Source organism: Hylobates moloch, unplaced genomic scaffold (assembly GCF_009828535.3).
Source record: "Hylobates moloch isolate HMO894 unplaced genomic scaffold, HMol_V3 SCAFFOLD_7, whole genome shotgun sequence".
Classification (NCBI taxonomy): domain Eukaryota; kingdom Metazoa; phylum Chordata; class Mammalia; order Primates; family Hylobatidae; genus Hylobates; species Hylobates moloch.
This window is the reverse complement of record NW_026652282.1, coordinates 134,523,197-134,592,012: the sequence shown is the minus strand read 5'-3', so window position 1 is coordinate 134,592,012 and position 68,816 is coordinate 134,523,197. Positions and strand designations below refer to the sequence as shown.

Here is a 68,816-nt window from a genome sequence, read left to right as displayed (position 1 = left end):
CGACAGATTCATGCCCAAGTTCCAGGACTCCAGCATTGCTGCTCACTCCAGCCAACCAGGGAGAGCAGCTGTGTGAACTCTGCCCCCAAACTAGAGGGAATCCAGTCGCCTTTACCATTTTCCTAACTTTGCCCATTTGGGGGGATGATTCCATAAGTTGGCCATAACCAAACATAAAAGTCATTTGATTTTCTGGAAAAGATTGTACGAAAGGAAAGAAGCCAAAGTTAAATCCTGCCTTGGAATTGGGAAAGCGTTTGGTCATCCCCCTGCCCGCCCCTGCACCATCTAGGTTCTCAGCTAGTGAGACGCTCAGGAGTGCTGGGGTTGTGGGCCTTGGAGCCCTGCCACCTGCACTTTCTTCCATCCCTTACCCACAATTGCTCACTCCGGATGCCATGTACCCTCGTTTCCTTTCTGTAAGACTGAGGGGGCCAGGTGTGGTGGCTCACGTCTGTAATCCCAGCACTTTGGGAGGCTGAGGCAGGTGAATTGCCTGAGGTCAGGAGTTCGAGACCAGCCTGGCCAACATGGTGAAACCCCGTCTGTACTAAAAATACAAAAATTAGCCGGGTGTGGTGGCACATGCCTGTAGTCCCAGCTACTTGGGAAGCTGAGGCAGGAGAATCGCTTGAACCCAGGAGACGGAGGTTTCAGTGAGCCAAGATCACGCCACTGCACTCCAGCCTGGGCAACAGAGTGAGACTCCATCTCAAAAAAAAAAAAAAAGATGGAGGGGACCCACAGCTCCCTGTTGTGATGAAGGTGAAAAGAGCCTCCATCCATCCTCTCACTCAGTGAATCCACGCTGGGGTACTGCTCCATGCCAGCCCCTGGGCTGGTGCTGGGGAGCAGTGAGCAAGACCAAGTCCTGCCCTCACAGAGCTGGCCTTTTTCCCAATGAAGGGACATACACCAAGAGGATGGAGAGACAGTGTGACTGGAGGGCCACCTGCTGTGTGGGTAGAAGCGAGGCGGCGGTCAGACAGGGTCTCTCTTGGGGAAGGGGCCACTCGAGCAGAGACCCAGCTGAGGTGGATGTCAGAAGCAATGTAGTCCGGGTGGAGACACAGCCAGTGCAATGGCCCTGAGGCAGTGGGGTCATTTCCTGTGTTGGTTTCCTGCCGTAACAAAGTGCCACAAACTGGGCTGGATGGGGTGACTCATGCCTGTAATCCCCAGAACTTTGGGAGGCCAAGGCCAGAGGATCACTTTAGGTCAGGAGTTTGAGACCAGCCTGGCCAACATGGCAAAAACCCCTCTCTACTAAAAATACAAAAATTAGCTGGGCATGGTGGTGTGTGCCTGTAAGTCCCAGCTACTCAGGAGGCTGAGGCAGAAGAATCCCTTGAAGCCGGGAGGCAGAGGTTGCAGTGAGCTGAGATCGCGCCATTGCACTCCAGCCTGGGCGACAGAGCAAGACTCCATCAAAAAAAGGAAAAAGAAAGAAAAAAAGAAAGGAGAGAGGGAGAGAAAAAGAGAGGGAGGAAGGGAAGGAGGGAGGGAGGGAAGGAGGGAGGGAGGGAGGGAAGGCAGGCAGGGCAAGGCAGGGCAAGGCAGGGCAAGGCAGGGCAAGGCACCACAAACCAGATGGCTTAAAACACCAGAAATTTACTCTCTTATTGTTGAAAAGGCAGAAGACCCCTCCCTTGCCTTTTCCAGCCGCTGGTGGCCCCGGACTTCCCTGGGTTGTGGCTGCATCGCCACAATCCCGGCCTCAGTCTTCAAGTGGCCTCGTCCTCCCACTGTGTGCCTCCACTCTGCGTCTCTCCTAAGGACACTTGTCAATGGATTTAGGACACAGCCTGGTAATCCAGGATGACCCTGTCTCAAGATCTTTAATGTAATTACATCTGCAAAGACCCTTTCTCCAAATAAGGTCACACTAAAAGGGGGCAGAGATTAGGACATGAACACATCTTTTGGGGGCTGCCTTCAACCCAGCACAGGCAGGAACAGGCTTGGTGTGTTTGAGGCCTGTGTGGCTGGAGGCCAGTGGGCCTCCCAGGGGCAGTGGGGAGGGATGAGGGTGGCAGGGCCAGGGACAGCCATATAGGGCTCGGAGGGCATGACAAGAAGTGCAAGGGCTCAGACATAACAGGAGCTGTCACCGTAGCTGACATGCACTGCACATGTGCTATGTGCCAGGCCCCAGGCATGACCCACCCTCCCAGGATCACTGTGTTGTTTCCATTTTACAGATGAGGAAACTGAGGCCAGGCTGTGAGGTCATTTCTGCCAGCCACAGGGTTGGGCAGTTGGGGGATGAGGCCTGGCACCCAGGCTGTCACCACACTAGCTGAGGCCCCCTCCCGACGGCTTGGGTCCCTTTCAGCCCTGGACCTCGAGGGAGGGGACCACAAATGCCGAGTCCTCCTCTCTGCCCCAGGGGACCTGGGAAAGGCCAAGGGTTCTTTTGCAGAGCTTCCGGGTTCCCCGGCAGGAGGGGGAATGCTGCACGTGCTGGATTTCCAGGTTGGAAGGCGACTTTGTAAACCTTTTCAATACAGCTCCCGCCAGGCTTAGGGCCCAGGGAGGTGTGTCTGCAGGGCCTGGACCCATCTCTTTGAAATGCAAACATAAAGCTAGCGCCTCTAGCTCCCTGCCTTCCTGGGAGCTTAGCCTAGGTCCTGGCTTCAAGCCCTAACCACCAAGAGAAAGCTTTCATTTTTCCTTTGGATACAGGCAACTCACTAGCGCAGAATGGCCAGCTGCTGACCAGGTGCACTCACGATGGATAAGGACATGCAGCAGGGCATCTTGAGATGGCATCTGCCTGACTAGATCAAAGGGTAGCTGACATGCACTGCGCAAAGGATGAGGTTTCCTTTTCGGCCTGTGATGCCCATTACAGCTGAGCTCACCCTTGCCTTCTTTCCCGCACTGTGAAGAGGGCTCCCCGGGCTGGCAGGACCTCCAGTCTTCCCAGTACATGCAGGGGTGGAGCGCCCAGGGTGGGGAGCAGGGTCCAGAGGTGGGAGGGGCTGAGCGAAGGCCATGGATCCGGGGCCCGGGGCGAGGATCGGCATCCAGCTACCCGGAATGCGCTGGGCCCATGGAGGTACCTGGGTGACTGACAACCCAGGAGGCTGGAGCTTCCGCTGGGACTGTGGCGACTATCACACCTCACGCCACTTAAGGGGTTGCCGCTGCTTCTACAAATCCAGCTAGAAACAAAAAGATGGAAATTGGGAGGATGCTGGCCAGCAGACAAGAAGTGAGGAGCAGGGGCAGAGGACAGACGGGTCAGCCCTTGACTGACGAAGGCCTCCCAGAGGAGGCAAAGACCCGTCTCCACCTCAGGAGGGCTAGCTGAGCTCCACTCCAAACCGGATTGTCATGGACCTGGGCTTTGCCTGACAAACATTCCCAAGCTCCCAAGACAACAGGAGCATCTCAGAAGCTTCCAAACAGAAAGGACCAGCAATAGCAGAAACGGATCAGAGTGGGCCAGCTTCCCTGTGCGACTCTGGCAGCCCGCGGATCCTCATCCCAGCCAAGCACCACTCACCCAGCAGGGAAGGAAAGCAAGAATCCTTGTAACCAAGCAGGTTAGCTTCCAAATGCATTTTGATACTTGGGAGGCTGAGGCAGGAGAATGGTGTGAACCCGGGAGGCGGAGCTTGCAGTGAGCAGAGATCGCGCCACTGCACTCCAGCCTGGGCGACTGAGCGAGACTCCGTCTCAAAAAAAAAACAAAAAACAAAATGCATTTTGAAACTTCTTCTTTCCTTTCTTGCTTTCAGCCTTAATGTACTTTGAAACTCCTTGTTTCCCTCCCTTCCCACCAGACACTCCCTTGCACTGCTCACTTACCTAATTTTGTGCTTACCTAGTAGTTCCAGGGGGCTAATCTTGAGACAAACCAAGCGTGGAAATCCAGCTGTGAAATTCCAGGCGGTCAGTCTACAACCCGGCCATTGTAGAGATGATGCCAGCCCGTGGTCCCGGTGGACCATGACTCAAGATAGCCAAGGGAACAAGGCACACAGACCTTGTGCCCAGTGCCCTGCCTGCATGTCTCCCATTCCAAGCTCCCTTTTACCCCTCTCACCCACATAAAGCTTGAGATGGTTCCTCTGAGGCTTGAGCCTGGCCAGCCTGGCCATTCTCCCACCTGCTAGCACTCGAGTAAAAGCTGCTTTCAGCCAGGAGTGGTGGCTCACGCCTGTAATCGCAGCACTTTGGGAGGCCAAGTTGGGTGGATCACTTGAGGTCAGGAGTTTGAGGCCAGCCTATCCAACATGGCGAAACCCTGTCTCTACAAAAAATACAAAAATTAGCCAGGCATGGTAGTGCAAGCCTATAATCCCAGCTACTCAGGAGGCTGAGGAAGGAGAATCACCTGAACCCAGGAGGCGGAGGTTGCAGTGAGCCGAGATTGTGCTACTGCACTCCAGCCTGGGTGACAGAACAAGATTCTGCCAAAAAAAAAAAGAACAAAAACTGCTTTCCTTTCACCACACCTCCAAACAGCAAGCGGCCAGACTTGAGTCGGTTACATTCTGCAAACATCTGCTCATTGCAAGGCTGCAAGACCAGACAACCCCTGCAACAGAACAGAGGCCCCAGAGAGGAAGGGGCGGTGGGCAGCCACCTCGCAAAGTGTGCGCTCAATTGAAATAAGTGACGACAGAGGGGCTGGCTGGGCTGGCTATAAGGATCAAGTACAGATTCGTGGGTGTTACGCACAAAGAAAATTCCAGAGAACAAAGACCCGACCAGACCATGCTATAGTGACTGGGAAGGTAAAGTTTATACATCAACCTGGCCAGTCTACAGTACCCAGTTTTGGTCAAACACCAGTCTAGATGTGGCTGTGAGGGTGTTTTTAAATAAAATTAGTATTTAAATGAGAAGAGTGAGTACAGCAGATTGTTCTCCATGCTGTGGGCGGGCCTCATTCAATCCGTTGAAGGGCTTAAGAGAAAATGACTGAGGTCACCGAAAGAGGAAGGAATTCTGCCTCCAACTTGAGCCTTTGGACTCAAACTAAACTCTTCCCTGAGTCTCCAGTGACGTGCCAACCTCCATGTCACGTGAGCTGATTCCTTAAAATCTCTCTCTCTCTCTACGCGCACACACACACACACACACACACATATACACACACGATATGATATATATCATATACGTAGTGTGGATATAATGTGTATTTTCGGTGTGGTTTTTTGGGGTTTTTTTTTTTTTCTTTTTTGAGACCGAGTCTTGCTGTGTTGCCCAGGCTCACCACCACACCCGGCTAATTTTTGTTACATTAAGTAGAGACAGGGTTTCACCATGTTGACCAGGCTGGTCTCGAACTCCTAGCCTCAAGTGTTCTGCCTGTCTCAGCCTCCCAAAGTGCTGGGATTACAGGCATGAGCCACAGTGCTTGGCTATAATATGTATCAAGTATTTGTCAGTATATATGTGTCATGAGTATATGTGTGTTAGAGCTCGAATACAGTCGTAATGCAGTAAGCACAAACACACAGCAACTAAATGCATAAAGAAAAATGACTAGACATGAAGGAAGACTTCAAGAAAATGCAATTACAATGGAATGTTCTAATATATTGTCATTAAATCAGACAGATATAGTCAACAAAAAAAAAAACAAGTAAAAATGTAAAGGAAATCGAATAGTACAATTGTCAACTAGATTTTAGGGATATATAGAAAAGCCTGCATCTCTGAAGGAGATGCATTTTTCAGAGTCTATAACATTTTTTACAGTTATTTATGTATTCGGCCTCTGTTATCAATTGAATTGTGTCTGCCTCCCTCCTCCCCCTAAAAAAAGATATATTATAGCCCAAACCCCCAGTACCTCAGAATGGAGCCTTATTTGGGGATCTTCACAGAGGTAATCAAGTTAAAATGAGGTCATTAGGGTGGGCTGTAATCCAATATGACTGTGCCATTATAAAAAGAAGAAATGTGGACACAGCGCCTTGTATGCAGGGAGAAAGAGGGCTGTGTGAAGATGAAGGCAGAGATTGGGGAGAGGCTGCCACAAATCAAGGAACACCAAAGATGGCCAGCAAAGTCCCGGAAGCTGGGGGAGGGCCTGGAATAGATTCTCCCTCACAGCCCCCAGGAGGAACCTTGCCCTGCCAACACCTCGATCTCTGACTTCTGGCCTCCAGAACCGAGAAACAGTCCATTTCTGCTGTTGAAGCCCCCTAGCTTATGGAACTTTGTTATGGCATCCCTGGAGAACTCAAGCAGCCCCCAAACTACCTTAATTCGAAAAGGTGATATTTTAAGCAACACATCCTCAGATTATTATCCAACACAACTAAAATACACAACAAAACATGATTGGCTGGGTGTGGTAGCTCATGCCTGTAATCCCAGCCCTTTGGGAGGCCGAGGAGGGTTGATCACTTGAGCTCAGGAGTTCGAGACCAGAGCGCAACATGGCAAAACCCCATCTCTACAATAAATACAAAAATTGGCAGGCTGTGGTGGCGCATGCCTGTAGTCCCAACTATTTGGGAGAATGAGGTGGAAAGATCCTTTGAGCCCGGGAGGCGGAAGTTGCAGTGAGCCAAGATCACGACAGTGCATTCCAGCCTGGGTGACAATGAGACCCTGTCTCAAAAAAAAAGAAAAAAAAAAAGATCATGAAATCATAATTACTCAGAAATTAAGATAAACTGCACTATATAAGCATGAGATCAAGAAAAGAATGGAAAGCAAAATTACAAGCTATCCCTAAAGCAAAGCAAAGAAGAATGTTTAATAGCAAGCCTATAGGACACAGTAAAATCTGCATTTAGCGATAATAAAGTGTCAAGCTTATTGATAGATAAAATTTCAACACCAAATGCATCACTGGCCATAATGTTTAGGGTACAGATTGAATACACACTTTAATTTGAAATACCCGAATCACTCAAAAGATACTAATAAAGCAAAGTTTTAAAAGATTCAGCTGGGCACGGTGGCTCACACCTGTAATCCCAGCATTTTGGGAGGCCAAAGCGGGCAGATCACCTGAGGTCAGGAGTTCGAGACCAGCCTGGCTAACATGGCAAAACCCTGTCTCTACTAAATATACAAAAATGAGCTGAGCATGGTGGCATGTGCCTGTAATCCCAGCTACTCGGGAGGCTGAGGCAAGAGAATCGCTTGAACCCAGGAGGCGGAGGTTGCAGTGAGCCAATATCGTGCCATTGCATTCCAGCCTGGGTGACCAGAGCGAAACTCCCTCTCAAAAAAAAAAAAAAAAAAAAAAAGATTGGACACTTCTCTTTAAACATATAATTACCTTTAAAAACTATCTGTAGCTTTGGAATATGAAAGTATGAAATCGTATTCACCCAGCCAATGCTATGCCCACATATACCTCTGCTCCCTATTGAAATAGGAATGTAGTCAGTGGGTGATATTTGTAATTTTAAAAGTTCTACACATGGAAAACAATTTGGCTCTTCTAATGGGCATAGAAAGCAGCTCTCTTCCTCACCTCGCAGAGATCTGCCAGGCTGATGGACAACTGGATACCCCCAGAGGGTATATTTTGAATGACCTTATCCAGTGACCCATGGGTGTCATTTAACGCATGAGGCTCCCTGGAGCAGGAACTGTCATGCCTGCTTCCAGAGCTTTTCAGCCCTGAACGTGCACTCCAAAAGCATAAAAGTGGCACTAGCACCATTGTAAGAGCTCCCTCAAGTGTCAGCCAGTGCAAATGGAGACCACCAGGAGAACATCAGATCCTTTTGGAAAAACTATGGAGAAACTGCGTTTCTCTTACAAGTTAGTTCCCATATCAAAAAGAATGCCACAGGGTGTGTCTGTAAAGTAAAAAACCCACACTCACTGCCAGCTGCCACCACCTCAGGTTCTTGTTCTTCCTCGGCATCTTCATCGTCTTCGTCTTCAGCCTCCAGATACCCCTTTTCCCAGCCTCCCTCAGCCTGGTCTTCCATTTCTGCCTCTTCAGTGATGGGCCAGGTAAATGAAGCTCCTGAGGACCAACATCTGTACACTCTTGACTTTCTGAAATCTTAAAGAAATTATCAGAAACTGTATTAAATTTATTTTTCAAAAGTTTTCAAAACTTCATAAAACCTCAACTTTTCTATCATGGAAGATATTGCTGATATCAATAATAACACACCAATTTTACTCCAAAAACCCAAAAGATATACTGGATAAATCTTAAAGATTAGAAAAAATGTCCATACACAAAATATATACACAGACACACATATGCTGTCTTCCTCAGTATTTTGATTGAAATGCCGTGCTGTAAATGGATTCATGTCTATGCTGCAACTTAAAATAATTTATGTTCAGCGTGATACCAAGTATAAAAGGCAGTTAAAGAACATGATTCTGATTCCAAAAAAATCTACATTTAGAGGGAAATTGCAGCCTTTGAGTGCCTTATGCCAAATCATAAGTGAATGTGTGGGAGTGGCATGTGTGTGTCAGGGGAGTGTGTGTGGCACAAGCGTAAATGTGTGTGTGTGGGTGTATAGGTTGTGGGGGTGGGGGTATGTGATGTGTGAGTGGGGGGTGCATGTGTATGTGGTGGGGGAGTGGGGACTTGCATGTGTACCCCCAAAATTCATGTTAAAACTGAATCACCAAGGTGACAGTAGTAGGAGGTGGGGCATTTAGAAGGTGAGTAGGTCACGAGGGCTGCACCACCATGATTGAGACCCCGTGAGCCAGCTAGTCCTTTCCACAATTCGAGGAACCAGCCCTCGCCAGATTCTGAACCTGCTGGTGCCTTGATCGTGGCCTTCCCAGACTCGAGAACTGTGAGCAATAACTGTTTGCTGTTTATAAGCCACCCAGTGTAAAGTATTTTTGTTATAGCGGCCCACAGGGACTAAGACAAAATGCAAGTGACACTCCCCAGGTTCTTGTCCCAGCTGAATCCCTTAGAAGAGGTTGATGCTCAAGAGGCATTAAATGGCAAATACAAGTCTAGAATGGCTTGACACAGTGTGTACAAGTGTGTGCGAGAGTGTCTGAGTGTATGTGCAAGTGTTTGTGCGTGGGGTGTGCAACTGTGTGCAGGTGTGTGAGTGTGCTAGTGTGTGCAAGTGTGTGTGGGTGTACTAATGTGTGCAAATAAGTGTGCAGGTGTGTGCATGTGTGCAAGTGTGGGGGGTGTGTGCTCAGGTGTGAGTGCTTGAGTGTGGTTGTGAGTGTATGTGTGTGTGGGTGTGTGCAAGAGTGAGTGTGAGCATGTGTGTGGGTGTATGCAAGTGTGTGTGCAGGTGTGCACACATGTAATGTGTGTACGTGTGCAGATGTGTACAAGTGTTCACGGATGTGTGTGCAAGTGTGTATGTGAGTGCACAGGTGTGTGCACAAGTGTGTGCATGTACATGAGTATGGGTGAGGGTGTGTGCGCAAGTGTGCATGCGTGCAAGTGTGTGAGTGTACACATCTGTGAGTGGGAGGTGTGTGTTCACAAGCTGAGCTGCAGGAAAGCAGTGTCCCCACAATGCTGATACTGCTCCTGGAGGTCCCCTACATGAAACCGCAGCTGACAGTCATCAATGCTGCTTGACTTCTTTGCAACAGGCAGGGGGCAGATATCATTTACAAGAAATGCAGGTGTCGCGCTGTGGTCCCGTGGCACTCCCCAACCTTCAGAATGCTGCGGCTTTCAGCGTGCTCCCCACATTGTCTTCTGCACAAAGACAAACTGGAAATGTTATGGCCTTTGATTTTAGTGTTCATCCCTCTCCATAGTGAATTCCATTTTCAATAGGCTTATGTCACATGTCCCCCAGGTACACTCCTGTGATCACCGCTGTCTCCCCACTGGCAGACACCCCTGGTGGCCTGATGGGGCTCATCAGTCAGTGATGCAGCTTGATGAGGGGCAGACAGCTGGCCAGGGGCGAGCTGGAGCAGTGGAGTCGGTTCGCTGTTGGCTCCGCAGCATCACCTTGAGTCCCATGCAAATGAGCTTGCACATTGGGAGCTCACTTCTTCCTGCTGAGTAGTATTCCGTGGTGTGGACGCACTGCGGCGTGTCCAGCCACTCACCTGATGATGAACATTTGGGCTGTTTCCTGTTTGGGGCTATTATGAAAAAGCTGCTGTGAACATTGGAGTATGAGTCTTTGTATGGTTACATCAATCCCTTTGTCTTGGGTAAGTATCTAGGAGTGGAATTGTTGGCTGATGTGGTAGGTGCATGTTTAACATTTTCAGACACTGCCGACGTGTTTTCCCAAGTGGCTGCCCCATTTTCCCTTCCCCCCAGAAACGCACGGGCACCCCCGGTGCTCCACATCTCCTCCGTGTGAAACCAACACTTGGTGTGGTCAGTGGTTCTTGTTTTATCCATTCTAATAGACGTTAAACGTCCAGGAATTTTGAGAGCTAAACAAACACTATCATTATTGAAAGTTAAATTATGTAAACTGACAAATTATATGAAAAATAAAGGAGATACTCAAAACTCACGTGTTCATTATTCGAGCATGCTTTATCTTATTCATTAAAATAAATGGAAACATCAGCCAACATGTACGTGGGAACCACACCTGTCCATCCATTGCAATCAAGTACCGGGTACAGATAACAAGAACTCGGTAAAAGTCAATGAAGGCATTTTGTGAGTATTCATTGGCCATGTGGAATTTACGGTGAAGAGTATATTGTATATTTTGTTGCGTATTTTATATATATTGTGGATTTTATTATTTGTAAATTGTGTGTTCATGTATATGTATGCATGTGCCTGTGTGTATAGCCTGTGTGTATATAGAGAAAGAGACAGGGGAGGAAGGGAGAGAGATCCATGCCTACATACATACGTGTACATTTCCTTTCCTGGAAAGCTGGTTGTTAACCATTTATAAGCACACTGCTGCTTTGAGGCAGCAGAGAGGCAGGTCACAGCCTGTCTGTGCAGCATGGTACGCAAGACGCCTGGCCTGGCCAGTCTCAACATGGACTCGGGGAGGGCGCCTGAGGTCAGGCCACCGTGAGGCCAGGGGAGCCTAGAGTCATGAGAGAGAGGCACCTCAGCCCAAGACAGGTGACAGGGCCCAAAACCAGAGACCCTCCAGAGGCGGCAGCAGCCAAAATCAGGCTGTCACCTGCCTGTCTGTCCCATCCTGGGGTTGAGACCCTTCTAGCACGCCCAATGAAGAGGGCCCCACTTGGTGTCACCTACCCAGCAGGTCAGTGGCAAGACCAGGGTTTTTTTGGTTTTTTTTGGAGGGGGTCTCACTGTCCCCAGGCTGGAGGGCAGTGGTGCCATCACGGCTCACTGCAGCCTCACTGTCCCAGGCTCAAGCGATCCTCTGGCCCTCGGCCTCCGCTCCTAACTTTTCTTTTCAATTTTTGTAGAGATAGGATCTTGCTATGTTGCCCAGGTCAGTCTCAAACTCCTGGGCTCCAGCAATCCGCCTGCCTTGGCCTCCCAAAGTGCTGGGATTATAGGTGTAAGCCACCGTGCCCAACCAACGCCAGGGTTTTAAGGGTAACACCTGCTGGATTCGGCTGCCCAGCTGGGGCCTGGCCAGTAAGATAAACAGAAGCAGGCCCTGTCTGGGCACCAGGGGATCTGGGGACTCAGTGTCCCCTACTCCAGCTTCTGTACCAGGTGATGCTCTCCTCGGGAAGCTTGGCTGTGACAAGATCTTCTGGTTACTAACCACATTCCCAAACTAGGTCCTGTGGGGCTTCCCGAGACCGTGCCCCCTCCCCTCCCCCGCTGCCACTGTCCTCGGCCAGGCCCATGGCTCTCCCTCCCTCCACCAAAGCCCTCCACGCTCTGCTTCTACCCGCCTTGCAGTCGCTGTCCTCTCCAGCCCATTCTCCATGCAGCAGCCTGATGTGGTTTGGACGTTCGTCCCCTCCAAATCTCAGTTTGAAATGTAACCCCCAATGTTGGAGGTGGGGCCTTGGTGGGAGGCGTTTGGGTCATGGGGTTGGATCCCTCATGAATGGCTTGGTGCCGTCCTCACCTCCGCAAGGAGTTGAATTCTCGCTATGAGTTCACCTCCCTGCCTCTCTCTTGCTCCCCCTTTGCCTTCTGCCATAAGTGGAAGCTTCCTGAGGCCCCACCAGTAACAGATGCCAGCGCTGCTGAGCCAAAATAAACCCGCTGTCTTTGTAAATGACCCAGCCTCAAGTATTTCTTCACAGCAACTCGAGAACAGCTCGGCACGCAGCCCAAGCAGCATATGGCAGAAGCCTACACCAGACCTTTCCCCTCTCCTGCTCATGACCCTCCGCGGCTCCCCACTGCCCTCAGGGTCAGGCCTGGCCCGGGTCACAAGGAAGGTCTGAGGTGGTCACTGCCTGTGCTCTGGCCTCACCATCCTACCACCGTGCATGCTGCAGTGGCTCCAGTCATCCTGACCTACTTAGGGCTTCCCAGATTGTCCAGCTGGCTGGAGGCTCAGGCTTTGCTCGTGTGAGTCACTCTCAGGCGTGGCCACCCCATCCCTTCTTACCTGACCCAGCGTTGGTGACAGGTCTCTCCCCACCCATGAGGCCTCCCCGCAAGACTGGGAGTGCCTCAGGGTGGGGCCCCTGAGGCAGGTTAGCAGGGAATCTGAAGCACAGTGCGGTGGCTCCCTTCCAGTGTCACCCTCACAGCACCAGCCACCCCACCTCTGCTCCGCGCACCGTCAGGGCCCTTAGCATGTACATGTACACGTGCATGCCCGCATGTGGGGGCGCCTCCCTTTTCCCCAGCACCCCATTTCTTAACATTTCACCCTGTTACCACTTCACAGAGCAGGGACAGAGACTCCAGGTCCCACGGCGGACAAGCGCTGCAGCTGAGCTTTGTGCCCAGGCAGCCAGCCGCCTCTGTGGGCTTAAGGCCCTACTCATGGCTTCTTTGGGCCTCTGGGGTGACAATGCAGATGGGCAGCACTCAGCCCACGGCCACAACCCATCAGCCCTCAGACCAACCCAAGAGCTTGACGTCTCCCTACCCAGCCACCCACGGTCCTCACCGCAGGGAGAGGCCATAGGGGGGCGGCCCTGGAGGTCTTGTGCTGGCCCCGGCATGGCTCACCGCCTGGCCCTGCTCAGCAGGGGGCCGAGGGAGCCCAGCCCCTAGTATCTGGCCAGCGAGTCAGAGGGTGAGTAGTTGGCAATGTTTATTGGGAAACAGCAAACTCTGCTGGGCACGCAGCCTGGCCGGGAGAGCACGGCCCTGGAAGCGGGGCCTGGAGAGGAATCCAGGGCTGTATGGCTGGTCAGGCAGCCACGGAAGGCCTGGCAGGTGCACAGACCTGCAGCTGCCCACATAGGAGGAACTGGGGGTGGTAGAGGCCAGCTGAACGGTGGAGGCTGGCACTGTCCGTGGCACAGGAGGTGGCCCTGGTGCTCAGGCCTCCAGGCTGGGGTCATCGGGCGGCAAGTACATGGGCTCGATGTGGGCCCACTCGCGGGCCTGCTCATCTGCCCAGGCGAGCAGCTCTGCGGCGCGGTGCAGGAAGATCAGGAGCAGGGTGTGTACGTCGCCCTCGGCTGAGTGGGCCGCGCTTGGCTCTGCCCGGAAGTAGCGGTGGAAGAGGCTGCCGAGGCTGTAACCCTGGCGGCCCCGGGCCCGGGTGCCGTGGCTGTGGGCGCGGTCCAGGCCCCGCAGGGCCGGCAGCGTGTCCAGGCAGACAGTGTCCCGGGGCAGGCGGGCACCCAGGCGCCGCAGCTCGGCACACAGCAGGGGGAAATCATAAGCAAAGCCATTGTGGGCCACAAGGCAGATGGGCCCTGCCTGGCGGCTCAGGAAGGCCTGCAGCGTCCGCACCACGGCACCATCAAAGCCAGCCTTCCGGCATCGGGCCAGGCCGTCGCTGCTCAGGCCGGTGACCTCGCTGGCCTTGGCGGTGAAGGGGCGCTCTGGGCACATGCACAGCGTGAGCTTGTCCAGGACCCGGGGCAGCACTGGGGCACCAGACTCGTCGCGCTCCAGGTTCTCCAGGGAGGAGCGGTGGACAGCAAAGAGGGACAGCTCAGCAATCTCGGGCTCCACGCTGGGGAGCCCAGTGGCTTCCAGGTCCAGGAAGACAAAGGTCTCGGCCCGGGGTGCCTCGCACATGGTGATGTTCCCACGGGGACAGCAAGTCCTCAAACTGCCAGAGCGAGAGGCACAAACCCTGAGGACTGGAGAGAGGGGTTCGCCTGGGCCCTGCTGTGTACCATCCTCCCCCTAGCCAAAGCTCTGACCCTTCCGGGGCTCACTTCCTGCCACCCCTGACCACAGCACCTGTGACCTTTGGCTCTGGGAGCATCAGCCCCACTCCTGTCACCTACTGAACAGAAAAGGCAGGCCTCAGAGCGGTCTACTGCCTGCCTCCAGCCACAGTCCCCAGCAGGGATTGAGAGAGGCAAAGGCAGCTCAGGGACTGCACCTCGGCGGGGTCCAGCCCCTTCACCAGAATGCCTTGGCTGGGAACCTGGGGCATAGCACGCTGGGTCTCCAGCCCTGGAACCAGCTGCCGGGAAGCAGGCAAGCAGCCACCCGAAAAGAGCCCATGCAGTGCGCCCAGCTCCCCCTGGGCTCGACCTCCCCAGCCTCGTCCCTGGCACACAGGTGCTGGCCCCGAGCTGGCCTCTGCCTGCTTGCCCCCAGGCTCCCGGGGAGACTGTCCTTGCCAACCCCACCACACCAGCTTACCTGGGGCGGGCACTGACCGGCTTCCTGGGCTTCTGGGCACCTGTTGCCGCACAGGCTGCTCTAGGCGGCCTTTAATCAGCGGCCACAGCCCGCCCCCAGCTGCCTGTTGGCCAACAATGAGGCCCGGGGCCTCAGGACCTGCGCAGCCGGCTCACTCGCCGCCCCCTCGCTAGCTCACAGCCACTGAGACACACGCCCCATGTTTACAGCTTAAGAAGCAGGCCCCGAGCTCTTCACAGGCACAGGGAGGAAGCCAGAGCGGTGCAGAAGGCAGTAAACCTCCGCCCAGCCAGGCTGTGGCTGCCAGGCCTGGCAGGCCTGGGGTCAATGCCTCCCCCATGCTAGGGCCAGTTACACAAAGGCAACAGGTCCTCTTTGCCAGGCCTCAGTCTCCCGTCACTGGAGATCAGGTGCCGCTCGTGGGAATGAAGCGAGCTCTGGAGTGTGACCAAGGTGGCCACACATGCCGTGCTCAGCCTCCAAAGGGGAAGGGGTGCTCCCCCAAAACCTAGGGATGGGGCAGCCTCAGGGCAGCCCACGCGCTGCCCACCCCGGCTCACACAGCTTGCGGGCTCATTTCCCACTGTGAAGGGGAGATGCTATCTGCTTTAAGGACGTCGCTTCATCATGTCTACCGTGCACCTAACAGCAGCTGCTGGGGAAGGAAGGGAGGTGGTCCTGGCCCGGGAGCTGTGCGGGCCACAGCTGAGCTAATGCTTCCTCCACCACAGACAAGCAACGTTAGGGGGTGGGCCAGGAGTGCCGGGACTACAGGAGGAGTGGAGCCCAGCCCCTCGGACCCCAGGCTCAGGGACCTACCCTGCCCATCCCGCTCCAGGCAAAGGGCACCAGGTCCTTCCCGGTCCTGCGAGCAGTGGCGCCCTGAAGACCTCATTCTGGAGCAAGAGACACCAGCCCTTGATGGCGGGTGCACTGCAGGGCCAGCCCCATGCTGGGGGCACAGAGAGGTGACCAAGAGGAGTCCCTTGGCCTGTAAATCAGGTGGTGCACCTGTACCGTGGTGACCACAGGCCTGCCTGGCCTCCCACCTCTCACAGTGGTGGCTAGGGGATGCCTCAGGCGACTGGGATGGAGGGGGTCTGGCACCCAGCTCCTCCTGGCCTCCTTGCCTTGTGTGCCCACAGGGACCTTGGGGAAGCAAAGGAGATGGTGCCAGGAGGGAGCAGGGTGGGGCGGGCAGCAGCAGGGACAACAATGGCCCCAAGGAGGCAGAGGCCCCACCAGTCACGCCTGCGCAGGGAGGGAGGCAGCTGTGACAGGCACACTGCTCAGGGAGATACTGGGTCACCCTGGGAAGCCCAGTCAGCATCTTCCTGGACAACCAGTCAGGCTGAATTCCCCAGCCCAGAGCTGAGCGCCCAGCCAGGGAGGAGCAGGAAACTGGTACCCCGCGTGGGATCCAGGGGCACTCAAGGAGGGCGGCTGAGGGGTACGTCTCACACAGGACCCTGATGCCAGCCGGGGGAGGCGGCAGTGGGGTCTCTGCTTGCAAGTGGCTGGCAGCAGCAGGGAGGAGTGAAGCCACAGGAAGAGGATGCAGCCCAGGCCCGCCAAGATGACAGGAGGGCCGCCGCCAGCCTGCCCAGACCTGGGCCACCTGAGCAGCCCAGGATGAGGGGAAGGAGAGACGCAGAGCTGCAGAAGCAGAAAGCAGGCTGGAGGCGACTGCTTAGAAACCAAGGCTTTCTCTGTGTCAAGAAAAAGTCAAACCATCCGTCTCTCTCTCCCTCCCCAAAGGGGCCAAAGGTCCCTGCCTAGAGCACAACGTGGGGCTGCAACGGCTTCTGCTGCCACAATCATCCGTCCTCGCCAACTCCATCTTGGGAGAGGGCCTCCTGCCCCCACTATCCTGTGCTTTTGCGCAGGCCATCACTGAAGACTTTGTATTTCTCCATTAGTTCATTCATCTTGGTAGCTGCAGAGGAAAGAAAAGAAACCAAAAGGATAGTGGGAGTGTAAACTAGTTCAACCACTGTGGAAGACAGTGTGGCGATTCCTCAGGGATCTAGAACTAGAAATACCATTTGACCCAGCCATCCCATTACTGGGTATATACCCAAAGGACTATAAATCATGCTGCTATAAAGACACATGCACACGTATGTTTATTGCGGCACTATTCACAATAGCAAAGACTTGGAACCAACCCAAATGTCCAACAACGATAGACTGGATTAAGAAAATGTGGCACATATACACCATGGAATACTATGCAGCCATAAAAAAGGATGAGTTCATGTCCTTTGTAGGGACATGGATGAAGCTGGAAACCATCATTCTCAGTAAACTATCGCAAGGACAAAAAACCAAACACCGCATGTTCTCACTCATAGGTGGGAATTGAACAATGAGAACTCATGGACACAGGAAGGGGAACATCACACTCCGGGGACTGTTGTGGGGTGGGGGGACGGGGGAGGGACAGCATTAGGAGATATACCTAATGCTAAATGATGAGTTAATGGGTGCAGCACACCAACATGGCACATGGATACATATGTAACAAACCTGCACATTGTGCACATGTACCCTAGAACTTAAAGTATAATAAAAAGATATATATAATAAATAAATTAAATAAACAAATAAATAAATAAATAAATAAAAAAGAAAAGAAACCAACAGAAAAGTGAGCCTGGCGCAAGAGGCGAGATGCCTCCTGCCCGCCACCCAAAGCACATGTCCTCAGCTGATCCTCCTTCAGCCCCAGGCACCACCAGGATGGCAGGGAAGGGACAGGCACTGCCGAGCTGGGAGCTGCTCAGGCTCTGTGGGGACCAGGCCAGCAGCTTGGGAGCCCTGGGCTGGGTCACACCGACCGCAGCACAGTTCCGAGACCCAGGCCAGGGTCTGCTGACCTGGCTGTGCCCCCGCCCACCTGCCCCCTGCCCCCCGAGCCCCAGGGGCAGCAGCACATGGCACACAGTGAGGAGGCAGGGGCTGTCCTGACTTCAGTGGCACGTTCAGTATTAACCAGATGGATAACACTGCACACACAACAAACCCAATCACACAGACAGCCCTAAGGCCTTGGCTGCCCAGCCCAGTGGCGACCGTGGTGGCTGCGCTGTACCTTATCTGCCATAACCACATCTGCCTCTCAGTTGCCAACCCTAGACCATGGCCATCATCCGCCTCCCCCAGCAGAGGAGGACACAGCCCCTCACCTGCCCTGCCCGTCCGCTCCCCATCCATGGCCCCACTGTCAGCTACACTTTGCCTTTTACATGTTGAAGTCATTAGCAGTGACATTAAGTGCTGTGAACCCTGAATTTGTCATCCTCTGCCCATCGCGAGGGTGACTCTGAAGCTCAGGAATCATGGGGTGTGCCTCAGGGTGACACCGAGCTGGGGAATGTGCTCAGCCCGCCTGGAATCGCGCCCCAGGACCCTCTCCACTCGCCATCAGCTTCCAGTGGCCCCAGCAGAGGGGCTTCCTGCCGCAATGCACACTGCTCTAGACTGTTTTCCTAGGCCCGGACTGTGTCCCTCGTGTGGCATCTGCCCTTATCAAATCGTCTAGACCTCCATCCCGGCCTTCCTGCTCTGCCCTCACTCTTGGTGCAGGGCTTGGCAAGGTCCAGAGCCCAAGGCCGGGTGTGCAGGGCCCTCAGTGCTTGTAAGGCATCCTGGCTGCTCCTCTGAGGCCACAGGCTGTCTCTCTCGAAGCTTTGGCCCCAGCCCTTGGCCCCTGTACTCCAGATGGCAGGAGGTGGGTTCCATCCACCCTGTGCTCGGCACCTGCACTCACCTGGCTTGTTCTGTGTGCCCACCTCCTCCAGAGCCCTGCCCTTCATCTCCCCTGCCCCCTGCCCTGGAGACCCTGTGCCTGGCTGGGGCCTGCGCGACACTGATCTTTGTGCTGGTTTTTCTGTCTCTTTTCTCTCTTCTTAGAGATCCCAGCCTCATTTCGTTTCTAGTCTCTTTGTGGCTGGGTTTTCACAGCTGTCCAGGCACGTCTGGATGTCGCACTGAGTGTATTCAGTGGTGTCAGAAAGTCCCTCAGGTCAGATTTACTGCTCATCCAGGGCTTCCTTCTCTCCTGCATGGGGCTGCTTTTCGAGACGCCGGGGCTGGGGAGAGGATCTGGGTAGCTGCCACTCCCCCTGGTCTGCTGTGGTGGAGCCGTTGCCTGTGGGGTCTCTCTCTGGGGGACAGTTTGGAGGAGTTCCATGGAGGCGAGGCAGGGGTCAGCTCTTGCCCCATGGACCCTCAGAGGCTGCAAAAAGGTAGGCTTCACCCGGGCTGCCGCCAGCCACATCAGCCACATCAAGAGCCAAGCTGGGAGCGGCTCAGGCTCTGTGGGAGCCGGGCCACCAGCTTGGGAGCTGGTTTGCTTATTCATTTCCATCACTTTCTTCACAGAAGAACAGGCTAGGGTCTCGCCGGGGCCACCACCCCGTGGAGGTGGCCCTCTCCAGACCTGCTTCACCTGTGCCCTCTGCTTCTATCTGCTCACCACTGCCCTGTCCCCGGCACCCCGCTGCCCCTTGGGCTGTCCTCTCGGCTGCCGCCTTCCCCGCCCGCTGAGCCCGTCACCACTTCCGGGGTCGGTGGCATCTCTCCATTGTTGGTACCCTCAACTCTCCTGCCCCATTCTTGCACTGACAGCATTGCTTCGGTTTCTAAATACATTGATGTTTTCATGGCAGTGAGGTTTCAGGAAGCCTGGGGGGCAACTCCTGGTGTGTGGTGCTGACCCACAGTGCCAAGGCCCTCCCAACTCACATGAGGCCATGCCCCCAGCAAGAGCCCAGAAGGCACACCGGCTGCTCCTCACTTCATAGGTGGTGCCGCACCTCCAACAGAGCCTGGCTGCGGGCATGCAGATGGCTGGGAGGTGAAACAGCACAGAAACACTGGCCTTCCACAGCGGGAGGAGGGCCATCGAGACCAGCGCCCTCAAGGGGTCAGATGGGAAACGGGACAAGTAAAGAACTGTCCCAAGTGGCCTTTGGCGTGGATTTGATGCTGACCCTTTCTCTGGTGTGTCCAGACACTAAGAATTCATCTCAAGCCAAATCAGGATGCTGAACTGATGGGAGCTGAGTTGAGAGCCCCAAGAGAGGCCGATGCCCACCCTGGGCCTGCTCCCCTGGCGTCTCTCCAGACCCCCGAAGTGGCCGGGGCTCAAGGGTGAACAGACACTTCCCTGTACACAATGCACTGCCCAGTTCACATGGCCTGGACGTAAAGGGTGCCTTTTTGGTAAGAACAGATACTACACTTGATCTCAGCCAAGAAGCGATAAGGGGCCTTTCTGAAAGGCAAGACCTGCCACCAGTCCTGTGGTGCCACAGTCACAGGTGAGATGGCACACTGTTGAGAATACCAATGATCATTTTAAGAATGATGGCATAGATTATAAGCAGTTTACTAACAGCAATTATAAAAACTGGGAAGAGAGTCATAGTGACAGCGGTGATTAGGATAAACGCTGTAATACATTTTAAAGTGGAGGGTTCTGTTGCAGTTCAATTGGCAAGAAGAGGCTCCTCAGTGCCCGGTATACATGGCGTAGTTATGTGCCGAGGCCAAGAGCAGTGAGAAGCCTGGCTCTCCGAGGAGACAGCTGGCTGGAGGGTTCATCCAAAGACAGTCTCCAAAACTAGAGGCTATGGACCTGAAACCACTACTTGGGGGTGCAACAGTGGAAAACATTTACAGCAAATGCTTTAGCTGCTGCTGCCCGAGGCAGTGCATAATAGCCGGGGCAAACAAGAGACTAAACAAGAAGCTCAGAAGGAGAGGCTGGAAAATCAGATGTCCACAAAGGCTCTGGAAAGCTCTGGCACAGTCCTGGGAATCTGGAAGACCATAGATGTGTGCCGGGCTGTGAAAATCCCAGAGAGAGAGACCTGAGAAGGCCCTTGAGGCCCTGATCTCTCACCTCTGGCTGACCTTGAGGCTCTGAGCAAGCAAGATGTGAAGGAGAAAGAGATGTCAACTGCCTGGCTGAGTGTTGATGAAAAACATGAATGACACATCTACAAAGCTCAAAAAGCTCCCAGTGGAATAAATTCACAGTGATTCACACGAAGACACATTATAATCAAACTGTCCAAAGCCAGGGACCAACAGAATTTTGAAAAGAAAGTGAAGAGACTCATCATATACCAGCTGGCTTCGCATCAGAAGCTTTGGCAGCCAGAGGACACTGGAATGACACATTCAAAGTACAAAAGAATTCTATATTCAGCAAAACTATCCTTCAAAGATGAAGGAGAAATGAAGACATTCCCACATAAAAAATGAGGGAGTTCATCACTAGTGAGGCTTCCCTACAGGAAACACTAAGGGTAGGCCTCCGGGATGGCATGAAAGGACAAATCCACATGAAGAAATTAAGAACTCCAACAAAGGTAACAACATCGATAAATATAAAAATGTGTACCAATGTACACATTTAATACAGCTTCATTCTAATGAGCAAAGTTTTTGTATACAACTGAAATTAGTTTGGTAATACACTGTTTTCAGTTAGGATGCTAAATGCAATTCTAAGGACAACCACTTAAAAATAACTTTTAAAAAAAGTGTTAAAGAAACAACAAGGGAATTAAAATGGTGTACCCAAAAATATCTAACACTAATGTATTTTGCTTTAATAGGAGACAGTTTTTGTATACTATTGAAATTAATTTGGTACTAGACTGTTTTCAGTTAGGATGCTAACTGTAATTCTAAAGGCAACCACTTAAAAAATAACTTTAAAAAACCGAGTTAAAGAGGCTGGGCGCAGTGGCTCATACCTATAATCCCAGTACTTTGGGAGGCCGAGACAGGTGGATCACCTGAGGTCAGCAGTTCGAGACCAGCCTGGCCAACATGGCAAAACCCCGTCTCTACTTAAAAATACAAAAATTAGTCGGGCGTGGTGGTGGGTGCCTGTAATCCCAGCTAGTTGGGAGGCTGAGGCAGAATTGCTTCAACCCAGGAGGTAGAGGTTGCAGTGAGCTGAGACTGCACTCCAGCCTGGGTGACAGAGCGAGACTCCATCTCAAAAAGAAAAAGAAAAATACGTTCACACAAAAGACTTACAATGTACATAGCCAAAAACTAGAAACCCACATCTACCAACTACAACAAAATGTGGTATATCCACACAATCAAATATTATTCAACGATGAAAAGGAATGAACTACACGGATAACCCTTACAAAACTTTATGCTCAGTGAAAGACATCAGTCACAAAAGGCCACACATTGTTATTCCATTTATAGGAAATGTCCAGCACAGGCAAATCCAGAGACAGACAGCGTCTCTACGACAGTGGTTGCCAGGAGTTGAGGCTAGGGAGGGATGGGAAATGGCTGCTAATCATATGGGGTTTCTTCTGGGGGTGATAAAAATGTTCTGGACTCAGATAGTGATGAGAGGATGGTTACACAACTCTGTGAATATCCTAAAGACCATGAAATTGTACACTTTTAAAAGGGTAAATTTTATGTTATATGAATTTGAATTCAGTAGAGCTGTTATTTAAAAAATAAATTAGAAGAGGTAGAAAACTGGCTTTACCTTCTTTCTTTGGGTCTATTTTGCTGTTTATTTTCTAGTCCCCTGAAACGTGGTATTAGTGCAGGGATAGCAAAAAAAAAAAAAAAAAAAGGAATAGAACGGAACAGAGGAGAACCCAGAAACCCACACATAACGTATGGATACTTAATAATTACCAAGAGTGATGGTATTGTAGATCAATGAGAGAAAGAGCGATTTCCAGTCAACGGTGCTGTGACAAATGTGTATCCATATAGGATACGAGGAAACTGGATCACTGGATCCCCACCTCACTCCATATGCAAAAATCAACTCTGGGAAGATGGCCCTCATTATAAGCATTTTCCCATTTTCCTTAACTTTTTTTTTTTTTTTTTTTTTAAGACAGGGTCTGGCTGTCACCCAGGCTGGAGTACTGTGGCGTGACCTCAGCTCACTGCAACTTCCCTCTCGTGGGCTCAAGTGATCCTCCCACCTCAGCCTCTCAAGTAGCTGAGACTGCAGGTACACGCCACCATGCCCAGCTAGTTTCTGTATTTTAGTAGAAACGTGGTTTTGCCATGTTGCCCAGGCTGATCTCTATGCTCAAAGTGGTTCATCCTCCTCTGCTTCCCAAAGTGCTGGGATTACAGGCATGAGCCACCGCGCCTGGCCCAAGTTACATTTTTAATTGTCAAATACTATTCCATTCAGGCATTTGCTATCATTTGCTTCACATTTTCTATTACTGAGTTATCTCAGTTTTCTACGACGAGTGTTTTCATTTGATAATCCACTGAAAGTATTTTTTCAAGTGAAGGAAAACATGCATTAGAAAATGAAAAACAAAAGAAGGGGCTGGTCCCCAAATGCTCCTCCAGGGCTAGTGGAGCACAGAAAAGGGAGCCCGCGTGTGGAGCAGCCCCAGGCAGAGGGCCAGGTGGGCAGCCACGTACCTAGACTCATGACGGAGCTGCTGCCGCCCCAGCAGATCTGCTCGCCTTGCTGCTTCTTCACGGTGTCCACGGCTTTCGCAGAGGTGTCAGCAACTGCCACGACCACTTGCAGCAGCTGGGGAGGGAGGGAGAGAGCAAGCGAGTGAGCAGGCACTAAATGCCGCTGGTCTCACCTAGCGATGTCATCTCCTGCTTCCCACCCCCGTTCACACTGATCAGGTGGCACTCACCCGAAAGACAGCCAAGGGTGAGGGACAAAACTCCCAGAGGGGAAGTCACCAATCAGAGTTCTCGGACCTAAGTCCCCTCTTCCTGGCCCAGTGGGGATGCCACACTCTCATGTCGCTCTGGCAACCCTCGATGGCAACCCTAGGGACATGCCAGGCAGCACTGCGTGTCCTCCCAGCCCCAGCAATTGGCAAGGGGGGAAAATAAATGTCCCAAGAAAAATGGACAGGAGAGGGCTGTGGCCTCAGCATCCCTGATCGAGGAGTCTCACAGGACCAGCCAGTCAGAGGTTGGAAGGCTTGGAGCCTCTCGGTTGAAAAACCAAAATAAACATCACGGAATCCTTGAGCCAAGGGCAGAGTTGCGCATATGGCAACTGTAGTCATCATAACTAAAGCCGGCTTTTCAGGTTGGCCTCTGGGGATCTCACATGTGGAACAACGAAACAAGCAAACATTGACGAGCCCACTTCCTTGCAGCCCATTCCTTGCCCAGCAGGCTCGTGGGCAGACAGGCAGGCATTTGTCTGCCTGTCTGGCCCAGTTCTTGGTCATACACAAGAAGGAATGGACCTTGCTATTTTGGAGCGTAACGTGAAAACAGTGAGGCCAACACAGGGATGGCACCTGGAGGCTGGGACACGCAGGACCCCACACCGGATCTGGGCCTAGCTAGTGCCCGCTAAGGTGGGCAGGTCCACGGACCAGAAGCAGCACCTCCCCAGCCCACTGAGGGGCCCAGAGCGCTGCCACGCCACTGGCCCACAGGGAGCCCAGCCCAGCGCCTCCGAGCCCTTGGTCCCGCCCTGTGGTCCCTTGTCAGGGGCTGCTGAGGCCCCTGAGCCCAATCAGGATACAAGCTCTCAGTCTGAGTGAACAGGGGAGGGGGCGGCTAGAGGGGAGGGGAAGGGCACCCTTACTTGGCTGTAGGAAGTCAGATTCTGGTGCGTGGCCTGGATGATGGGGCCGCACGGGTGGAGGTGAGGGCCTGGGCGCTGGCAGCACTCGCCCAGCTCGTCGTCGTAGACTTGGAGAAAAGCCAAGATTAGCTGGTGGAAGTCGGAGGTGACCAGACGCAGCTTCTGGTCTAGGGTGCTGACGTCGGCTGCGCCCGCAGCGGCCCCTTGCTCGTGCTGTGCAAAGTACTGCAAAGCCAGAGGCAGAGTCCCTTGAGGCTGCCCTGCCCGCCAGCCAGGCTGCCACCAGCCCTCACCTCAGACACTGCAGTCAGGGCGAGGAAGAAAGCTTTCAGAAACGGAGACAGGGGAGCTGTACCAAGCAACTCAGGCCAGAGCAAGACCTTCTGGCTCCCAGCCTCAGCCCCATCACTCACTCTCCTGTGGGCCCCGGTCTTCTCCGCAATCAAACAGAGGCCAGGCCAAGGGCTGCCAGGAGGGCCACATGCGGCAAGGCACATGGCAACGTGCTCAGGCGTGGGCACCGCCCAATACCTGAGGCTGATCCCTTCCCCCAGCCACGGGACCCGCCTCTCACCTCCCCACGGACTGAGCACCACGGTATTCTAGAACATGTCAGGCCTGGTGCACAAGCAACCTCGCTTAAGCCTCACGTGATGAGGGAGGTGACAAAGCAGGGCCTTGCCTCCAAGCAACCCCCTCCCAGGAGCTAGCACCCTTACCTCCGTTCTAAGCGCGTGCAACTTGGCAGCGCTCCCCTGCAGCTGCCTGGCAAGCTCCACCAGCTTCTCCTCCTCTTTGGACTTGGCAGAGGCGCTGGCCCTGCAGGGAGAGAAAGCCTTGCAACTCACCGCTGCCAGGGGTGTCTGCAGTAACAGAACCAAGCGGCCTGGGGCTGGGACAGGAGGCCAAGGTGCTGCCGCTGAGGCCTCCAGGAGCACGTACCACTGCCAGTCATCACTCTGCTTGTTGAGGAGGGGCTGCATGTCCAGGGGCCACGGGTTGCACTCTGGATTCAGGAGCATCTGCAGGTGGGGGCTGGAGAAGAGCTCCCCCAGCAAGGCCTCGTTCTTCTCCCTAGTGTCCTCGAAGTGCTCCATCAGGCTGCAAAGGCAGCCCCCAGGGCCACACTGTCACAGGCTACAGCACTGGCCCAGCAGGCCCTCAGCCCCACAGGGAAGGCCCCAGAAGCACATCGGGGCCAGGCACAGAGGCCAGGACAAGCCCCACCACGCAGAATCCTGCCCCACCTGTCTGCCCTGGCTCCTCCATTTTTGCCCGCCTACCTACCCACCCACGGAGCACCCTAGGTGCTCACCCTCCTCTGTGCCTGGCCCGTCTGCTCTGAGCCCCACATCCCACCTTCACACTCATCCCCGGGGCCTTGGGCAACAGCCGCCCCTTGCCCGTACGCTGCCCGGCCCCTGATTGGCCAGCCAGATCCCCAAGGGGGGTGTCCCACCCAGCCAGCATCAGAAGGGGAGTGACACCCCAGCCCCTATCAGCTCCAGAACTAGGACCAAGAGAAGCCCGTCAATACTGCCCACCTGGGCCATCCACACCTTTACCTCGAGCAACTGGAGCACCCAATGGTCAGGCTCCGGATGGCATCGAGCAACTGGTCCATGAAGTGTAGCTGCTTCTGGGCGCAGGCACAGCCCTGGGCAAGGAAGACCACAGGCATTCACTGGCTCCATCTAAGCCAGGCCAAGGCCAGCTGTCCCCAGTGCCCCTGCCCCCACATGCCACCCATGCCAGGAGCCAGTGGAAAGGAGGGGCCTGGCCCATCAATGACCCTGTGCCTGCCCGGCAATGTCTTGGACTAGCAAGTGCTCCCTGCCTGGTCCCCGCCTTGGGCTGTAATGATGCTGGGACCACACGCCGGAACGGGCTGAGCACTGCAGAAACATATGGGAGCGTATGTGTCTGTCATGCAGCCGACAGCATGGCTTGCTGGGTGGGTGGGCAGCACACAGCAGGGCCTGCTGTGACAGAACACAGCCCACAGGGACACCTCCAGGACAAGGCCTGTTCTCCTCCAAGGATTGCCGTCCCAGCTGGGAACAGATAAAGCCGACGGGCTGGGGCTGAGAGGTGGCCTGCTTTCCAGCCAGGGGACTGGCGTTCCAGCCCGGAAGGCCCAGGTTCCAGGAGCAGCAGCTCCTGGGGGGCTGAATTAGTCCCCCACTTGCCGGAAAGGTGAGTTCTGAGATACCCATGGGAGCCACCCAGCCAGGAGCTCAAGGCTTCCGGACGCACAGCTCTTTCCTCCTTCCAGAAAAGGAAAGAGGATCGCTGAGGAGCCCCAGGACCTGAGAGGCTACGCCCGCTCCACAAAGCCCCCAGCCAGGCCCACTTCTTGGGCTCTGAACATCCTAACCACGTCAAAAGGGTCAACTCCATGGGGCGTGAAATGCCACCAGGAGTGCCTTGGCCCTTTCACTATGGCCTGTGCCTTCAGTGCCAACTTGTCACACAAATGCTCCTTGGGGGGCTTGGTGAAGCTGCCAGAGCAGCTGGCTGAGCCAGTCCGTTCTGGTGCATTCCTCAGAAGAGTGTGTGGCAGGCGGGGGCCATGATAAGGTAAAATTGGCAACACTGTCAACAGCATAGAGCCTGGGCATCGCCATGACATCCAACTGAGGCAGATTCAGGAGCACAGGTGCGAGAAGCTCAGGGCACCCAGGACAGGGGCGATGGCACTGGGAGGTCTCACTGCCTGCATGGTGGTGCTGACCACAATCATGTGCTCCAAGGTGATCTGGGGGCAGCGGCCTATCTAGATGCTGCACAGCAATGGAATCATACACTACCAAGCATGAGGCTGGCGAGGATCACGCGTGTCCTAGCACAGATCAGTAGTTGATTTCCTTTTTATTGCTAGTTGGTTTATACATTCACCAGCTGATGGACATTTGGGCTCTTTCCACTTTCGGGCTATTAAGAATAACACTTCTATGGACGCTCAGGTAGACGATTTTGTGTGCATGTATATTTTCACTTCTCCTGGGTGGACAGCTGGGAGTGGAACTGCTGGGTCACGGGGTAACTGTGTTGACATCTTGCAGGAACTGCCAGACTTTTCCATAACAGCTGCACCATTTTATATTCCTACAGCAATGCAGGAGGGTTCCAATCTCTCCTCATCCTGGCCAACACTGGGATTTTCCCTTTTTTTTTTTTTGAGACGGAGTCTCGCTCTGTCGCCCAGGCTGGAGTGCAGTGGCGCAATCTCGGCTCACTGCAAGCTCCGCCTCCTGGGTTCACGCCATTCTCCTGCCTCGGCCTCTCCGAGTAGCTGGGACTACAGGTGCCCGCCACCACGCCCGGCTAATTTTTTGTATTTTTAGTAGAGACGGGGTTTCACCGTGGTCTCGATCTCCTGACCTCGTGATCCGCCCGCCTCGGCCTCCCAAAGTGCTGGGATTACAAGCGTGAGCCACCGCGCCCAGCCTTCCTTTTTTTCTTAAACAACAGGGTCTTGCTCTGTCGCTCAGGCTGGAGTGCAATGGCACCATCATAGTTCACTGAAGCCTTGAACTCCCGGGCTCTATGTGATCCTCCCGCCTCAGCTTCCCAAGTAGCTGGGACTACAGCGGTGTGCCATCATGTCTGGCTAATTTTTTACTTTTTGTAGACGGGGTCTTACGACGTTGTCCCGGCTGCTCTCAAACTCCTGAGCTCAAGCGATCCTCCAGCCTCGGCCTCCCAAAGTGCTTGGATTACAGGCATGAGCCACCAGGCCCAGCCTCCTTTTCTTGTTTGATTCTAGCCATCCTAGTGTGTGTGAAGTGGCATCTCATGGTGGCATCTTTGCATGTGCTTCTTGGCCATTTGTTCATCCTCTTTGGAGAAACGTCTATTCAGACACTTTGTCCATTTTTGAACTGGGTTTTCTGTCTTTCTTATTGAGTTGTAAGGGTTGCTAATAGATTCGGGATACAAGTCCCTCATCAGTCATGTGATTTACAACTATTTACCGCCTTTCTGTAGGTTTTTCTGTTTCTTCACTTTCTTCATGGTGTCCTTTGGTGGACCAAAGTGTTTCATTTTAATGAAGTCCAATTGATCTGTTTTTTCTTTTGTCGCTTATGTTTTTAGTGTCAAATTGATGATTTTATAAAACATCACTATGAACACCTGGATTTGGGCGTACGTGAAGGGTGCCTGTCTACTGCAGCCCCTATGCTTACGAGGCTCCCACTGGCCCCTCTCTGACTATTGCTAGTTGGCTCCTGAGTCCCTCGGATGTGACCCAAGTCTTGGGTGACTGCTGCTCTCTGTGTTTCCGCCTGCATTACAGCCGGGGTGTCATCGTTCTAGGCATTTTCAGGGCACAAGATCAAGAAATACATATATATTCCTTAACGTAAAAATATATTAGGAGGACGGGCACAGCGTCTCACGCTGTCATCCCAGCACTTTGGGAGGCTAAAGTGGGAGGATCGCCTGAGCCCAGGAGTTCGAGCCCAGCTTGGGCAACATGGCAAGACCTCGTCTCTACAAAAATTTAAAAAATTAGCTGAGTGTGGTGGCGCATGCCTGTGACCCCAGCTACTCAGATGGCTGAGGTGGGAGGATCGCTTGAAGCCCGGGGGCTCATGCTGATATTCCCAATTAAAACTCAGGGCTACAAGGGTTGACCCCACCTAATGATCTGAAATCTGTATCTCCTTTCTCCCTCCTCCAACTCCCAGGTCTCAATAATGCCAATGGAATTCTCCAATTCCTTTGATTGTTTATCCATAATAAGGAATGCAAAACTGCTACATGCCACTGCAACATGGACAACCCTTGAAAACCTTGTGCTCAGTGAGGAAGCCAGGCACCAAAGGCCACATATTCCAGCATTCCACTCCAATGACATACAGACAGATGGTAACTCAGTGGCTGCCAAGGCCTGTGGGGAATGGGGAGTGGCTACTCAGTGGTTCGGGGTCTTTGGGGGGTGATGAAAATGTTGTGGAACTGGATAGAGGTGGTGGTCATACAACATTGTGAATGTACTGAAGACCACTAAATTGTATGCTTTAACGCGGCTTAAAAATTGAGGACGAAGTTTCAGTTTGGGAAGATGAACAAGTTCTGCGGCTGGATGGTGGTGATGGCTGCGCAGCACCGTGAATGTGCTTATTATGCCCCTGGACCGCACACTTAAAAATGGTGAACGTGGTACAATTTAGGTGATGTGTATTTTACCATAATTTTTTAAATTAAAAAAAAAAAAAGAAGAAGCGAGCTCCCACAGGGCCTGTCAGGAAATTGTTTTTCATGGCTGACATGGTAGATTTTACGTAAAGTGCATTTTACCACAATGCCATTGTGGAAATATAAAGCAAGCGCAGTGCTCCCGCGGCTGGGCAGAATGCATGGGGCAGGTGCTCGCAGGCTCTGAGAAGCAAATGTCAGCAGGTGGGTCAGGGAGGAACACCAGGATTCCGAGTTCTCCTGCAGACTGGCAGGGAGCTGGCCGTGCCACCACCATCACAGAAGTGGGTGGTTTATGTATGGAGGACAGAAAAAGGGAGCCCCAGGGAACTAGAAAGTATCCAAGAGACAGTGGAGAGAAAACAGCTCAAGAAAGTGACCCCACAAATCTGTTTACAATGCCTGGGCTCAGGCCCACCTGTGCACAAGTGGATCTGATCTTGGTGAGCCCAGGAAAGTCTCCCAGGCTGACCACTGGGTGGCGCACACACAGAGGGGACCCGAAGAGCCATGCAAAGGCTGCAGAAACAGAGCTGATGCTGGAAGGAACGGCAGGCAAGAGGCGGGAGGCGGCTGAACTTGCTGCTTAAACCTAAGCAGGTCAAGTGCCTGCTAAAGCGCATATATTTATACAAATATAAATTGCGTGCAGAATACATTTTCCCAGAGCCAAAGTAATAGGCAAAATGTCCAGAGAACTACTTGGCACATGAAGAACCACGGACTCTCAACCACAGGAAAGAAGACTCACTGGATATGGACTTTGCGTGACAATGTGTCCATGCTGGTTCATGGACTGTGACAAAGGAGCCACCGTGTGCAGGGTGTCCACGGCGGGAGAGGCTGTGTATGTGTGGGGCAGGGGGCCTGTGGAGACTCTCTGTGCTTTCTGCTCAATTTTGCTGTGAACCTAAAACTACCCTAAATTATTAAGTCTACTAATTAAGAAAAAGCAAAACAAAACAAAACAAAAAAACCTCACTGGACAAGTGACCCAATTAAAAAGTGGGCAAAGGACAAGAATATGGAAATTTTTCCAAAGCGTACACAGAAATGGCCAACAAGCTCACAAAAAGACACTCCGTATCATTGGTCATGGGGAAATGCAAATCAAAACCGTATGAGATGCCACCCCACACCAAGCAGGGTGGCTAGAATCAACAAGACGGATGCCGGCAAGCGCCAGCGAGGACGAGGAGAAACTGGAGCTCTCCCGCACTGCTGCTGGAAAAGGAAGATGGTGCCACCGCACTGGAAAACAGTTTGGTGGCTCCTCAAAAAGTTAAGCACAGAGTGACCCTGTGACCCAGCAATTCCACTCCCAGCTATACACCCAAGAGGACAGAAAACACGTGTTCAACCAGCCAATGTACAGCTCACATGGATTCACCGACGTCTTATGTCTCCTTAAATTGTAGAAAACCAAACTGTAGCCCAACCACCTTGCGCACATGTTCTCAGGACCTCCTGGGGCTATGTCATAGGCCATTGGTCACATGAATAAATCTCTTCAGATATAAAAAAAAGAAAACGTGTTCAGTCAAAAATCATATGCAAGAACGTTTATAGTAGCGTTACTCATAATCATCGAGGGAAAACAATTATTTCAAAATTTAGAAATGATAAGGTGGGTGCTGGAGTTTCTTTGACCTACCACAGGGTAGATGAGGGACCTCGGGAGAAACTCTTAGGCCACAAGGGCTTGGGAGCCAGGCGCCGGGATGAATGAAGAATGAAGTCATCAACCAAGGACAGGACACTCTCCATCCCATTGGTCATCAGAAGCCAGAGATCTGCCCCTACCTGCACGGCTGCCCTCTCCCCTGCGCCCCAGGGACAACCAGGTTCTACCCAAGAGAATCCCAGCAGTTCTGGCCCCAGGGATGCCTAGAAAAGCAGCCTGCCGGGGCACCCAGCCGGCCCCAGGGCCTGAGGAACCTCAAAGGCACTAGGGGAGGAAAATCCTCCCACCTCAGCCAGCACCATGAGGTTCCCTGCCCAGGGCAGAAAGCATGCATGTCGTCTGCAGGGCAGACAGGGGCCCTCTTACCTTGAGGAGCTCCTGGTCATCCAGCGCACACAGCATCAGCTCATGGCCCAGCTTCGTCATTTCTGTTGAAACACAAAGAGCCCATCACGGCAGGCACCTGCCCAGACAGCAGGGGACAGCACACACCCAGGAAGCCCAGCACCCACAGACTGGACTGGGTACAGGAGACCAGGGTGGGCCAGGAGAAAGGCACCCAGGTGCCAGCGCTGCCTCTTGCTGAGTGGCCCCACCCCTCTCTGGGCATCAGCTTCCTCGTCTGAAAATTAGGAGTTGTACCCAATGCTCTCCCAGGTATGGGGTCACTCACCCTGGCTTTGAGCAGAAGCCAGCAGCTGCCTGAGGAGTGGACAGGGGTCAGGGAACCTCTACAGTGCACTGTGTACCACTCTCTCCAAGACCTCACGAGGCCAAAGCAAATGGAATCACCACTCCCATCTGGCCACGTCCTAAAGGACCTTCGTGCCATCATCTGCTATCACCCTGCCAGCAGCCCTGGGGGTGGCAGGCCTTGTTCCATTTCATGCATGGGGAACCTGGCACCGTGCACACTGCAGACCGTCCAGCCACATCTGCCAGGGTGCCCAGGGCATTTTCTGAGTAACTTGGAGCCAGAAAGCCTGGGGCCGATGCCAGACCTGTCCCTCCACCTAGCCCTGGAGGGTTTGTTGCAAGAAGTAAGCAGAGAGTCTGTGGGGAAGCACTCAGTAACCCCAGAACCACCACACAAATGCCAACTGCACGCCTAGGCAAGCCTGTTCCACCACTGCCCTTAACCCCACATCCTCAAGTCCTCCCTGACCCCTCTCTTCCTCTCAGCGAGTCCAGCCAACTCTATAAATCCACATCTGGCCAGTGCTGCCCCCTGCACTGCCTCTCCAAACTTTCACCTGGACCACTCACTGCAAGAGCCCCAGGCCTTTCTCCCTGCCTCTTCCCCGGGCGCCCTGTTCCCAGCACAGTGGGCCAGGGGTGTCGTTACAGCCAAGAGCAGAACTCGGCCTTCCTCGGAGTCAAAGCCCACGTCCTTCCGTGGCCCACGTGGCCTGGCCTGATCTGGCCCGTCCCCTCCCAACCTCACTCCTTGCCCTGCCCTGCACTCCAGCCACACCAGCCTCCTTGTTGTGCCTCCAAGCTGCCAGGCACAGCCCACCTGGGGCCCTGTGCACATGCTCTTCCTCTCCACACATGCCACGCTGGCTTCCGCCCCTCCTGCCGTCTTATGTCAAGACAGCACCACCCTTCCCCCAAGCCCTGCAGGACCCTCAGCCCTCAGCTGGCTGTTCCCAGTGCTTCTCGCTGGCAGGTGCATGGACAATTCTCCCACCCTCTGGCCCTGTCTCTCCCGGCTAGCATGCAAGCGCCACGAGGGCAGTGGAACTCACTGCTGCACCCCAGCACCAGAGACAGCGCCTTGCATGTGGTGGGTGCTCCTTACCCATTTGTCGGATGAATTCCTGAACTATCCTCACACCCTACTGGTCCTGGTCTCTCCCACCTGCCCTCTGACAAGCCTGATACTCAGTATATTCCCATGAGGTAGGCAAGGCTGGGTTTCATCCCCACTTGACAGGAGAGGAAACAGGCTGGGAATGGCGGCGTCAGGGCTAAGGCTGGGCTGGGTTGGGTTGCACGTGTTGATGTGGGTCAGAGAATCCGGAATGTACCAGACACGGCAGCTCCAGGGAGAAGGGCAGTGCCTCTGTGTGGCCCAGGTCAGCCCACCGGCTGCTCTAAAACAACACCTCATTCTTCTGGCCCACCTCAGCACAGGAAGAACTGGCCCCAGATAACTCATGTGGCAATGCCAGCTGGGGCACGGATCAGGACTCCAGGGTCCAACTTATCTACCCTGGAGCGGCCAGAACAGACACAGGCCCATGAAAAATTTGACCTTTGACATTCCACCAACTTCTAGAGAGAGCATCATGAAGGTGATACGTTAGCCACCGACTTGGGGACTGTAGTTTTGCTCACCTTTATCTAACGTTCATTACCAGGTTAAGTACAGTTTCTACCAAGAAATGATGGAAAGGAGGTTACAAGGCAAGCTCCGCTGGAAGCAGGCGCCCCTAGAAATGCCACCTGTAGACAGCATGTCACATACTGACACAGGGAGACGGAACCACTGCTGGCATCGCCAAGAATCTCCGTCTCTGGCCACCCACGCTGCAAGGATTCATGTGCTCTAGGTCCCTGCGAGAGGAATTCTCCCACCTGCCATGTCTAGGGAAGGGTGGGGTTCAGGAAGGCTCTGGCAACATCCACACAACGTGCACCACCTAAAAGAAAACGTCGGTCCAATGGAACAAACACCACCACTCCATAAGGAGGCTGTGAACAAGCTCAGAATGGACCAAGATTCCACCTACCTTGGATCTTCACCTCTGTTGGGACCCCTTTCAGTGAGCTGAACCTGTCCTGCAGTGAGGGCCAGATCCTGCAGGGAAACAGCAGAGCTGGTCAGGCCGGAGACAGCCAGAGAATCCCCCTGGGCCCTGTATACGTGCTGGAAAACGTGAATTCCTGTGCATGTGCTTAATGCCACGGAACGGCTCACTTTAAAATGGTTACTTCTGTGTCACGTGGATTCCATTTCCATGAATTATTAGGGAAAGAATATTCCAGGAAGTTTACCTCGGAAATGTGAATCTGGATACTGAAATGAAAACTCTTCTCAAGACCAAAAAAAACAACAAAACAAACAAAAAAGATGCAGCAGAGGCAGAGAGGGAAGCCGCCAGCACTCGGGGCTCTTTCTCGAAATGGTGGAGCGGGTGGGTTCTGAGGGCTGGCCCCGGGCTCCTGGCACCCTCCCCGGCCTCACCTGGGCCGGCATCAACTGCTCCAGGGTGGACAACTTTCTTCCCACCCGGCCCTCTGCAGGAAAGGCTTGTGAGGCCTGCTTTCAGCCACGTGGGGGCTCCTCCTGCAACACAGTCTGTGGTCACAATCCAGGCTCATCGCCTCGGGCATGGTGAAGGCTTGACCTTGACTGCAGCACACAGGGGCCGCTCAGAAGCATGTCACCTTAAAAGCCATCTGGTGGGCAAAACCAGATCCGCATGCACAGTGCACGGAAGGCAGGAAGTCCCACAACACCCAGACATGCGCCACAAGTGACACACGGCTCAGCCCTCCACTGGGTCTCCTCCTTCAGGGGAGCACAGCCCAAGCACTGCATCCCCAGTCCCGAGCCCCATGCCCCAAGCCTGGTATGACACTAAGGCCCAGAAAGATCACTCTGGCCGCCGGGGCCACAGGCTCTTACCAGGGAGCCCCAGGCGCCTGCCACCACAGCAGCCTTTCATAAACAAGAAGGAGTCGCTTTCCAGGCTGCCGGAGCCTGGCTGTACCTCAGCATTGCCATCACTCTAGGGGCCTGCTGACTCGTGTGGGGGGAAACGGCTGGAAGCCGTTCCCTGGAGAGGCCACACTTGCCCCAGAACTGCATCAGAGATCAGGCTGGGCTTGGCTGCCTCCACAGCACCACCCACCTCTGTGACTTATTAAGACAACCGAGGGTTCTGCACAAGCAGGGTTGGGGAAGGAAGGGGAAAGCCAGCAGGCTGGGCTCTGCCAGCGGGGTTGCCGAGAACGTCTCTGAGCACAAGGCTCAGAGGCGCAGAGGGCACTCACCCAGCACTGTGCAAGGCCGGGCACAGTAAACCCTGAACACACTCAAAATCCACGCTGCAGAAGCCCCAGCAGCCAGACTCAGTAAGGGCTGTCATTCAAGTCACCGCACCGTCACAGCAGAGGGCAGAGCAGGAACAGAAAATACTGGAGGCCTTGGAGACCCCAAGGAAACCCACAAGGCCTTGACCTCCACAATCCAGGGGGCTCCAACACTAGGTGCAGCCTCCAGGTTCTATGGGGAGGAGAGGAAAAGGCGGCCCTAAATGGGGCTGACAGGGCGCGGTCACGTACAAAGAAAGGCAACGGGAAATTCCCAGAAAACTCCCATCCGATTCTCCTGTAGGACCCTCAAAAGGCCCAAGGAATTCTTGCCAACCTGAAATCAGACAAGGTCATCATATGCTCCCTGGCGGCTTTTTCAAAGGATTCGGTTTCTGGTACTTACAGAAGTACTACAGGTTGAACATCCCTAATCTGAAAATCTGAAATGCTCCAAAATCCTAAACTTTTTGATCGCCGATATGACGCTCAGAGGAAATGCTCACTGCAGCATTTGAGATTTCGGATTTTCAGGTTAGGGACACTCAACCAGTATAATGCAAATATTCCAAAATCCGAAGAAATCAAAATCTGAAACACTTCTGGCCCCCAGACATTTTGGATACGGGACACTCAACCTGTAGAAGCATCTGAGGGGCGTGGCTTTGGCCTCCTACCCTTCCCTCTCTGGCCAGATGAACCCAGTTCCCCGAGTGCCCCCAGCTTCCACCTGAGTCAGGCAAATCTGCACCCCCTCCCACAAGAGCCCCCTCCTGGGAGCTCACTCAAGACCCTCACACTCCAGCCAGCCATCTCCAGTCCTGCCTCACCTCCCAGCTTCCCAGGTTCCCAGGCCAGGGGCTGGTCCCGCCAGGGCCGGTAGTGGCTGCCAGACAAGCCATCTGCCACTCAGCGCAGGGCTCCTTCTGTCTTTCCCTGGGGTATTGGTCTCCCTGCCTGCAGCCACTGCCCTCCAAATCCATCTGCCACAGAGCACCCTCATTCGCCTTACCAAAATGCCAATGTCAGCATGTCACTCCCCAGGTCCCACGCCTGCCCTGCCCCGAACATAAAGCTCGAAGGCCTTGGCACAGCATGCAAGGCCCTGAGGGAGCTGCCCTGAGCTGCCATTCCAGCTGCTGCTGCCCAGCTCTCTCTCCCACACCTCAACTCCCTGCTCCTGTCCAAACAAGCACCCCGCTGTTACCGTCCCCCCTCCCAGATCAAATGCCACCTCCTCCCTGCCAACATCCATGGCACCCAGCTCAGACTGCAGTGCCGTGCTGCATTTCTGCCGAACCCCAGGACTTGTACCCACTAAATACCCAGCTCCTGAGGACACCCAGTCACGCCTGCAGCACGTGGAATGGCACACAGGTGCAGCCTGGAGAACCCCCCGACTACATGGCCACACCATGCTGTGGCTCCCATACTAAAGAGCCAGAAATGGCAGCAGGCCAAGAGTGCACCCACAGGTTGAGGGCTCCAGCAGGGGCAGGGTGTGCTCAAAAGGCTGTGGGCATCCAGAGGGAAGCGGAATACATTCTGCCCTGGGAACAGGAAACATTTTAGAAGGAGACGGGACGTGTGAGTTGGGTCTTTATGGGCTGTATAGGAGTACGTACGACATGCAGAGACTAGAAGGGCATTTCCAGGAGGGGGAACAATGTGAGCAAGAGCAAAAGGTTATGAAGCGAGGAGCTGGTGTGCTGAGCCCTGGGGAGAGGCCTGAGGAAGGGCCTAGAAGGCAGAGGCAGGAGACGTCTCTGGAACGGCAAGGGTTCAAACACAAAAACGCCTCCTCCTTCCTCTGGGGGCCTGTATCCAGCTGGGTGTCCTGCTGTCCCTCGTCCTGGCGGGCCAGACCGGCTGGACACAGGTTGGCACCCCACTGCTCTACTGCCAGACTCCCGCCCAGGCCCCTTCCTCAAGCAGCAGGGGTAGGCAGGCTGCAGGCTGAGGAGGGGGAGGCCCAGGCCTGGACTCTCGAGAGGCTCCTGTACCAACAGGCCACAGCTGTTCCTGAGCACGGCCTGGGCGCACCCAATCCCACAGGAGCCTGTGCTCTGGGGGAGGCGGGCCAAGCCTTCTCCACTCACAGCTGTGAGGCAGTGAGACAGACCCTCAGCTCAGGGACTACGTCACCAGGGGAACGATGTCTGCCCTGGGCATGGGACGCTCTGGATCATTTCCTCCGCCATCACTCAAGGAAGCCACCCTGTCACCATGGGCTTCGTAGGGTGTCAGGCACACACCATGCTACACCTTGGCCCAAAGGCACGAGAGGACTGGGAAACGGGTCACGGCACAGAAGCTGACAAGAGGTGACACTGCATGAGGACCACTTGGCCAGCTGAGACCCAGCCAGGAGCCCACCCCTGGCCCTGCTTATCACTCCTCCACTGGGAGACGAGAGACAGTTCATGACTCCAGCCTGACCCTTGGCTTCCGGGTCTGAGAATGAAAGGACTGGAATGGAGCATTCCTCAGGTGCCTGCCAGTCCTGAACCTCCAAACTCGTAAGGCAAGGCAAACGCTGAGGCCAAGTTCAGCACTGCAGCAAAGGGGTGGCTGGACTAGCCCAGCACCGCCAGGGGCCACTTTGCCCCCAGTTTGATCATGCCTGTCACCAGTACTCCTTACCTACACAGCTGTTCTCACGGGGGTCCAGGCTAGGGGGTGGAGCCCTCTGGGAAGACAGCTACTCACAGTAACCACAAACCCCATCTTCCCCAGGTGGGGCTGGGTGGCGCCCACGCACACCCCAGGTGGGAAGAGGAAGAAACTGACGCATTACCGGGTATACATCCACTCGAGGATCTCCAAGCGGTACTTTGAGGGGCTGCACAGCAGTTCCTGAATTGTCTTTGGCTCTGTGATATACAGACCCTCGAGGAAGGGGCAGTTTAGGTCCTAAGCAAGGAAAAGGAAAGCAACATTCACTGAAAGTCCTAGTGTACATCATTTCATTTTATTTATTTATTTATTTATTTTTGAGACGGAGTCTCACTCTGTCGCCCAGCCTGGATGGAGTGCAGTGGCATGATCTCGGCTCACTGCAGCCTCCACCTCCTGGGTTCCAGCGATTCTCCTGCCTCAGCTCCCAGGGTAGCTGGGGGATTACAGGCATGCGCCACCACGCCCGGACAATTTTTGTATTTTTAATAGAGACGGAGTTTCACCATGTTGGCCAGGCTGGTGTCAAACTCCTGATCTCAGGTGATCTGCCCACCTCGGCCTCCCAAATTGGTGGGATTACAGGCGTGGGCCACCGCGCCCAGCCCTCAGTGTAGATCTGCAAGCTCCCAGGACCCTTTCCTTTACCCGCGTCCTGCCATCTTGCCAAGAGTTCAAGTCCCCCCATTCTTAACCCCACATCTCCCGCGGCATGCAGACCCCACCTCTTTCAAGTACTCCCACTCTGGGCTCTTGTGGCAGCAGGACCTAGGAGCAACGCCTGAGACTAAGACTTAAGAGAGAGTCCTAGGTTTAGGGACTGAGGGAAAGGGGAGATGGAGAGGGACCACTGAGCCAGTCGTGGACAGGATGGGGAAGTGGCTGGGGGGAGGAGCGAGCGGGCCGAGGGGACCTGGGACAGCTCCCTGACCTCGTGGGCCAGCTTTCCCCACTGCTGCAGTGAGGGCTCTGTCCTGTGGGGCTGTAGAGGGCTGCTGGAGGCTATCACTCCTGGCACCTGACACCAACTGACACCAAGCCCTAGTCTCGCTGACTTGACAGAGTGGCACGAGGCTCTGCCCATCTGTCCCCCCAGACCCCGAAAGATCCCTAAGGCCAGGCCTGCGTCCTCTGTGTCTGCACTTGCTCCGAGCGCCCAGCGCGGGTACTGCAGTTCCACAGGCGGTGCTGGCCCCAACTACCAGGCACGGGCCGTGGAGACAGCAAGAGCGAAGGCCTGGGGCACCCCAAAGAGCAAAGACGAACGATCCACAAGCACCCCCTGCTTCGGGTGAACAGGGCGCAGCCGGAACCGGCGACGGTGGCCGCGTGGCGCCGCGGACTTCCGCAGCAAGCCCTCCCGGGCCTCGGGCAGGGCCCTCCCCGGTCCCCCGCCCTGGAGTGGCTTTCTGGGCCAGCAGCACCTTCAGCTTCCCGAACACCTCCACAGCCGCCCTGAACACGCTGCTGTCGCCCTCGTCCTCTGAGTAGTCTTCGCCGCCGCGGCCGCAGCCGCAGCCACCGTCCTGCCCCGCCATGTTTCGCGCTCCGAGCCACGCCCCTCCCACGCCCTGGCCTCACTGGCCGGCAAGACCGCCAATCAAGCTCCAGCGTTCTTCCCGCCCACCCGCCTGCGCCCACCCTCTTCCCCACCGACCCTTCCCATTGGGCGGTGGCTCCGCCTGCGCGGGCCCCGGGCTCCCACCCCCGCCCCGGCACCACCCAGAGGCAGGACCACAGTGAAGCGGACGGGGCGGACCCAGGGAAGGGGGCGGGGCGGACACAGGGAAGGGGGCGGGGCGGACACCGGGAAGAGGGCGGGGCGGACACCGGGAAGGGGCGGGACGAACAGGCCAAGCTGGGTCTGAGTCGCTGGCCTTGCTGGCGTCGCCCCTGCTGCCAGCCGGGAATGATGACGCGTCGAAGCGAGGCTCTTCCAGGAGGGGGCGCTCCTGCCTTGGTCGGGTTCTCCCGGGCCACCACCACTAAGGGGGACCCTGGTTCCCAGGAGGACCGAGGGGAGCCTTGGGTGCAGAATGGAACTGGGACCGAAGCGTTCCTCTCCCAGCGCGGGGCTCCGTCTTCTCTTCACCATGCTCACGCTATAGTTAGAGGGAAATTTCTTGTCACTCACCAGCTGTGTGCCTTTGAAGCAGTTACCTAACCTGTCTGTGCCTCTTTGCCCTCACCTAACGGAGCTAATGAGAGCACCTTACTCACTGGGTTGCTAATGAGGATGGCAGGCGGTAATAATTCCTATGGAATCCCTAGAACAGTGCCCGGCGCATGCGAAGCACCACGTAAATGCACACTATTATGATACATGCTGGGCCCTGCTCCCCTCACGGCTCCTGGGGCTACCTGTGGCTCCTTCCTATCCTGTCTGCTTAACACATTTTTCTACATTCCTCAGGCCCCTCAAACTCAATGCGTCTGTAGTGAAATATGTCAGTCCCTCCTCCCCCCAGACCTGCAAAGCCCCCGGTTCACTGAATGCCCTTTACCCTGGGACCTGCTGATTGGGTAAGACAGGAAGGAGTTGGAGGGTGGCTTGTGCCCAGTAGCCAGGAGACAGCAGCAGGCAGCTGCCACTGTGCCCTCCTCTGTGCCCTACCCTGCCATCTCCTGGAGGGTGGGATCAGGGGGCAAGTCTAGAGTCAGGGAGACCCAGGGACCTGCTGGGAGGCAACTGCAGTCATCCAAGTGACAGGAGGGGACTTCACTCTGTCCTGGGAGGAGGGAGCGGGCAGGAGTCCGGGGGTCACAGGAAGGAACCTCAGCCTGGAAGGCCCCGACACAGACCCAGTGAAGTGCCTCAAGGTCGCTCGCTCTCTACCCTTCCACGTGGCTGCTGCCTCAGGCCCTTCTGGTAGCTGAGGGCTGTCAGGGGCTTTGGGATTTTTTTTTTTTTTTTTTTTGAGCTTTTTTTCCCCTCTTTTTTGTTTTTGTTTTTCTTTCTTTCTTTTTAGAAAATTTCATTTCAATCACAGCCCCAGCTCAGACATTCAAATTCTTGTGGGTTTTTCTGTGGATCTTTCCTAGGACTGGGGAATTTGGCGGAAGAAACCACGGCAGTGAGGCAGCCTCCCCCAACCCTCCCCATATCCTCTGCCCCTGAGGACCGGGAAGAAACCAGCTCCTGTGTACTCTGCAAGAAAATCTCCCTCCTCCACCCAGCTCCATGGAGCCAGTGTTCTAAACGGGCCTCCCCAACCGCAGCAGTTCAGTCTATGGGACCCTGAGGAACTGGCAGGGCCTTGAGAGGCGAAGATCATCTTGAGAGGTTATGGAGGCCATCCCCCTGCATGGTGAACCTGTTGGCCGCCCTCAGCCCATGGAGATGGTCGCTGAAGACTCAGCAGCAGGCTGCAGCTTCCCTGCCCACGCCACCCCACCACCCACCACCTGCCACCCACCACCTGCCACCCACCACCTGCTACCGGAATCATAGCACCTCCCAGGCATGTTCCTCCGGAAAAGCTGGAGGCTGGGAAGGGAACAGAGAGGCTGCTGGGCCTCTCAGGAAGGGGGAAAGAAGGGGCCCAGTGGTAGAAGCTTCTGGAAATGTGGACTCAAGCTCAATGCAAGAAAGCACTCCTCCCAGAAAGCACTGTCTGAACACCAGCTGGCTGCCAGGAGAGGAAGGGAGCTCCCGGTCCTAGGAGGTCTACAAGCCCAGGGAGGTGGGTGGGCGGGGATGTGGAGGGTTGAGTCCTACCATAGGGGAGGGAGGGGGCACATCTCTAAGGGGCATTCCAGCCCAGAGACCCCGGGTTCTGTGAGGGAGGCCTGGGTGGGTCAGGAGCCAAAAATGTGGCTGAAGGACCCATTGACCTGGAGGAGGGATGTTGGGGGGAAGCTGTGGATGTGGCGGGGAAGCTGGGGGTTCCTGGTCATAGAGGAAAGTTGGCCATGCGTCCCAGCAGGGCCTCAGCTGTGTCAGTGCTTGGAAAACAGGTTGGAAAATGAGACTGGTTGACAGGCACTGGCCGCTGTGCCAGAGATGGGCTGGCGGGTGCTGGTGGCATTTGAGACCTCTCAGTTTGTGTGGTGGGCCCAGAGATATATGGCCAAGCAGTTGAGCTCACCAAGTGGGCAGCCTCCCTGACCTGTGGAAGGTATTGAAAAAGTCCTCAGAGCATCTGGGCCCTGCTCTTCATATGACCTTTAGGGCAGACCCCAGGGTGCAGCGGGAATCAACCAGGGACCCCCCCCCCCATCCCCCAAAGACACCGCGAATCAAAGGAAGCTGATGTCTTTGGGGGATGTCTCCTGGGCCACCACCACTAAGGGGGACCCAGGTTCCCTCTGCAGAGGCGGGTCTGCTTCTGGCAGGGGCTGGAGTTAGACCTGAGGGGGGAGCCACCCCAGCTGGGGGCGCCTAGGCCCTGGAATGCTGTCAGAGCTAAAGCCCTAGAAGGCCTTGCTCCATGGGGCCACTTCGACTCCCAACCCTGAACCAGGGAACCTGGGGAGGAGCCTTTGAGGGACTGAAGTGTCCTCCATCACCCCCCACCCCTGGCCGCTACAGTTCCTCAGTAAGGGTGGAGAGCACCAAATGCAAGCTGTTGAAGACAAGGCAAGTGTGTGCGTGTGTGTGTGTGTGTGTGTGTGCGTGTGTGATGTTTTGGGGGAGAGTTCAGGTCTAAGATGAGAAGCTGATCACACCCACAGGAAAAGCAAGTGGCGAGCCCTAGCATTGGGTTTGAGGGAGAAATGCGACAGAGTAATGAGGTCAGGCTCGGGACGGTCGGAGTGTGAGGCTCTCGGCAGGCAAGGCAAAGCCAGGGGGCTGCCTCTGCCTCCCCTCCCCTCCCTCCCCCTCCTGTTCTCCTCTCCCTCTTCCTTCTCCTCATCTCCTCCCTGTCTTCCTGGGACCTCTCTGCTGCTAAGCTGCCAAGCTGAGCTGTTGGTCACCTATCCACCCTGCATCCTGGCATGCAGGCTCAGTACCCAGGTCTTGCGGGCAGCCCACGCCATCTGCGCCAGCCAGGAGCCCACCTGAAACCCAGCCCTATCCTCGCAGATGGGGGAAGGCGTGGAGAACATGAAAACAGGGGTGGGGGCTTGCAAATGAGACAAGGAAGTGGCTGTAAGCTTGGGGGAGCCCTGCGGCCTGTGGCCCTAGCTCTGGAGGGACCACACTGTCAACCTGGGAGCTGCCTGAAGACTCGACTCTAGAACATTCTCCTCCTAGGCCTCTGTGTTCATCTTTGGAGTCTACTGGCATATGAGAATGGAAAGGCTGCCTTGGGACCTTGGCTTCCTCTTCCTGTCACTTCTAGTCCCTATGCTGGGCCTCCTGCTTTAGGGCCCCACCCTCACCTCCTGCAGTTGAGGGGCCCTCACCTGCCCCATCCTGCCCCTAGGCCACCAGCTCCTGCAAGAGCACATCCCGCAGCGCAGTCGGCATGGTACCACCATCGCCATCACCATCGCCTCCTGTGGGCCTCGAGGTGCTACCATCACCTACCCCGCCCTGTCCCCCAGGCCACAGGCTCCTGCAAGAGGGCGGGGCCTGCGACCCAGGGCGACTCTTGCTCTGAGGCCAGAGGCAGTTGTAGGGGGTGTGGACAGAGTCTGGCTGGCAGGGAGGCAGTGGCCCAGCGGTCCATCTTTGTCGTCCTGCCCCGGGCCCCAAAAATGGGAGGGGTGGTCTGGGGCCCTGGGGACCTTTGGGTTTCCCGCTTCTGCCCTCGAACTGCCTGTTTGCAGTGGACGCAATGGGCGAGGCGGGGGCGGGGGCGCGGGCGCGGGATGGGCGAGCGGCTGCGCGTGCACGCGGCTCGCGGGAGGTGGCGGGCGGGGGCGAGCGCTGCTGCACGTGCGCGGGGCGCAGCCGCCCAGGCGGCGGCAAAGGAAACGGCGGCGGGCGGGATCGCCCCCTCCGCGGGGAGACGCTCGGGTCTAGACGGCTTGGCAAGGCCGGCGGGGCTGAGTCACATGCGTCTGGAGCGGGAGGCGAGGGCGCCAGGACGGGAACACGAACGTGCCCGCTCGGAGGGCCGGCCGGGGGAGGGGGCGCCCGCCTCGCCTTCTTGCTTTGCCCCAGCTCCCCGGCCGGGCCTGAGCTCCAGCTTCTGCCCAACCTCCGTTCCCTGCCGAGATCCTCGAAGCCCACCGGAGGGGGTGGGGCGGGGCCGCTTTCACACGGAGTCCAGCGAAGCCACGCTATGGGCGGGAATGAGCTCGAATTTCACTTGGGCAAGGAGGGTGGGAAACTGGCCCCTACTCTGCCCCCATCCCGACCACGGCCCTGCTCCCTATGGGCCGGTCCCTGCTGCGTGCCACCTCTGTAGTCCCCCTCCACTGGCACCCTCCACCCCATCCGCAGCCACCCTTGTCCCATTTGGGGTCCTGTGTTCCCCTTCCCTCCTTTTTCTTCTCCACCTCCACCCCCTAGCAGGCCATCTCGCTCAGGATCGCTAGGTCACAAGCATTTAGTGCTCACCAAAGCATCTGCAAGAAAAGTCATTTAATTGGGACCAGATCCTCTGAGGTTTCAGTGGCATTAAAATAAGATGGGTTTCCTCTAGGGAAGAGTTGCGGGCAACAGGAAGAGGGCATGGAAAGTGGGGCTTTTTTCTTCTCCAAGCTTTAAGGGGGAAAGGCCCCAGATTGTTACTGACATATAAGATAGCTGCAGGAGCATGTCCCCAGAGAATCCCACCCATGTGCCACACAGTGCTGTCGTTTTCACTCAGACAACATGTGGAAAGCTCAAGAATGGGCCTGTTCCCTTTCTCTGGGGGTCACCCCAAGGCTGTGTCTCTGGCTGCCCTGGGCCCTGGGAAAAGGACAGGCACGTAGTAGGTGCTCCTGCAGAGAGCAGGAGAGCAGGAACAGCCCCCAGACCTTGACCCTGAGGCCCACATGCTCCTGACCCCACCCACTCCTCCTCGCAACCCCGCCTCCACCCTGGGCCAGCCACTATCACCTGGCCCCTGGCGGGCTCAGCTGCTGCACGCTGGCTCCCACCTCCTACCCTTGTGCCCCCAGTACATCTGCTCGTGCTCCACCCCACAGCCTGAGAGGGCTGGATCCTGTGACTCCTCTGCTTAGCAGTCCGAGGTGGCTCCCTGATTCTTTCAAGGACAAAGGCAAGCCAGCCCACCCCCACAGACACCTTCCCAGGGCTCACTGAGCCTGCTCCACCACGTTGCTGTCATTGCCAATGCTCAAATTGGGCCCAACCCTTTCCCACCTGGGGCCTTTGCACTGGCCACCCCTCTTTTTCGGAGGGCTCTTTCTGCGGCTTTTTGCATGGCCATGGCCTCTTCACTCACGCCGCTGCCCAAATGTCACTTTCTCACAGTCCTCACCTGATCCCCTGTCAGTGAGCAAAGAATCCACTCTCCAGTCCTCGTTGATGACAGCCTTGAGGGATAAACAGCATTGCTTTGGCATCCTCCAGGCTACCAATCTGAGTCCCAGCTTGTAGAGGGGATGTGTGTGCATGAGTGTGTGAAGAGTGGGCTACATGGAAGGGAAGGGGGAGGAGGAAAAGGGACAGGAGTCCCTTCCTTGACCTTAGAATCCTGGGATTGTACAACTAGAAGCGACCTTGATCATGTAATCCAGCTTCTCTAGGCCCCTCTGACTCTCCGATTCTAGAAGTTTCTAAGGAGCCTGTTTCCACCATACTGAGATGAGGAGACTGGGGCACTGAGAAGGGAAGCTTGTTCCTGACATCACATGGCCAGTCCGTCCACGGCAGAACTGGGAGCCCAAAGCTCTTTCCAGCAACCCTCGGGCTGCATCCCTGGTTCCTGGAAAATCCCAACAGCCCTCCCACCCTCTGCTCCAGACACCGGGCTCAGGATTACTGTTGGCTTGGGGCCTGCCTGTCTCAGCACAAGTCCATCAGTGAGCTCTTGGGCGGGGGGAAGGGCAAGGCAGAAACTTGCCGGGGGGCCTCTGGCTCTGCTGAGCCACTGAAGGCTGGCTCTGCCACACGGGGGTTCCTTCAAGGTCCCCACAATGGCCGGGTGCCCTGGGACTGGACAGAGTGGGCAGCAGGAGTACCACTCCCCAGGGGCCCACCCAGGTCAGCCACCAGGCTCCCAACCAGGGGAAGGGCAGCGAGGCCAGGCCTCCATGGGAGCTGGGAACTGAGAGCACCCCAGGCCTCACCCCTTCCTGCCTAGGTGGGTAGGAGCGGAGTCCCTCCCTCCTCCAGGCTGGCTGTGCCAGAGAAACCTGGGAGCAGGCTTCCCCCACCCCCAGCCCAGCTAATGGGAACCAGATGGCAGGATGTTTAGTCAGCGCCTGGGGAGCGGCGCAAACAGGGGAAATGGGTAGGGGGCCAGGATTCCAGAATCCATCCCCAGGCAGGGGGAGGGGCGGAGCCAGGGTTCCCATCACCGTCCAGTCTCCCGACCCCAGGTGCTAGGCTCACCTCAGGCAGGGACCTACCCCGTTTCTCAGGCGATGCCTGGACCAGGAGGCAGGAGGACTGGCCTCTGGTGTCGAGACTTGGGTGAGCCCCACTCCTTCTCTGTTCCTTCTCTGTAAAACGGGGGGTCGACTGTGCTCTGTCTTGCAGGATCCTGGGGCAAGCTTCACTTAGTCTCAGGGGGCATACTTCAAGTCTGCCGTGCCCCAGTGCTACCCTGTCCCAGCTTTGGCAGCTGCCCCCAGGCAGAACACTGGCCCACAACCATCCTGTGTCACCCACAGGACGCACAAGGAGATAGTGGCCTCATCCCTGACTCCAGAGGCATTTGCTGACTCCCCAGATGGTCCCTGTCTCTGGTCTATACGTGACAGGGTCCAAATTCAGGTCAGACACCAGAGCCCTGGACGGCGAGGGTGCCCTGCATATAGCAGAGGACCCCGTGTGGCTCCTACGGGACTGTTAGCTGGAGTGGCAGCTCCTCAAGGAGCCCAGTGAAGACCCAGCTGCCAGGCCTCCTCCCCACCTTGACCAGCCCTGCACCCCTCTGGATCTCACACATTGCCCCATTGCCCCAGGATGGAGACTCCTGCCTGATGGCCCTTGCCGGCCCCTGCCCCTCCTCCACTGCTTCCCTTCTCCCCTCCACCCAAGCCTTGCCCACAATTAACTCATTTCTTAAGATCGCTTCCAAACCTAAGTCAACGCTGGACAGGGCTGTAGGAAAAGCTTCCTCAATACTGGCCCTGAAGAGCCGAGCCAGCGGTGAGATCAGTCCTCTCTGCCAGCCCCCGTCTGCCTGCCCCCGCAAACCCTGGCTCCCACAGCAGAACCCGGGGTTGGGGCTGCAGGGACACCCCGGTTGGAGCAGGGACTTCCGGCAGCCCTCTGAGGGTGGTGGGCTCTAGGAACTGGAGCCAGACACACCCTTGTTTGCCCCTCACTCCACCACACGCCCCTCCGGCCCCACCCAGCAGTCCCCTCATCAAGCCCAGCCTATTTTCCACCTCATGTCATCCTGACCCACAGGTGCCCCTCTGACCAAGAGCATGCGTGCAGCTTAGGCACATCAGAGACCCCAGACTGTTGGCCAAGAAGTCTGGGGGGAACCCGTGACATGGCTTCACCCAGGCAGTGCCTGGAACACCCATGCTCCTATGTAGAGAGTCAGGACAGCCACAGAACGTCAACTCTGCCCCCTACCCCATTTTACAGAGGAGGAGGTAGAGACCTGGAGGGCAAGCAGAGGAACCAGGAGCCAGCCCAGCCCGAGGCACACCCATGCCCAAGCAGCGCTGGGGTCTCAGGCACGGGAGGCATACCCTCCCCGCCTGGGCTGTGCCCACAAATTCTATTTCCTCTGGAACCCGGAGGCCTCCACACTGCTGCCCATGGCAGAAGCCCATGGCCTTGGCACCCACCCCCTCTCCTTTCACAGCCATGGATGCAGGGCCCAGCGCCTGCGGTGGCCGACCCTGTCTGTGGTGGGCCTCTCAGGCCTGCCACGTGTGAGACAGAAGCCCCATTCATGGAGGCCACTGGGCCAGAGCCAGCGGAGATTCAATGCGGGCCTCACAGCGAAAGGGCAGGACCGCCCGGTCTGAGGAAAGGGCAAATCTGTCTTTCTCTTCAGGTGGGAGCAGCGCACATTGTGGGGAGTTGGGGGCAAGATCTGGGGAGGCGTTTGCTCGACAGAAGGGGGGCCTTCCCAGGGAAGGGCTGGGGTGGGCAGGGAAGGCTCCAAGTGCCGCAGCCAGGGCCAGGAGCTCAGGGAGGAAAACCAACTTGCGCCGTCCGCCATCGTCCTGCCGTGGCCACCACCGTGCCTCTCCCAGCTCTCCTTCCTTCCATGGCGGCCAAGAGGAGTGTGCTGCTCCCCATCCTGGCACTGTGGGCGGGGTGCTGCTCAGGAGGGGCCCCACCAACCCCCATGGGCTTGGCTACCCTGCAGCTGCTGCCCAGCCCACCAGGGGCCCCCAACGGTGAGTAGCTGGCACCAGCAGGAAGAAGACTGCCGCAGGCTGCCCACCTCAGGCCCACTTTGGGTACTCAGGCAGGGCTGCAAAGGGCCCGTGGCCCTGAGAGAGCCCTCCCTGGAGGGCGAGGGGTGCATGCAGGCTCTAGGGGCGAGGGAGGGAAAAGGCCTTCCTAGGAGCGGGCGCTGCAGTGAGGCTGAGAGCGGGTCGGGGTGTGCTGGGGAGGAGTTGCTCTGGCTGCCCCAATGCCTAGTGAGACAGGAAGAATCTCAGGAGGCTGGAAGTATAGGGCTTGGGGGTGAAGTGGGGTCGCTGGTAGAGAGGGGCTCGAGGGGCCTGAGGACATGGGCTACCAGTGTGGCCTTTGTCTTATAGGCCAGTGGTTGTAGCCACACTTGGTGGCCCTGCCCCAGGCTTGGGGGTAGGGCAGGAGGGGCCAGGTGGGTGGGTCTGGCCCCCACCCCTGCAGACAGAGCAGTGTCCCCCATGGTTGGCCCTGGTTAAGGAGGAGCTGCTCCATAGAGGAGGGGAGGCATTGGGGTTATCAACATTCCTCCAAAGTGGCCGACAGACCCCTTGAGGTGGCCCCCGGGCTTGCCTAATCCCCAACAAACCCCCTGTAGCAGACTCTGGGGCTTTCAACTCTAAAAGCAAATTGTGCCAGGTAGCAGCGACCCCTTCATCTCCCCAGAAGCTGTCCCCAGGAAGCACGTGTGAGGTCCTTGCTCACCAATGGGTATGGGGCAAAGGGGATGCTGGGAAAATGCCCTACCGCCCTCCCCCCACCGCCCTTGGGACACACTGGGGAAGTGAGGGGAGGTGGGACCCAAAGTCCCTTGAGCAGCCCAAGGCTTTCTACGCAGGGCTGCTGAACCTCCCCTGGGCCCAACCACCGGTCCAGCCCCTGGGCCCAACCTATAAGCCCAGCCCCTTAGCCCTAATGGGCCTAGAGTGCCCCCCCCCACACCCCCCCGCAGTGAGAAGCTGTGTAAGTTCTGAGAGGCAGTCTGGGTTACTGGCCCCAGGGGCTGCTGGCCTGCTGGTGACGGTGGGGACACACTGTTCTCTCCCCAGTGCTCCTCAGGAGGTAAGGGAAAGTCGGGGGGAGGCCTGGGTAAAGAGGAAGGGCGATGGGCTGGCTAGCAGCTGACAGCCCCTTGGGGAAAGGAGGCAAGGCCCCCAGCCCACACTGGCTCCTTCCGCAGGTCAGTTGCAGCCCATCCCTGGCATTGGCCACCCAGACAAGCCTGAGGCCGGGAAGCTGGACCAGCTGCGGTCTCAGCCCACCCCGAAGCAGGGAGCTCAAGGAACCCCCACCCAGTCCCACTCCACTGGCTGGAAAGCGCCCCCCAGGCCAGGGCTGGCCCTGAGGAAGGAGTCACCCCCAGTGACCTCGGAGCAGGAGCAGGGTCACAACAAGGGCCTGGTCACTGAGTGGGCTCAGCCCCAGGCCACAGCTGCCACGAGGGCTGGGGCAAGGAAGCCCGGGGCCTTGAAGCTCAGGCCCTGGCAGGCCGGCAGGGACCCTCGAGCTCAAGAGGGGGCAGCAGTCACCGAGGAGGACCAGGGCCAGAGGACAGGAGGCCGGGAAGACAAGGGAAGGAGCCTGAAACCCAGGAGGCCCCCCAAAGGTGAGAACTGGCCAGGACAGGCGGCCTTCAGGTGGGGCCTGGGGCCTGCTGGGGCTGACAGGACCACGCATGAGTTTGGCTACCCAGACACTGCCCCGTTCCCAGTGTTTCCAAGCCAAGTGCCCTCGTGTGCGGGGTGGGAGGGAAGCCCTCCAAAGTCACGTCCCCTCCCCAGCCTCAGAGCCCCCATTTGGGCCTTTGCCCTTGGTGCCAAGGGGAGGGGTCCCAGTAACCCGTCGCTCCAGCCCAGGCTGGCTGAGTCACTGGCAGGCCCTGGGAGCCTCAGGCAAGCCCCTGTTCCTCAGTAGGCCCCTGTTGCTTGTGACCCAGCGGGGGCTGTCTCTCTTCCTCCAGGGACCTCCCATCATCCTGGGCCGAGGATCCTGCGCCCCCAGAAGGACCACAGCCGAGGCCGGGATGGCAGCGGCAACACCTCCAAGACCCCGGGCCGTGGGTGGAAAAGACCAGGAAGCACACATGGGCACAGGCACAGGCACGCAGACCTGGGCACCACCCAGCAGGCCATGCCCTCTCTGCCGGCCTCATGCCTCCTGGCCCAGGTAGTCATCGCCTGTGGCAATGTCAAGATGAAGCATGTCCCTGCCCTGACCGACCCTGGTTTGACCACACTCTACCTGGCAGGTGGGTGGCCTCCTCCCCCCACACCCACCCCTGCGGCAGGGATGAGAAGGCCGAGACCTGGGCTCCCACCCTGGCTCCCCTGAGCAGCCCTGTCTGGTGTGGGAGGTACAGAGTGGCAGCGGGCAGGGGGGCAGAGAATATGGCTGCCCCGTGTGCGCACAGAGAATGAAATTGCCAAGATCCCAGCCCACGCGTTCCTGGGGCTGCCCAACCTGGAGTGGCTGGATCTCAGCAAGAACAAGCTGGACCCCCGAGGCCTGCACCCCCATGCCTTCAAGGTATGCTGTGGCCCATTCACCTGCTTCCGGGGGGCCGGGGCTGGGGCTGGGGCTGGCAGGTCCCACATGACCCAAGGCATCCATTCACTGCAGGGTGGAGCTGCTTAGGGGGTAAGGCCTGGAGGAGGCACTGCAGAGAGCACCCAGCATGGTGGGTTTCCACAATTTGGTGTGACGTGTTCCATCACTGGGAGTAGCGGGAGCAGTGCAGGCCTGCAGGCCCTGTATAGGAGCGAACAGAAACCTTCCCAGACAGGCCTGAATTCAGTGGGAACTAGGAAGCCGTGATGCCACCAACAGAGTGCCCTTGGTCAGGATGGGCCCAAAGCCATGCCCAGGAAGGCCTGTGCCCCGACCAGCAGGCCCCCAACCCCAGCCCACCTATTCCCCACAACCCCCCAGAATCTGATGCAGCTGAAGCGGCTGAACCTGGATGGGAACTCGCTGACCACAGTCCCGGGCCTACCTGCCCCCCTGCAGGAGCTCAAACTCAGCGACAACCTCCTGCAGGGCCTGCAACGCAGCAGCTTCCGTGGTGCGGGCGAGTTCCGGGGGCAGGGACCGAGGGGGCCAGGCCTGGGCAGGTGCCCCCTCCCCCAGAACAGGGGTTGGCAAGGGGTGGGTCTGCCCTCCAGGAGGCACACTCGGGAGAGTGCCCAGGGCAGCCTGGCTGGAACGCAGAGGAGACTGCCAACCTGGGTAAGGGGCCCTGACCTCTAGGGGCAGGCAGGGGTTCTGGAGCTACCTCGAGGAGCTCTGCAATGGCTCACCGCACCCCTCTGCCCGCCTGCAGGGCTCAGCCAGCTGCTGACGCTGGAGGTGGAAGGGAACCAGCTGCGTGACAGGGACATCTCCCCCCTGGCCTTCCAGCCCCTCTGCAGCCTGCTCTATCTGAGGCTGGACCGGAACCGGCTGCGGACCATCCCACGCGGCCTGCCGGCCTCCCTGCAGGTGAGCTGGAGTCCCCAGGATGGGGAAGCAACATTGTTACCGTCAGACAACCCTGCCTCTGCTTCTGCTGAGGGGGCGTGCAGCAGCCCATAGGGGAATCTGTGCGCTGAAACTCACGAGGCTTCAGGCCTCTCCTCAGCTTGACCTAACCTTCCAGAAGCCCACAGTGGGACCTCCTGGGTGGCTCTGCATCCTCTGGGGTCTCTGAGTAAGGCCCATACCTTCTCTCTGGACCACACAGTCCCCTGAAAATCCACCCCTGCCATGGGCCTGAGAGTGGCAGAGACTGGCACCTGAGTTGCACAGACATGGCTGGGTAGAAGGGGACAGTGCTGGCAGAGAATGGGAACAGTCAGAGTTGGAGCCTGACCAGGTGGCCAACAACTGGCAGGTGGGCCCCTCACCCCGACCCCTGACCCCGACCCTAGGAGCTGCACCTGGGCACCAACCTTATCGAGGAGGTGGTGGAGGGCACACTGAGCCACATCCACAGCCTCAGCGTGCTGGTGCTCAGCCACAACCGGCTTCAGGAGCACCGGCTGGCACCCCAAGCCTGGATCCATCTCCCGTGAGTGGCAGCCCCAGAGCTTCGCCCCAGTGGGCATTCGGAGGCAGAGAGCAAGGATGGTCCAGAGCAGCCTCGGGAGGCAGGTGGGGAAGGCGGAGAGGGCGATGCTGAGCCACGGAGCCCCAGAGAGGGCCGGGAGGCAGGTGGGGAAGGCGGAGAGGGCGATGCTGAGCCACGGAGCCCCAGAGAGGGCCGGGAGGCAGGGGGCTCCAGGGGAGGACTTGTTCCTTGGGCCTGGTCTTCGGTGGGTCACTGGGGTCACCTCCCTCCCTGCTTCGGTTAGCCTGGGCCCTCAGTCACCACAGACTCTTCCAAGATATTGCCTGCAAGCTTGCAAGGCATTCCTTCTGTCTCTCCCACCCAGCAGAATCCCCCTTGCCCTCCCATGCCTAGGCCTGCCCTGCCGGCGCCCAGGAAGCTCACCTGGGAAGTGCCACGGGCCTGGATGGAGGACAGCAGTGGTGGGGAGAGCTGGCCCAACGATGGGTGCAGTTAGGAGGTGACAGGGGCAGGAAGCAGCATGGAAGGGCTGGGGGCACAGGAAAGTGGGGAAGAGAAGTGCATGCATGTCCTGGGGCTGCCATCACTGAGTGCCACAAACTGGGTGGCTTCAAACAACAGAAATAAACTCTCTCAGTTGCAGACGCCAGAAGTCTGCAATCTAGATGTTAGGGGGCCGCGCTCCCTCCGGAGGCCTAGGATGGGATCCTTCCTGCCTCTCTCAGCTTCAGAGGGCTCCAGGTGTTCCTGGGCTTGTGGCTGCACGTGGCCGTCTCCCCTGCGTGTCTTCCTCTGTCTCGTCTTCTGTCTTCTGTCTCTCAAAAGCACACCTGTCATGGGAGCGGGGCCCACCCAGGGAACCCAGATGAGCTCAGCTCGACATCCTCCCCTGCAATCCTTACGTCTGCAAATAAGGCCACGTTCACAGGTTCTGGTGGACATAGATTCTGGGGGCCATTCTTCACCTCATTCCAAGAAAAGTCAAGGGCAATTCCCTGGATCTGGTTGGGACAGCTAGGTAGGGATGCTGGCACACAGGCCACTCACGGCGACCAGATGCTGTAGGGCTGTGGGAGTCGGGCTACGGAGTCAGGACACAGTCCTGGGAACAGCGGGGAGGGCTGGGGGAGGCCGGGTGCCAGGCGAGAGGCTGAGGAGGGCCTGATGACCACCAAGGCAGGGTGGGGCCGCAGTGGGGAGGGAGGCGGGGGTCGACAGACAGTCTGACCCGCCATTCCAGGGACCAGAGCCTCCCGCCCTGCATCCTCGCGTTCCAGGAAAAAGTTACCAGGACGTTTGGGTTTAATTATTCCTTTTTCCTCTCCCCCACTTGCCAAGGGGGCAAAGGAAAGCAGACAGCAGCCTGGGAGGGGCTGCCCGGCCGCTATTCCACTCCTGCCTCGAGGCCTGGGCAGGGGGCTGGCGGCCAGTCAAGCCCCAGCTGCCTCAGCCCCGGCCTCTCCTGGGCTCTGGCGCCGCCCATCTCTTTTCGGGCTGGTGGAAAGGGAGGGGCCCGAGAGGCACAGGAGCAGCCCGAAAGGCTGACCCTAGCCATGGGGGCTGAGGGTGTTGCCAGGAGAAGCCTTCCCTGTTCCCTCTCTCCATGTTCTTACCCATTCCAGAAGCCTCACCACCCTCTGCCCTTGCACACCTGCATGGCCACAGGGACCAGGGCTTCCTGCTGCTGGGATCAGGGCCTCAAGGAGTCAGGTGTCCACCATGGAGCGACCGGGGGCTCCTAGCTGAAGGCGGCAGCCTGAACTCCACTATCAGACAGCGAGGGCTGTGTGACCTCCCAGGGTCCCCCAGCCCTAGCCCTCGTGGAGCCTGATCTTTTTCTCCCTACCCATCTAGCTTCTACACATCTGAGGATAAGACTGGGAGAGGCAGGATGAGGGCAAGAGAGTGGGAGGGACAGAGGAGAGGGCTTCGAGGCTGAGGACTGGCAGCGGCAGAGAGTTCCCCGGCCCCACTTTCCCCCTAGATTTTAGGTGTCACCCTCTGAGCTCTGTCAGGTGTCAGGATTAGGAGACGGGAGACCCTGAGGCAACACCTGGAGGGAAGGAAGTGAGTGGGAGGACGGTCCCTCGGTCTCCACAATGACAGCAGGCATCGCTAGCCCTGCAGGGAGCAAGGAAGGCCCCCACCCAGATCCTCTAATCCCTAGGCCTTGGGGGACAGAGGAGGACATAGACCCACACAGGGCCTGGCCTGACTCACACAGGAGTTGCGAGAGTCCCAGCTGTTGAGAGAGAGTTCGGGTTGCGGCTGCCATCTCGGAGTGAATCCCCACGCTCGTCTTGGGAGTGTGGGGCTGCAGCCCCTGGAGCTCCCCTCTAGGAGTTGCCAGCCGTCAGCTCCCTCTGCCCCTGTGTGCCCCGCCCCATAGGAGGCTGGAGACCCTTGACGTGTCCTGCAACCGGCTGGTGCATGTGCCCTCCTTCCTGCCGCGGGACCTGAGGCGCCTGATGCTGCACCACAACCACATCGAGCGCATCCCTGGCTACGCGTTCGCGCACATGAAGCCAGGCCTAGAGTTCCTGCACCTGTCCCACAACAGGCTGCAGGCTGACGGCATCCACCGTGTGTCCTTCCTGGGCCTGCGCGCCTCGCTGGCAGAGCTGCTGCTGGATCATAACCAGCTGCAGGCCATGCCACGCGGCCTCCTGGGCCTCAAGGGACTGCAGGTGCTGGGCCTGAGCCACAACAGGATCAGGTAGGGCCTCCCTCCTCATCCCCACACCCGCGGCCGTCTCCACCCCGGCACCCCTGCCAGCACACAGAGGAAGAGGTACCCTGAGGCCAGGAGGCCCTGCCTTCCGGCTGGGCTAGGACAGGCTGGCCTTTGGGCTCCTTACGCACAGGCCGCAGAGGCCGAGGGCAGGAGTCGGGGCTCGTCCACCCTCCCCCAATCCAGCCATCCACCCGTCTTGGTTGCCATGATGGAGGCTGTGCCCAGTGGCTGGCAGGCCTGGAAAGCCAAGGGCAGGCAGTGGCCGGATGCTGGCAGGGCTGCAGCCCGGAGCAACAAGGGCTGGGGCTGGGGGCCTGGCACTGAGCCTCGAGTTGGGAGGGGGCCAGGAGGCCGCAGTGGTCTCTGAGGCCTGCCATCACTCCTCCACAGTGCTGATGCTGTGGCTCGGTCTTACCGCTTCTCTCAGGGCAGGGGTCTCTGTCTCTTCTTGAATGATGCCTACCCCTTCTTTCCGGGGTCTTCTCTCCCCTGCTTTGCCCCACCCCTCCCTTGCAGACAAGTGCCCTTGAATTCCATCTGTGACACGCGCGTGGCCCGGGACGCCAACCTCATCTCCACACACCTGGAGAACAACCTCATTGACCAACGCCGCATCCCGCCCACTGCCTTCTCCTGCATCCGAGCCTATCACAGCGTGGTCCTCCAGCCCCGCCTGCCGCCTTCGTCCAGCACACACTCTGCTTCTCGAGGGGGTGGAGGAGCAGGCTGAGCTGTGCTTGGCCTTTGCACCACTGGGAGAAAGGTCTAGAAGACCCCACTGCTTCCAGTGCACCCACTTCCCATTGACCGGTGAGGCCCCTTCACTTAGCAAATGGCCCAGGGGTGAAAGGTGGCACAGGTTTGTACTTGAACATAATAAATGCAGCTTGGGCAGGCTCACCAGCCAGCCTCCCTCCCTCCAGGAGCTACGCTGCATGGCCTGGCTCTCCCATGTCCGTGCGGTTCCTGGGCCGCACCTGAGACTGTCAGCAAAGAGATTCAGAGGGTTTGGGTCCCACAGCTTCTCCGAGAGCCTCCCCACCCCCACCCTGCCTCACCAGGGTCCTGAAGTCCGTGCTCGGTCCCAAGCCATCAAGGAGCCAGGCTCCCCGCCTTTGCTTGGGGCAGCATCTGCACCTGATCCCTCTCATCCCTGTCCTGGGCCTGGACCCAAAGAGGTGGGCTTGGCTGGCAGAGCAGGAGGACGTGGAGGTTCAGGGCACCTGCCATTGGTCCTAGAGCCACCCACACCTGCACTGAGGCCTGGGGCAGGGGCTAGTGACCACCGCACAGTGGCGCCTCTCGGGAAGCCCCTTTGCCTCTCCCGTGACACCTCCCCCCATTCCTGGCCCCAGAACCCTCATCCCAGCCCCCAACACGCACACCCACCCGCAAGAGAGGTCCCCAGGGCCCCACCCTCGGCTCACAGATGAGTAACTTGCCCAGGGATGTATGGCTGGCTCGCTGTGAGACCAGGCTGTGCCCATATCTGACCTGGTGCCAGGGAAGGGTGGGGAGTGAGCATATGGTCTGTGCAAAGCCAAGCCCCTCCCTGAGCACTGGGCAGGGACCACCCCCGGCCAGAGTTTCTGACTGCCTGCCTGAGCGAGGCCAGCCCTCCATGTTGACCTCCCCATGTGCCAGGAGTCCCCGGGAAGTGACAACTCAGCCCTGCCGAGCCCTGAAGACAGGCTGGCCACATATGCTGGTGGAGACCCTGGGTCTGTTGGGCCCTCGAAGGCCACTGAGGCCATTGCCCCGTTGGCCTGCCTGAGTGAGGGGGCCCCTGGGAACCGGATGGGGTTCCTGGGACAGCCTCCATAGCTCTCTAGGCCACCAGGCCCTGTGCCAGGAAGGGATAGGGACAAAGGGTCACAACCAGCAGGGAGCACGACAGCTACTGCCCTGGGGTGGGGCTCACAGAGACAGCCAGGTGACAGGCATGGAGGATGCCGCAGTGGAGGGCCCAGCAGAGACACAGCCCAGCCCCAAGGAGCGCATGGCTGCGTCCCTGTCCTCTGTCCCTCTAACTTGTGAGCCTCCAGCATGCCCCTTTGGCCCTCGCTCTCCCATCCCATCACCTCAGCACCCCCATCTCGATCTGGGCACAGCCTTCCTATTTCCCGGCCTTCCTCCACGCTGGCGGGGCCGCCCCTCTCCTTCCCCTCTGCCTCGGGGCTGCTGGATGTGGGTGGAGCAGAGGAGGAAGGGCACAGGGTGTCCGCTGCGAGGACCTCGCCCCGCCATCAGCTCTGCCTAGGACCGGGGCCTGGGAACTGAGTCTCGCCTTGCTCCCATTCCCGTGGCGGATTCCCCCTACCCCTGCCCCCACCCCTGAGTTCTCAGTGGAGAAAGCGCCAGACTGTGGCGGGGGCGGGAGAGGCCTGGGAAGCTGTGGGCTGTTTGCTTTGGACTCATCCCGGCATTCCTTCTCCTCCAGCTGGCCCCTCAGATATGGCACTTCCTGTTTGGGCTGGGTCAGAGGTCGGCAGCCCTCGAGGCGCTGGCCCCACTCTCCCAGCTCTCACGACCCCTCCTCCCCACCTGGCCGCCCCAGTCCCTGCGCCTCTTGCTCAGGTCACCCTGCAGCCCCCACCTTCTCGCAGTCCCAGAGGTCAGGCCCAGGAGGCACAGGAAGCGCAGGCTGGGCGAGTCCCCCACATCTCCTGCCCACTTCTTACCACTGCCCAACAGATGAGGCAAGTGGGGAGGAGAAGGGGAGGGGCCCCTCAGCTGCAGGAGGGCAGGGGCCGGGCGGGCCACCCACAGGTGGTTAATTCCACTTCTCAGAGCCTCGGCGGGGGCTAATCCTCCTGTGACCTTCCCGACTGGGGAGGCAGGGGACTCGCCTTCGGGAAATGTACCTTCGGGCTCTTGGGGTCGTCACCTGGCCAAGGGAGAAGCTGGGCTGCAGCCGACCCCACAGGCCTGGCCAGGCTTCAGCCAACCTGCGCTCCAAGATGGGGCAAAGGGACTGGGCCTTTATTTCCCCCTCACGACTGGGACAAGGGTGCTGTTTTCAGCCCAGGGGATTCCCCAGAGGGCCAGGAGTTCAGGGCTGGGGGCTTCACTCCTTGGGGCTGTGGGAGGGCTGGTCAGAGTCTAGCTGGCACCGCAAGGGAATCTCTAGACAGAGCCCCAGCCCGAGAGCAAGGGCAGCCCAGCCGTGGCCCTGCACCTGCCTCTCCTTCAACACGGGCCACGCTCCGACACCCACTCACTCCCACCTTCGCTGTGATTACTGTGCTCCTCTTCGGGGTGGCTGCTGGCTCCATCTGAGGGTACAGCAGTGGGCGCAGCCCATCAGTGACCCCAAAGTGCTGGGCATCTGAGGGGACACTGCAGTGACAATTGCAATAGTGATGGCAACAGGGTAGGTGTGGCTAGGGTCAGAAGGGAGGCGCTCATCAGTCCTCAGATGGGGATGGGGATGCTGAGGTGATGGGGTGGGACTGAGGGTAAGGACAGTGGGGACAGCTCATAATTCAGAAGGGTGGAGAATGCGGGCGAGGAGCCATGCCCTCCCTGGGGCTGGGCCTGTGTCTCCGGCCTGAGACCTGGGTGGGACCTTGCACCTCTGCTCCGCCTCTGCCAGCTGCAGTCCCAGAAAACTGCCCATCAGCTTCCAAATTCTTCTCCAACTGGCCCCCCACCGGCCCACACCTCGCCTTCGCCACATTCTGTTCTGAGACCTCCCTCCGGCCTAACACCCCCAGTCACAAGCATCTCGCCTACTGTGCCACCCTCCACCCCCTACCCCCATAGTAGCTGCCACCATGGTCACACGGGGACAGTCTGCGAGATGCTAAGCTGTCTGGCCCTCAGGCCGGGTGCTATCCCACGCCATCTTCTGAGCATCTGGGCCAAAGATTGCTCCGAGCTGAAGTCAGGGCTCGGGACAGGGCCCAGCCGCTTCCCACTCCCACCAGAGCCTCCCGGTGCTGCTCCTGGGCTCTGGCCTCGCTGAGGGAAGACCACAGGGGTCCTAGGGTGGCCCTGGCCTCTGGCTCCCGGACTTCGGCTTCCAAGGCGACCCATCTTCCATCCTCTGGCCACGCCCCAGACCGTGCCCCTCTAAAGATAGCTAGACGCAGACCTGGCCTCCCCGGAGCCCCCATGCAGGCCGTGAAATTACAGCCCTGGTGGCCCGGAGGGGAGAGATGCTATGTGATTATGTCCTCAGAGGAAGGTCAAAAAAAGCTCCTGGCATGGAGAGTGCCAGCTTTCACCAGCCACACCTCGGCCATCCAGCACTGGGAAGCTTCCAGATAGTGGAGGCTCCGCTCACTCAGCACCAGCTCGGCTGCCCCGGGGCATGTTGGCACAAGCCTCCTCCATAACCGCCCCACCCCCTGAACTCAGAGGTCCCCGCTGAGCATCAGCTTCATGCCGCTTCGAGGCTGCAGGTCATCCAGAGACCCTTGAGTGGTGGCGGGGTTGCCCACTGGTGTCTGCCCCCGAGGGTGCGGACACTGGGAATGGACGAAGCCCACAGGCTAGGAGTGAGGCCCACTCAAGGCCATGAACTTGGGGCCGCTCTGGGCAGGGTCACTTGCTCAAGAGGTAACCTCGACGTGTGAGTGACAGGTCCCTGGATGGGAATTTGTCCTGGAGGCTGAGGCTGTGCAAGAGCTACTCCCCAGTGACGGAGAGGCGGCCGCAGGGCACTGTCTACTCCTCTAGAAGCTCTCCCTGCCCCCCAGTCTTGTACGGGCACATAGCACTTGTCACCTCCTTGCTTCTTGAGGGTCTTGCTGATGGTCCAGGGGGTGGGAGTGCTACCTGTCTGCCTCGCCCACTGCAGCTCTCTGTCCCAGCTCTCTCGGCTCGCCCTCTGTCTCTCTGTCCCATCCCCAAGACAGGCATGGGCCCTTCTGTTCACACCATCAGGATGGAAGGGTGGGGGGGGTTCGTGTCCAGGCAGAAGGGTTCGAGAAGCAGCCGCCCACAGAGAAGAGGGCCCACTGGATACACTTGGGGAGCAGGGCAGAGGGAGCCCAGGGCCCAGTTCTTGTTTCCAGACCCTGGAGAATCACGGAACAAGCAGCCCACCTCTGTACGGGACCCCTGCATAGGAGACCACCTCCCAGGCTCCTAGGCTCTGCCCTCTAGGACTCACACCACCCGCCAGTATTTCATGCCCAAATGGGACCAGAGGGCTCACAGCCTGCCCTCTGGGCGCCCCTGCCCCGCTTCTCTCCTGGGCCTCCCTGCTGTAGCTTTGAAGACAGGGCACAAACAGCTGCAAGCCAGCTGTGGGGGACAGGCTGCAGCTGACTCCAGGTCCTCTTCCCCACACTGGCCAAGGAGATGGCAGCTGGCCCTGCCTCCCCTCCTCCCAGCCCCCTTCCTCCGTGGCCCTCTCCCTCCCTCAGACACGTCCTTGTCCCATCCTTCTGTCCCATGGCTGCCGCCCCACCTGCTACCTCCCAGCAGCTGTCCTGGGTGCTGTCCCGGGCAGGCTGGGGTGGCAGCTGCCTGAGGAGGCCTAGACCAGAGCTAGGCTCAGAGCAGGGAGACCACAGTGTGGCCTGGGGCCCTGTGCAGGGGCAACTGCCAGGGCAGGACAGCTTTCCCTGGAAGCCTGAGCAGGCTGCCCAGGGCTGCCCTCCCCACGCAGCTGAGGGGGTCGGGCTCCTTGTCAGGTGGAGAGAGCTGAGCTCTCGGCTCCATCCGGCAGGAGAAGGGGTCTCCCGGGCTGAGATGCAAGGCAAGGCTGGTGCCAGCAGGACCTTCCGGCCCTCTACAGCCTTTTGGGGGAAGCATCCCAGCTAGGGCCTAGGAGGCCTGTGCAGTGGCATCCCAGGGTCACATACAGGCCGTGCTGGAAGGGGCCGGGTTCTGCTTCCCCCACCTCCTGCGCCCTGTCTGCCGCTGGTTCCTGGGGAGCTAAGACAGCTGTGTGTCCGCCTCCTCCCCAGGAGCCCTGAGGGCCTCAGGAAATGCCTGCTCTTCCTTCCTGCCTTGCGCCCCCCGTGCCTGCCTTCCCCCTGCTCCCCCTGCCTCCTCCCAGCCCTGAGAGGCCAGAAGGGCAGAAGGCTGCCTGCCCGCCAGCTCTGCTCGCTAGCAAGGAAGCTCTGTTCCTAGAGCACTTCAGCTGGGATCAAAGTACCTTCTGCGCTGCAGAGAGAGCCCAGGCCTGAGGACGGGGGAGTGGGAGGGGGAGCAGAAGGGGGAGGCCCTAGGACTGAGGTACTGCCGGGCTGGTCTGGGAGTGGCCCCCAAATTAGAGGGCCAGGCCGAGTGACTCAGTGGGCCCCGGGCCGGGCGTGCAGTTATGGCTTATTGCAGACTGCAAACCACAGATACAAGAACCTTCCAGGCACAAGGACCGTATTTGTATGAGTATTGCCCCCAGAAGCAGCCCCCAACTTCAGGTAAGAGCTGCAAGGTGCATGCATAATGTGTCTCGCCCAAGCAGGGTGTCGCCTCATCGCCACTTCCAAGCCCCCTCCAGGAACATGCCTGGCTGAGACCTGAGGCTGAGGTCGGTGCAGGGCCGGACTGCAGCGTCGCCTGGCTCCCCTGTGTCTCCCCACACCCCCGCCCCGCCCCGCCCCGCACGTGTGCCCTTCCTTCCACCGGCAACTTCCCTCTTCCCTACTGGTCTGCTCCAGCTCACCTCCTCCAGGTAGCCCTCCTGAGCCTCTGGCACTGCGCATGGCCCTGTGCCCCCACGGTATTCAGAGCTGTTTCACCCCCACTGGGACTCCTGGAGGCTGAGGCCCTGAGTGACGGCTCCTGGGTTCTCAGTCCCCAAGCAGTGCAGGAAGGTACTGGGTACCAGCACCTTGGGCAACAGGCGTGCCTTGAGTGGGTTTCTCCTTTTTTCTGAAACGGCTTTACTGAGAGTGACTGTGCTTCCCACACGATTTGCGCATTGAGCACGTACAAGGCGAGGGCTTTCATTTGGTGTATTCACAGAACTGTGCAACCATCATTCAGTCGATTGTAGAACATTTTCATCACCTCAAAAAGAAAACCCATACCTTTAGCTACCACCCCCCTAGCACCCACTGCCCACGAATCCGCTTTCTGTCCCCACCGGGGAGCGTATTGTGGACATTTCAAATGAATGGAACCGGAGGCCCTGCGGCCTTTTGCGACTGGCTGCTGTCACTGAGCGGAATGTTTCCAAATGCTTCTCTCTCCACCCAGACTGCTAGTCAGGCTTCGCTGCCTGTCCCAGTCTCTACCGACATATTTCTCCATGAATGAGTTGGCAGTGGGGGAGGGAAAGAGGGTGGGACAAAGATGAGACCAGGCCGCCATGAGTCGGACGCTGAGGCTGGGCAAAAGGTAAAACACACAAACCGGCCGAAAGACAAGCCACCCCCTTTGTCTGGAAAGGGCACATGTGGTCTCCAATCTCCTCATTCCAACCACGAAATCAAGAGAGAACCAGGGCTACCAGCCTGGCCCCTGGTTTCCCACGTCTCTCTTCTCCCTGGCCCAGTCTAGAAGCTTCTTGCAGGCAGGTACCGCAGTTTGGTCAAAGTGCCATGTGTCCCAGGTCCTGGCCAGGCCCTGAGCTGCCACTGGTGAACAGGAAGGGGGTCTGTGCCCTGCCATGCCCCCAGGTAGAGCTCTCCTGGGAGCATCCTCCCTGGCCTGGGACCTCCCAGACCCCACCCCCCGGCTGAGTGATGGCACTGCCAGGGGGTGAAGACCCTCAGCCCTCGACATTGTCCTCTCTCCATTGGATGCCGCTTCTCTCTAGCCACCCCTCTCTCCCTCTCTGCCCCTTCGAGCTTTTTCTCTCAATATGCAATTTTCTCTTTTGGTCTTCCGCACTCCTGGCCCCCAATTCTATTGCAGATCTGTCTCTCGCTCCATCTAAACCCTTACCGCTGTGTCTCAGGAGCTGCTCTTGCTGAGGGAAGAAGGGGACACTACGGGACAGGGGGGCAGTGTCGTACTAAGGACCTGGGCTCTAGACACTGGAGGAACTGGACTCATTTGGGCCCTCAGGAAGTGGCCGAGGCTTGGTGGGGTAACCCGGTTAGCCCCCGTAAGTGACCAGCACAGGGTTGAGCCCAGAGGAAGTGGCCACCCACAGAGTGGTTCTCATGTCCGAGGGGACCTGCAGGGGTTGAGCAAGAAGACTGACTCGCTGGATCCTTCGTCTCTGAATCAGCTCACGGCAGGCAAGCGGGGGAGCCCCCGCCCCGTCCTGCCACCACCAGACGGATCGGGCCCGCTTTTTAAGGGAAGAAAGGCTGGAGTGGAAGGGCGGGTACAGGGCGCCAGGAGCCTACGTGAAGTCCTTCCAGAAATCCACAACAGCTACCTCTCTGATCCTGGAGAAACCACCTCCTTGCTTAGGCCCAAGCAGGTTCCCGGCAGGCTCAGGACCAAATTCCAGGGGCCACTCACGGGCCTAGCAGCCCAAGGCCGCCTCCCCCGCGTCTTTCTTCCATCTCTCTTTCCTCTGCCTGGCGAGATGCCAGCCAGCACCTCAGTGTTCCCATCTGGGCAGTGGAAAGTTCGACTCTCTGGGTCCTTGTTTGAGTGAGTGCGAGTGTGTCCGTTCCTTTGCTGTCTGCCCCAGGCCGGGGAGGGAGGGTGGGGAGGTGGTGGGGGCGAGGGGGCGGGGGCTCAGCTAGTCCAGCCGTCTACAAGAAAATTGCTCCCTTTGAAGCTGCCAGGGGGGCCGGGAAGCCTGCCCCCTCCTGCCCGCCCGCCCTCTCCGCCCCACCAGCCCCCTCCCTCCTTTCCTCCCTCCCCGCCCTCTCCCCGCCGTCCCCTCCCCGTCGGCCCGCCTGCCCAGCCTTTAGCCTCCCTCCCGCCGCCTCTGTCTCCCTCTCTCCACAAACTGCCCAGGAGTGAGTAGCTGCTTTCAGTCCGCCGGACAGACCGGACAGATAGACGCGCGGACGGCCCACCACCCCAGCCCGCCAACTAGCCAGCCTGCGCCTGGCGCCTCCCCTCTCCAGGTAGGGCTGGCTTCAAGCTGCCTCCTCAGCAACCCAGAGACGCCTCTGGCCCTGCTGCCTCCGCTGTCCCAAGCCCTGGTCCTGCTGTCCCCAGTGCCCCGAGGGTGTCCACAGATTTCCCCAGTGCTCTCTGGAGGCTGCTGATCCACGCCCCTTCATCGCCACCCTGCGGTCCCCTTGGTCCCTGTCAGGTTTCTGCCTCGTCTCGCACCTTTCCCTCACCCCTTCCTCTCCCTCTCCCTTCTGACCTTGCTCTGCTTCATCCAGCTCTTGTCTCTCTGCCTCCCACTCGGGGTCCGTCTTCTTGGCTGCCACCCTAGAGCGTGGCTGGGTGACTGGCACCCCAGCTTTGCCAACGGCCCTGTTTCATCATTGCAAGTCCCAGGCGCATGCTCCACTCCCTCAGCCTCGCTCTGCCCAGGCGCCTCCTTGCTCCAGGGCTTGGCGCCTGGCCCGGGTTGGGTCGGCTCGGGGAGGACCGCCCGGTGCCCACCGAGCTCAGCACCCAGGAGCAGTCCTCCGCTGCACTGCCCGAGGCCAGTCCCTGGCATGGGCTGAAAGATTTAGTTTCCCAGGCACGCCCCAGGCACCCTGCCCAGATATTCCTCGCTCGCTCACCCCCAGGTTAACGCTCTGCCTCTACGTCCTCTGTGAGAAGTCTGGGTCCTGGGAGCCCTCGGTGGCTCAGCCCTGCCTGTTTCCAGGACCCCCTTGGACTGGGACTCAGAATGGATGGGGAGGGGAAGGAGAGAAAATCAGGCAACTGTGCCATGTTCCCCAGGGCGGACCTGGCTTGGGGTCCCAGAGGGGCCTGCCAAGGGACCCAGGAGAGGGAGCAAGAGAGTGCCCTGGAAGGCCCAGGGAGGGGAGCGCCCCCTCACTGCTCCATGGGTGGGGTTGGGTGCCTGAGCTCCTGCTGAGCAGAGCAGGGGGCCCAGGGATCTGCAGGGCACAGGGCACATCAGTCTCCAGTGGTCTGTCTTGGTAGGCAGGCCTCTCTCCTGCTGTCCTGGCTGCCAGACTGCTCAGGTCCCATCCTCAGGGGCTCCTGTTTCTGTGCCCTCGCCCCTCCCTGGCCTGCCAGCTCTCTGCCCTATAGCAACTAATTGGAACTGAGACAAGCTGGAGATGCTCAGCCCCCCTGTCCCCGTGCCAGAAAGGCTCCCGGGGACCGGCACCCGGGGGTGCAGGTGAGCACCTCCTGGTGACACCCAGTCGCCAGTGCCAGCCGCACCCCAGCAGAGCTGGTGTATGAGCATGGGTGTCTTGGTGTAGAGCGTGCCCATGTATGGCCACTGTGGGCCAGTATGGTGAGCCTTTGAGGGCAAGCCCGTGTGGGTATATTGAAAGGAAGATGCAGGGCTGCCTCCAAGCCACCAGGGCTGGGCGGTGGGAGCAGGTTGTGAGCCAGGGAGCAGAGAGGGCTCCCATGGCAAGCTGGCCAGCTGTGGGTGGCAGCCCTGGCCTCCCTGGCCCACCTTCAAGCCCCAAGGACCCAGGTGGCAGTGGGCATTAACCCTACCAACGCATAGATGGGGAGTCTGGGAAAGGAAGGAGGGTGTTTCCAAGGCAAGAATGAGTTTCCTGTCTTTAGCAACATTCCAGAGTCACTCAAACAAAGCTATAGCGTGTCCCTTCCAGTGACAGCGCCAAGTCCCCAGAGGAGGGGTTTGTAATGAGTTCACACTTGACAGTTAGCACTCAGAGCCTTCAGCAAGGGCTTCTGAGTCCTTGCCACCCTGTATAGAGGTGGGATGGGGACCTCCCCCACTGCCGTCTCCAGTGCTTCCCGGGCCCATCCCCACCCCCACCCCCACCCCCACCCCCCACCATCTCCAGCCTGCCGGGGAGTCACATGTCCTCGGCCCACAGAATCCCCAGCACACGCCCCACCCACAGGCCTAGCCACAGCCCTGGGGTCCCTGGCACCCCACCTGCCAGGGCCCTTCCCCTGCCTTGCTCACCCCCCAACACCCCTGATGGTTGGAAAGGTCTTCCCATGCCCACCACGACCCCCTCCCACTCATCTGTGGGCAGGAGAGCTTGGTCCCTGCCCCACGTTGCCCCGCCAGCATCCAGGCCCATCACCGAGCCCCCTACAGGCCTGGGAACCCCACTGCTGGGTGGGGACACACCAGCTGGGGGTCTTGCTCACACCGAGGGGCTGGGGGTGGTGGTGGCTTTCCCAGGGCACCCTGCCTTGGGCTGCAGGCCGCTGGGTGGGCACCAGCTCCCTCGGAAGGCAGCCCAACCCGGGATCCTGCCCGCCCTGGCCCCCACCCTGCCGGCCGGGGCCTGGGGCGATCAGTGCCCCAGCTCCTGTCCTCTTCTGCTCAGATGCTGGGCTGGGAGACCAGGGGCCACAGCTCGGCCACTCAGAGCCCTTTCTGCAAGTCTTAGAGGGAGCAGTTGGGGGGTGTGTGCAGAGGCGCTGCGCTGTGGGGAGGGCGCATGGCTCAGTCCTCCGGGCCTGAGGCCCGCCTAGCCTAAGTGGCCTCCAGGACTCATGGCCAGGCCCTTCTCCAGCCTTCCAGAAAGAACCAGCTTCCCAGGGTTCCCTGGGGAAGGCCTGGGGCCACCTCCTCTGGAGGGGTGGGGCCTGTGCTTCATTCCTCCTTCCCCAGGTCCCCTTCCAGGCCAGAAGGTCCCCTCCCCGACCTGGAGCCCACAGCCAGAAGCCCCTTCTGGGACTCTAGTCTCCTGGGAACCGCCCCAGCTGCCCCCTCTGCCATTTGCCTTCTTCCCCCGCCCCGTCATGGCTCTAGGTCAGAGCAGCCTCTGGGGTGGCTGTGGAGGGGCCACCAGCCTTGGCACTTCCGAGGACTGCAGAACCCTCCCACTCCCAGCTTCCCGCCTGCGCAGCTCTGATCCCAGCCAGCCCGAGGGGCAGGGTCAGGTCCCGGCTCCCTGGCAGGCCTGGTGAAGGTGCTGCCCATTCCCATGGGGCTCATCTCTGAGGCTTAGGGGCCTGGGGCTCTAGCCAGCCTTCCTGCATGGAACTCTCCCGGTCTACTGCATCTTAAGCCTGAGCTCCACTTAAACACCGGCCTGAGATGAGCTGGAGGACCAGGGGCCCAGCGGACTCTGTGGGTCTCTTGAACTTGCCTCTGCTGGGCATCCCAGCCCTGTTTGGTCCCTGAGGTGTTCAGATGGGCCAAGAGGAGCATAGTGGGCAGACTCCTGGGTGGCCACAAGATTAGAAGGCAGCCCTGTACCTGGAGGCAGGGGAAGCCTGGGAAGCCAGTGTGACTTCTATCCTCTGGAAGTCTGAGTCCCTGCTTGGCCTTGACTGCCATCCCATGGTTCTTGGAGGCTGCCCTCATGCAGAGAGACGCACAGCCATGGGAGCCCAGCAGTCCCAGGAGCCTGAAGCTAAGCAGGCTGTGGGCCGCCCTGGCTGGCTGGAGGAGGCTAATCCCAGCGCAGCCCGAGCCCCTGGCAGAGAGCGGGTTGCGGCAGGGAGGGGCTGCAGGAAACCCTCCCCTCCCCTCCGGGCCTTGGTGGGCCTGTACCAGGGAAGGAGGGAGGCAGGGCCCCAGGCTCTGGGGGACAGGCCGGGAACATCTTCCCTGGGGCCCTGAAGTGCTCGCCTGGGGAGACGATGGCTTTTCCAGGAGACTCCCTGCAGACAGAGGCAGAGGTGAGAGGCTGGGCGGGGGCTGCCCTGCTGGCTGTGTGGGGGCTGAGGAGGGGCTTCTGGATCTGTGGGCCACAGGGAGGCTACTGATGGTGGCATCCAGAGAGAAGGGCCATGCTTCCAGGGGAGCCCCCGCACAGCCCCGAGAGTGTGAGGCGTGTCAGCTTCGGGGCCTGTGGTACCGTCTGCAGTGGGAGAGGGTGGGTCCAGACATGTGGGCAAGGACACAGACGGACAGACAGACAGTGTGTGCAGTCCCAGCTCTGCTGTTTCCTCACCGTGTGGCCTTGGGCAAGAGTTTGGGGCCAACTCCCTGAGCCTCAATTTACCCCCTCATCAAGTCCTAAGAGCATGGCTTCCTTCTCATAGTCAACGGGGGACGGCAGGGGGCTAAGTCAAGAAATCACGTGAGTCCCCTGCTCTGCCTCTGAGAGGTGACAGCATCCTCCCTTTTCCTTGGAGACTCTAGCAGGAGGCCCCGGATCTCTTCGGGGAGTGGGAGGGGGCAGCAGTAGTCCGTGTGCAGAGGACCAGGAGCGCACAGTGGGAAGGGCTGGGTCCTGCACTCCGCCAACTGTGGAGACAGGCTGGACCTTGACATGGGCACCACAGGCTGCAAAGGCCTGGCACACAGAGGTGGGAAGTGGCTGGGCGCATCAAGGGGGAACTCCACCCTTGTGGCCACCCTGCCAGAAAACCTCTGGAAAGGATTTGAGCAGCAGATGAGCCGGGGTTTCCCAGCCCCTCCACGCGTGGCTGCAAGGGGAGCAGACGCCCGAGCGTGGCTGCCTGAAGGGCGTGCTGGGGCAGTGGCAGGGGCTTGGAATGTGGCTGGGTCCACCCTTCCCCACTCCGGCCCCCAGCCGCTCAGGCAGCCACTCCCACAGATGAACGCACACACCAGGCTTTGGCAAGGCCATGGAGGGTACACATCCCCTCTCTGGTTGATGCCCAAGTACAGGCTGGAGCCATCGGCGGGGTGGGACTGGTGAACTGGGGCCTGGGAGAGTGGCAGGGGGCAGGCCGGGTGTCAGCCGGGGCACGAGCACCAGGCTGCTGGTTGAAACTGGGCCCAAAAGGCTTTGGCGGCCAGAGGGGAGGGGAGGAAGGACACAGTCCCAGGCACCCCGCCGGGCTGCGTGGAAGGTGGCACGTGTGTCAGAGTTCAGGTCGGGTTGCTCAGGGGGGCAGACGCCCAGGGCTGAGGCTGCGGAGACAGCATCCGGCGTCTGCCACTTGGCAGCTGT

The 68,816-nt window shown here is 57.9% G+C and overlaps 3 protein-coding genes across 4 annotated transcripts in view; 1 reads left to right on the top strand and 2 right to left on the bottom strand.

The window, feature by feature from the left end:
• Positions 1-12,943: 12,943 nt before the first annotated feature.
• TREX2 (three prime repair exonuclease 2) lies at positions 12,944-15,941 on the bottom strand. Of its 2 annotated transcripts, none has more exons than XM_032757932.2 (2): positions 15,431-15,941; positions 12,944-14,097 (listed from the first exon to the last, which is right to left on the bottom strand). In XM_032757932.2, exons 1-2 carry the CDS (start codon positions 15,939-15,941, stop codon positions 13,322-13,324), a joined length of 1,287 nt encoding a protein of 428 aa, XP_032613823.1. In that variant the 3' UTR covers positions 12,944-13,321. The 2 variants fall into 2 exon arrangements, with proteins under 2 accessions (XP_032613823.1, XP_032613824.1); XM_032757933.2 differs by having other exon boundaries at positions 12,944-14,066; positions 15,431-15,528.
• Positions 15,942-16,314: 373 nt separating this feature from the next.
• On the bottom strand, positions 16,315-39,383 carry HAUS7 (HAUS augmin like complex subunit 7). The gene is made up of 10 exons (XM_032757934.2): positions 39,246-39,383; positions 37,943-38,058; positions 33,840-33,907; positions 31,471-31,532; positions 25,781-25,872; positions 25,158-25,316; positions 24,935-25,034; positions 24,216-24,440; positions 23,069-23,183; positions 16,315-16,547 (listed from the first exon to the last, which is right to left on the bottom strand). Exons 1-10 carry the CDS (start codon positions 39,357-39,359, stop codon positions 16,477-16,479), a joined length of 1,122 nt encoding a protein of 373 aa, XP_032613825.1. The 5' UTR covers positions 39,360-39,383; the 3' UTR covers positions 16,315-16,476.
• Positions 39,384-63,802: 24,419 nt separating this feature from the next.
• BGN (biglycan) overlaps positions 63,803-68,816 on the top strand; it is a 14,205-nt gene continuing 9,191 nt past the window's right edge. The window contains exon 1 of the mRNA XM_032757937.2: positions 63,803-63,932. The gene's annotated coding sequence lies outside the window, so the exon portion shown is untranslated. The remainder of the gene's footprint in view (positions 63,933-68,816) is intronic.

Excerpts from the sequence above, each read along its gene's own strand:
- TREX2 (XM_032757932.2), bottom strand. The coding sequence starts at position 15,941 with ATGCTGACTGGGCTTCCCAGGGTGACCCAGTATCTCCCTGAGCAGTGT. Across the intron at positions 14,098-15,430 it reads CCTGGAGCGGGATGGGCAGG|TCCTCAGGGTTTGTGCCTCT; the intron begins GTAGGTCCCTGA and ends CCCTCTCTCCAG.
- HAUS7 (XM_032757934.2), bottom strand. The coding sequence starts at position 39,359 with ATGGCGGGGCAGGACGGTGGCTGCGGCTGCGGCCGCGGCGGCGAAGAC. Across the intron at positions 33,908-37,942 it reads CTCGAGTGGATGTATACCCG|GATCTGGCCCTCACTGCAGG; the intron begins GTAATGCGTCAG and ends GTTTCCCTGCAG. Across the intron at positions 23,184-24,215 it reads ATCTGACTTCCTACAGCCAA|CTGCTGCAAGTGGTCGTGGC; the intron begins GTAAGGGTGCCC and ends CTCCCTCCCCAG.